This window comes from Puntigrus tetrazona, chromosome 16 (genome assembly GCF_018831695.1).
Source record: "Puntigrus tetrazona isolate hp1 chromosome 16, ASM1883169v1, whole genome shotgun sequence".
NCBI classification, from domain to species: domain Eukaryota; kingdom Metazoa; phylum Chordata; class Actinopteri; order Cypriniformes; family Cyprinidae; genus Puntigrus; species Puntigrus tetrazona.
Genome location: NC_056714.1, coordinates 14,907,922 through 14,978,364, shown reverse-complemented (window position 1 = coordinate 14,978,364; position 70,443 = coordinate 14,907,922). Strand labels below are relative to the sequence as shown.

The 70,443-nt window shown below is 37.6% G+C and overlaps 6 protein-coding genes across 19 annotated transcripts in view; 5 read left to right on the top strand and 1 right to left on the bottom strand.

The window, feature by feature from the left end:
* The window catches only part of si:dkey-246i14.3 (ephrin A4), a 44,922-nt gene extending 37,098 nt beyond the window's left edge, over positions 1-7,824 (top strand). Inside the window, exons 4-5 of the mRNA XM_043261164.1 lie at positions 5,451-5,477; positions 6,071-7,824. Coding sequence (XP_043117099.1) covers positions 5,451-5,477; positions 6,071-6,168 — 125 coding nt within the window. The 3' untranslated portion in view covers positions 6,169-7,824. The remainder of the gene's footprint in view (positions 1-5,450; positions 5,478-6,070) is intronic.
* A 4,882-nt stretch (positions 7,825-12,706) lies between these two features.
* flad1 (flavin adenine dinucleotide synthetase 1) lies at positions 12,707-19,553 on the bottom strand. Of its 6 annotated transcripts, none has more exons than XM_043261567.1 (8): positions 18,853-19,552; positions 17,337-17,489; positions 16,366-17,125; positions 16,103-16,250; positions 15,574-15,672; positions 14,854-15,043; positions 13,154-13,227; positions 12,707-13,064 (listed from the first exon to the last, which is right to left on the bottom strand). In XM_043261567.1, the coding sequence occupies exons 1-8, from the start codon at positions 19,153-19,155 to the stop codon at positions 12,929-12,931; spliced, it is 1,863 nt and encodes a 620-aa protein (XP_043117502.1). In that variant the 5' UTR covers positions 19,156-19,552; the 3' UTR covers positions 12,707-12,928. The 6 variants fall into 6 exon arrangements, with proteins under 6 accessions (XP_043117502.1, XP_043117503.1, XP_043117506.1 ...); XM_043261568.1 differs by having other exon boundaries at positions 17,337-17,486; XM_043261571.1 differs by having other exon boundaries at positions 17,337-17,561; positions 18,853-18,989.
* Positions 19,554-21,129: 1,576 nt separating this feature from the next.
* On the top strand, positions 21,130-51,328 carry shc1 (SHC (Src homology 2 domain containing) transforming protein 1). 4 transcript variants are annotated; one of them, XM_043262067.1, is made up of 14 exons: positions 21,130-21,356; positions 28,763-28,804; positions 37,183-37,347; positions 38,316-38,386; positions 40,700-40,763; positions 41,998-42,117; positions 43,418-43,471; positions 44,683-44,734; positions 44,968-45,094; positions 45,831-45,990; positions 46,881-46,938; positions 47,271-47,384; positions 48,305-48,540; positions 48,627-51,328. In XM_043262067.1, exons 2-14 carry the CDS (start codon positions 28,793-28,795, stop codon positions 48,753-48,755), a joined length of 1,362 nt encoding a protein of 453 aa, XP_043118002.1. In that variant the 5' UTR covers positions 21,130-21,356; positions 28,763-28,792; the 3' UTR covers positions 48,756-51,328. The 4 variants fall into 4 exon arrangements, with proteins under 4 accessions (XP_043118002.1, XP_043118003.1, XP_043118001.1 ...); XM_043262068.1 differs by lacking the exon at positions 28,763-28,804; XM_043262065.1 differs by lacking the exons at positions 21,130-21,356; positions 28,763-28,804 and having other exon boundaries at positions 31,936-37,347.
* Positions 51,329-51,468: 140 nt separating this feature from the next.
* LOC122361105 (lens epithelial protein) lies at positions 51,469-52,073 on the top strand. The gene has a single exon (XM_043262069.1). The coding sequence runs from the start codon at positions 51,875-51,877 to the stop codon at positions 52,064-52,066; it is 192 nt and encodes a 63-aa protein (XP_043118004.1). The 5' UTR covers positions 51,469-51,874; the 3' UTR covers positions 52,067-52,073.
* Positions 52,074-53,847: 1,774 nt separating this feature from the next.
* On the top strand, positions 53,848-64,417 carry pbxip1b (pre-B-cell leukemia homeobox interacting protein 1b). Of its 5 annotated transcripts, none has more exons than XM_043261039.1 (10): positions 53,848-53,992; positions 55,641-55,714; positions 56,374-56,565; positions 56,694-56,988; positions 58,304-58,528; positions 58,944-58,967; positions 59,958-60,001; positions 60,119-60,235; positions 60,557-60,824; positions 61,090-64,417. In XM_043261039.1, the coding sequence occupies exons 2-10, from the start codon at positions 55,667-55,669 to the stop codon at positions 62,409-62,411; spliced, it is 2,535 nt and encodes an 844-aa protein (XP_043116974.1). In that variant the 5' UTR covers positions 53,848-53,992; positions 55,641-55,666; the 3' UTR covers positions 62,412-64,417. The 5 variants fall into 5 exon arrangements, with proteins under 5 accessions (XP_043116974.1, XP_043116975.1, XP_043116973.1 ...); XM_043261040.1 differs by having other exon boundaries at positions 56,691-56,988; positions 59,961-60,001; XM_043261038.1 differs by having other exon boundaries at positions 56,691-56,988.
* A 301-nt stretch (positions 64,418-64,718) lies between these two features.
* LOC122359907 (toll-like receptor 12) lies at positions 64,719-69,745 on the top strand. Of its 2 annotated transcripts, XM_043260128.1 has the most exons (4): positions 64,719-67,287; positions 67,923-68,131; positions 69,027-69,135; positions 69,298-69,745. In XM_043260128.1, the coding sequence occupies exons 1-4, from the start codon at positions 64,744-64,746 to the stop codon at positions 69,307-69,309; spliced, it is 2,874 nt and encodes a 957-aa protein (XP_043116063.1). In that variant the 5' UTR covers positions 64,719-64,743; the 3' UTR covers positions 69,310-69,745. The 2 variants fall into 2 exon arrangements, 1 of the variants encoding a protein (XP_043116063.1); XR_006252733.1 differs by lacking the exon at positions 69,298-69,745 and having other exon boundaries at positions 68,012-68,131; positions 69,027-69,040.
* The last annotated feature ends 698 nt before the right edge of the window (positions 69,746-70,443 follow it).

Genomic DNA, 70,443 nt, shown 5'->3' with positions numbered 1-70,443 from the left:
CGTGGAATGACAACTTTCGTCCTCGTCTTTGCACATTTTCCTCTTCTCATGCTCTCACTTCAGATGGTCTATCTCTTTTATCCCTCTCTTTCCCTTTCTCTCTATCTTTTCCCCTCTTTTTCTGTTCTCTGACCGAAACTAATCCAGACTAAACTGTAGCATCCCTGCTTCTCCCTCCCTCTTTTTCTTCTTTCTCCTCCTAGTGTTTAGTTGTTCCTGGAGTGGCACTAATCTCCTCCACTCTGTTTCTTTCAGTCTTTTCCTCCCCTCCCTCATTTTTATGATCTGTCGTTACCAGAGCACAACTAATCAGAGTCTTATCCACTTCACTTTCTCTCAGTTTCCACTTTCTTCAAACTCTGTCCATTTCTGGATTTCTTCTCATATTCCATTCCATCTGTCCATTGCATCATGTTCCTGAATAGTTATAGAAATGTCAATTTATATTCATACTTATACTGGATATTTGATTTTTTTTTTCAGCATATTAGTTGACCGCTGTGCTTGGTTGACAAGTTAAAATAAGTATTCATTAATTCTTGTCAGCTTTATGAAGGAAAAACGCACACTTTTTTGTGCAGTAAAAATAATACAGGAAAAGTAATTGAATCTAATATTATATAATACCATAAAATAAAAAATACAATTGAATTTTTTGTTTTGGTGAGGTTTTGTGTCTGCATGTGTGTGTGTGTGTGTGTGTGTGTGTATATATATATGTGTGTGTGTGTGTGTGTGTGTGTGTAATTTTTTTTATTAATTTAATAAATTTTTAACAGTAATTTAGCAGTGTTCTAGCAGTACTTCTTATTCAAGGTAAAAAAACATTTTTGCATTTTCTTGTGTATTATTATATAATACATTGTTTGTTTATATATATATATATATATATATATATATATATATATATATATATATATATATATATATATATATATATGTGTCTGTTTCACCATTTATTTTTGTGCAGTAAGAATGTATTATATAATACAATAAAATAAAGTATAATTTAATCCAATATAATAACAATACCAATTGCAATTAAATGGTTTTTATTTATATATTTTCCATTTATATATTTTATATATTCTTAATCTTTTAGAGAGGTTTTGTATCTCTCTTATTATTTATTTATATTTTTAACAGTATGTCTTTTTCTTGGCAAACTTCATACGGTTTCCATGCTCTTATTTTTTGATTTGTTCACAATATTTTATTCTTTTTCTTTTTTTTTTATTAGTCCAATTAACATTTCATCATGCACGACAGGCTAATTATTTCACCACTGTACCTCTATTGTGTAAAATCAGTGATCATTTAATTTCAGAAATATTGTGTGCGTTTTATTTGCCAAACTAAACATCGTTTATTCAGGCTTTCTTTACTGCAAGCCTAAAAGCGACATTCGAAACGAATACCTGCTCCCATCGTCCTCATTTGCATTCATACACCTCCGCATCTTCCGCCGCCCTCCATCTTTTCTGTGTACCTTCTTGCACACCTCTACAGCATTTTTCACTTTTCCTCTCATCATGTGTACGAGTAGACGAATGAAAGGAGAGGTGTGTGATAGGACTTTGCGCCGGGGCATGTTTTGCACAGCTGGTGTTTGTCCCTCCTGGTAGTGCCGCAAACCCATTTGGGTTCCTTCCTGTGGCAGGTCTTTTATCTGACAGTCCTTGTCGGACTCGGGCTCCTGTCAGCGTTCGCCTCAGAACCAGAGCCGCGGAAACAACGTTACAGCCGGAGCTAAATCAGTCACTCGGCACCAGCAGCGAGCCGTATTTAAAGTTTAATTAAGTCGAGCTCATTTCGCTAGGTCATTTGAGCCTTAATGACCAGGCTCGTGGGAAACAGAACAAGCTGAGGACTGCAAATAGATCAGTAATACCCGAGGGAACCCAGTCACGAGTTGCTTGCAAGGTCGGTTAACGCTGTGAAATAAGCTTTTCTATTCATTTGCGATGTACCGAGCTGTATGCGAATTATCAGAAGTCTGATATATAGGAAATAACATTGTAGAGCGCGACGGATTCGTGGAGTGTAACAGTCAAATGGTTCCCCCTGAACAGCAGCGGTCTCGTGCTCGAAGGATCCCCAAAAGCTGTGTCGCAGTCAAACCCATCCCCTCTATCGCAGGAACGAGAAGAAAGACATTGAAAGCTTCGTGGTGTTTACACCTGGAGTTCGGTAGCAAGACTTCTCGCTCAAACTATAAAAGCGCGACCAAAACAAAAAGTCGTCAATATTCGGTCTTGATTGAGCGGCGTCTCGTTGAAAAACAGCTCCCGGGTGCCCTCGTCTTTCATCCTATTCACTTTGCTCCGCTCCCTGCACTTTACTCGGGGCAACTTGTCAAAACATTAATTCTGCTGTTGTTTTTTTCCCTCCTCTGCCTCATTCAGCGTCTTACCCGGTCCTTCTCTCCCCCGCTGTGAAAAACCATTTCAGTCAGTTCTACTTTCTCTCTAATTGATCCCTGTCTTTTTCTACTCTTTTTAACTCGCTCGGTCCTGCTGTGAGCGCACCATTTCCTTTTCCAGTTTCTGTCCGTTTCCCAATCTTTTTAATTGTTTTAAAAACCCCGAACTCTGTCCGTTTTGCGCTGCCCACCTCGGTGGATACCTCGTCCTCCCCCTTTTATTCACCTCTCTTGCCTTGTTAGTTTTGTCATTCACCAGAGCGTTTTTTTCCGAAGCGAGAAGAAAAAAAAACACTAATTCGGTGCTTTAACACAAGTGTAGTTTTTCCTCGAAGCGAGTGATTTTTCGGGAAAATATCAACTGGAAAAATACAGTTGCGTTTTTTGGCAGGTCAGTCGAACGTTTTCGTTTTGCAATAATAAGTAAAGGGTAAAATTACAGGGATGAATGAAGCAGGGAAGCCCGCTTTTTTTCTTCTTCGTTTCCTGCCTCTCGTCTGCTCTCCATTTCTCGCATCCACTACTTAGACGTTCTCTGCATCACACCGTGGCAGCCATGTTTTATGCAAGGAAAGCGCAATTGCAGCCATTTTGTACTTGAAAACAAAAAACTGCCATTTTGTTGAAGCAAACACTTCATTTCGTTTTAGTGAGAGAGCAAAATAGGTTTAAACTTTTGTCTAAATAATATATTTTTCTTCAAGACTGTAATTCTCTTCTCTCTTTTTTCCCTTTTTTCAATTAAGGGATGACGTTTCTATTTAGAAAATCATGCAAAAATATTCCCTTTTAATGGGAATTATAGACGATAAGATATCTGTAATAATCCTATAAAATTTCATCATATTTTTTTAAATGCATGATTTAAGGTTTTGTCATTAATGCCTAAATTTATCATTTACTTTGTAAATTAATACAGATTTTGTATTTGAATGTATATTTTATTATATAAGTTTTTCACATTTTTTTCAGTATGTTGATGTAAACAACTGCAATCAAATAAGACTCCTCTCATCATTTCAAACATTGCATGCACTTTTTGCATATCATATTTTTTTTTTGTTTCAATTAATCGTATTAAAAATAATGTTAATAATTGTATTATTTCTTAATATCTCAACTTTCTTTGTTGAAAACCATTATAGATCAATATTGTATTATAGATTAATCAACAATCTATAACAAGTACGGATGAATCATTTAATGTCCTTGACGTTTTAACTAATTTAGTATTCAAATTATTGTAAATCTTTTAAATCCTTGTTCATAATTTCCTGTTTTCCAAGATTTGATTTATGGAAAGATAAATGGAAAAGAAAATGTAGAGGAATTGTACATCTCTTCCATGTTTATCTGACCCTCTAACTCTAGCACTCTTTATTTAAATGTAAAAGCATTTTATGTATATATTATTATTATTATTATTATTATTTAAAAAACTTTACCATTTAAGACTGGTGAAGTATTTGTTTTCTAACTGCTCGTTTTCATTAAAAAAAGAAAAAGCCTATAACCCCTTTCTATTCTGTCTGTTTGATTTCTTTTTATTATAATTTTTTAAAAATCCCTGCTGCGTGTACTGAGCGAAGCTGAGACTCGTCATAGCAGCTCTTTTGTTGATTTTGATTTAATTCTATTCCTATTGTCCTCATTTGTCACTTTGAATGAAAGCATCTGCTAAACGGATTCATGTAAAAGTACATGACCTGCGTATGCTGAAGTCGAACAATATTTGATGTTAGATTTTTGATTACTCATCAGTCATTCGATGCTCATTTGTAGTTATTGAATTATCCGCACACATTTTCTCTATTCCTTTTTGACGGTAAATATTACCAGAAGTCGGTGTCCTCATCGAAAGAAGGTATACCTGAATGAAGGATCTGATCCCCCCCCGTTCGGTCGAGTGTTAATAATGGGTTAAACTAACTTGAACTAATATGTGTTCACTTCGTTTTGTTTAACGAGCGGCCAATTAGTTGCTTTCGGCAAACAGACACGTCCTGCGGTGTGAGATGCTATAGTCTAAAATGAGGTAAAAACTAATATTTTGTAATTATTACGCATGCAGTTTGTATTTAGCGGATTATTTGAGAACTACATGAAATGAATCGTTTCGGTATTGTTTTCCACTTTAAGCAAACCGAGAAACACAAGAAGCTGATTTAACAACCTTTAAAATCTAAAAGTGCACAGTTATAGAATACCACTAAAATGAATTTTTTCTTTTCTTAAAGTTTAAGTGTGAACTAGCTATTTGTTTGTACACTGTCTCTCTCTCTAGTATTAGGCAACTGCTCTTGTTTAGTCTACTCGCTCTACTTCTACCATATCTCTGTCTCTCTCTCTCTCACTCTTTCTCTCTTTCCATTCATCTTTTCTCCATTATGTTTTTCAGTCTGACCCCCTGTTGAGAGAGTGACACTCAGACACAAACTCCCTCCCTCCTTCCCACTTTTCGTCTCTTTCCTTTTGCCGTCTGACCTTCTTTCAGGTTCTCGGCTTCCCTGTTCGTTCTCCCTCTGCTTTTCTCACACTTCCTCCTCTCGTCTTTTCTTTTCTCTGTCTTCTCCAGTGTTTCGCTCCATCACTCTATCTTTGTTGCTTTTGTGGCCCTTCTCTGTTCAGTCTTGTATCTTTTGCTCCTTTTTCCCCTCTAAATCTTTCCTTTTCCACGCTCCTTTTTCTCGTTCATTCTCCCAGTCCACTTTTTTGTTTCTTGCAGAATCTTTCATCTCCTTCCACCGTCATTTTTTTTTCTATCTCTCTGTGCTCGCGACCTTTAAGAGAATTTGCATTGAGGATGTATTTTGGGGTTGCGCAGCCGTTAGTAATTTTTCAGTATGTTTCTGCCTGAGTAATGGTAAATGTGTCTCTATGTGCGTTTTTTCCCTCATTTGTTCTCAAGAATGATGTTCCAAGTTTGTAGTTCTTCAAAAAAAAAAAAAAAAAAAAAAAAAAAAAAAAAAAAAGTTCTTACACCTCACATGTCTGTCTTTCTCTCTCTCCCTCTTTTAATATCCTCTAGCAACAGCTGAATCATCAAGACAAGAAGGTTAGTGTTTATTGCCATGCAGTTTATAATATGACGTACAATTACAAACTTCCTATTGTTATTTACTGTAACTAATTATTAATGGTTAAAAAAGTGTGTGTGTGTGTCAGTATAAATAGTTAAATACTAATTTGTATGTGTGTGTTTATTTATTGTTTTACACACACACACACGCATACATAATTATACATGACTTTTTTGACATTTCTATATATTTTTTTAAATAGCAAATCGTAAGTTAATTACAAATAGTTAAATAAGTGTGTGTGTGTGTTATTATTAGAAAAATATATATATTTATTTGTATCATGGTTTATTTATTTATTTTGTTCACCAGTAAGTTTTTATTGAAATGATGTGTGTACTGTGTATATTTATTGTGTGTGAATTTTGTTCAAGAATTTTGTTCTATATATATATATATGTGTGTGTGTGTGTGTGTGTGTGTGTGTGTGTGTGTAGTTTTGTGGAGACATAAAAGATGCTAAATGACTATTTGAATGTTAAAATGGGCAAAAACATAAAAAAAAAATTCTTTGCACATGTTTTTACATTATACTTAATGTCTTTTTTCTTTTTAATGATTATTATAGCCACAGAGAGACCGTCACACAGCAGCAGTGTCCACCAGAAGACAGTCGGACGTCTTTCTCTCCTCCTCATCTTCCTCTTATTGCTTTATTTTCTCTAATATGTCGTCTTAAAAATTCAAGTGCTCTGTTGTGGCAGATATTCCTCCATAACCAGTAGCGTTACAGTAAATGCTTGTTCTACTTCTGTGGATTACACACACACACACTCTCTCTCTCTCTCTCTCTCTCTCTCTCTCTCTCTCTTTCTCGTACTCCTTTGCTCTGTCATTTTTGTCACGCTAGTAATCTCCATCCCTTCACTTTCTTCCTGGCAGTCTCTCTCTCTCTCTCTCCGTCCACTCTCAGTGGCTTCTTACTCCTGTCTGCTCTGATAAAAGTTCACTCTGTAACAGAGCGACACTAATCTACCTTCAAAGAGCTTATCTTACTGTTCATTTTCTTTTAATCCATCTGTCCTTAAGAGTCAGACATTCCTTTACAAGCCCCCGCTCCCCTCTGTCCTACTGTACAACAAACTGAGCCAAAGACGAGGAGGATGAAGCTCCTGCTGTTTGTACTACTGACTGGAAGATCATTCACTAACATATCCAATGATCAACAACTTTTTGTCTTTTTTTTTTTTTGTCATCGAAAAAAGGAATACATTGAAACCAAAGCCAGACCGCAGCATTTAAAGCATCTTTTTTATTTTTATTTTTTTGCTGTATTGACCTAAGTATCCTGGCAGAACTCTGCAATTATCTGGAAGATCCTGGAATTTTTTATCTTGAATTTCTTTCAAATTTATGTGGAAAGTGTGTGACTGAGTGCCGCCTGCCTGGAGCACACAGGAAGAGGAAGAACTACTTCCTGTTCATCACTTGTGGGGCATGATTGCTCATATCCCGGTATATTGCGTTTGTGTTTAATAAGGCACTTAATCAGGTTCATACAATATCATCAGTTGTTTGTTTTTTAACATTATTTGGGTATGTGAATTATATGTAACGAAAGTGTTCGTTTTGTTTAACTTGATGAGGGAATATGCAAAATATTTTTGATAAACATAAGCAATTTTTGTTTCATTTTGTTTTACAGTGTATTTTTTAGATATAATAATGCATTGATTAAGGAGAAAACAACATCCTTAGTGTTGTTTAATACCTTTAACCATTTGTTTAATTTTTAAATGAGGATTTATTTGAGATATTTTATTTACTGTAAATTCGAACATGGAAAATTCATATTTTCAGGAAAAGGAAAAAAGAAAATATTTGACGCTTATATCTAATATAGACATAAGCATAATTTGTTTGTTTTCTCACATAATTATTAATACCCTTATTGGTATGCAAGGGAATCAAACTAGCACAAAATAATAGAAGCTGAAAATATTTCTATTTAATTTTTGTTGTATTGTTTTTGTTTTTTTATTTGTTTGTTTTTTTATCAGTTCTAATAATGGTGAAGTCATTTTGTCCCCTTCGTACGTTTTAGAATGTTAATACATATTCTGTGGTAAAGATAAATGTTTCGTTTCTCTAGTTTCTGGATAATTTCATATTTTCAGATGCAAATCATGTCTGCCAAAACAGAACAATCAGTTTACAGACTTGTTAAATCTAGTTTTTAGCATGTAGGAATGTCATTTTCTTTGTCATTCGAGTCTTTCACATTTTTGTGAAGTGATCAGGATCTTCTGTGAAGAACGTTCATCTTAGCCATTTTTCCACGGCAAAATGAGCTACAAAAATAAAAGATAATGCTTTTCAGTCTGTTGTCTTTACAGTGTAAATTATTCTTATTTGAAGGTGAACATCAGCTCCTTTTTTATTGTTGCTTAGTTTTTTTGTTGCTGTTTCGTTCTGTTCTATATTTAAGCAGTTTTTATCTAATAATTTGAATTTGAAGTGATTTAGCAGATTAACTGGAGATGATATTAACTAATGAATTCTAATTCAGTTCGGTGTATATCAGGAGGTCTGTTGGTCTCCTCTAGATGGCAGCTGTTTCACGCAGAGCCGCAGAAATGCCATTTAAGAAACTCACCCAAAAGAGCAGGCGTGCAGTGTTTTTATGAGTCACAAACAAAAACTGAAACAAACTGAAACAAAAAGCACTGCCAACTGAACCAAGACATTATGTAAAGTCTGTGTAATTATATGGCTCTGCAGCTACACAAATAACAAACAAAAATGTTTTGAATGTCACGTACTATACACCCTGTGTTTCTCAGACTGACACGATTGACGAATATAGAACGGGATTTGAAATGTTTTCAAAGGTTTCGTTTTTACTTATTATTGCTATGAAAGTGTTTTTCTCATTTTTATTTTGCATGTTTTTACGCTGAATGTCATCAGATGATTTTATTCATAATCCACTTGGAGCCAATAACTGTTAGGGCAATGAACACGACCAAACCGCTTGTTTGCAATAACTTCTGAGTGAAATCTGGTGCTGTGGAAATGTGAAGGACTGCATTATTTACATTAGATGTATGCGACTTTATTCATGAATGTTACAATGCATTTCCAAAAAGAGACATCGCACTGAATGAAATGCAATGGATAATTATTTACAACATCAAAGACCTTTATAGACACATTTTTCAGATATCTAGAGACACATGCTCACTAAATGTCTTAATGAGTTCCTGAAGAAAGACGGGGTCAGTCTAGAAAGTGGCAGAGTGTTGTTCGCTATCTGCTTAAATACTACAAACTGCATCTCGTCTTTGTGAACAGGACCGGTTGAGATGTTTCCCCACTCTTCCACCGATGATCTTGCAAGTTTTAAAACGTGTCTAGGAGACAAGTACATCAGCTAAGCTCAGTCTTAAGCCTGGTATACGCCGCACGATTTCTGCTCCAATTTTACACTGATTTACATTTTCTGGAGAAGTTGACGCTTAGTCGCTTAAAGTCAGAGACAGCAGACGACAGATTCCATTGAAAATCACGTAGTGTATGAATATGTTTGATATTTTCAGATGATTTAGGTAGCGCTGATTTTCCATACTAACCATCCATCCCATGTGTCACGTCTAGGCCTACTTCATTTTCTCCAAACCCGGCCTACTTTAGGTGAAAGAGCAATTCCTGATTTTAATTGAAAATGATTTATTTTTTTCTTTAGAATGAGGTATTTGTCAGCGTTCGTGTAGATTGTAATGCATTTTCTATGATGGCATGCATCAACCCTAGATTCTGCCAAATCTTTCTTTAGGTCACAGGCAAGGTGCTTCAGAGTCATTGTCAAAAGAGTCGGTGTGAGTGGGCAGCCTTTTCTAAGCTCTTTATATTGGCCAATGTTTGGAAGCAGGTTTTTCAAGATCCTGAAGTCCCGTGGAGGTGATGGATGGATGTGCTTCAGTGATCGCAAAACTTGTTTTAAAAAATCCTTTTTGATTTTTCCGGGCGTACCGCAAAGGCTAACAACAGTGAAGAGCTTGTAACTCCTCTCCATCGGTTTAGTTTTAAATGATGGCTGAAGAAATTTTTCCAATCGCCTGACAAGTACAGTAGCAAATATCACGTAATCCGCTCTAAAGTGGTGCCTCCCGTTTTCAAGCACACTGTCAGTAAAGCCCTTTGGAATTCCTTCTTTAACCATTTGGTTAAAAAGCTCTTTAAGTTCCTGCGATGTTTGCTCTTTGTTAATCTTAAAGGTTTCCATATTGTCCCCAAGTAGGGTTTCATATTCTACAAGGGACATTAAAGCTTTCAAAACTTCAGCTTCACTGATTTCACCTGCTCTCCTCTCATAAAGCCTCTTTCGGAAGACCGTATCTTTGAGGCTAGAACAAGCTACCTGGTCTTTTGAGAGAACTGTATGATACTCCGACAAACACAGACTCAGAACTACAGGGAGGTGATCGGAAATATCCCTTTGAACTTGGCCGATTTCACATCTCTCAGCAAGCCACACGTTATATCGTTGCATGAAAACCATGTCTAGTCTTGATGCACCCATCTTCTTTTTTCGCTTTCTTTGTTTGGAAGGTTTCCACGGAAGACGAGTAAATGAATCTCTCTTACAACAATTCTTAAGTCCCCAGACGTCTACGAGCATTAAAGACGAGATGAATTCCTCCAGATATGGTCTGAGGGGCTCTGCATGTCCAGTTGGATATTCCCGGTCAAGATCTGTGTTTAGAACCGTATTGAAATCCCCTGCAACTATCAGGACACCTCTGGCGGTCTGATACAGATACTCAGAAAGACAGTGCAAAACTTTGTGATCTTTTGCATGGTTATATACATTCACTAGAGTGAAGCATTTACCGTACAATCTGCAGATGAGTACAATGTAGCTGCCCGTGGGATCCATATCATGTTTTATATGCTCAAAAGGCAATTTATTTTTTATCAGTATTGCAACACCTTTACTGCGTGGATGATGAACACTAAAAAATGATTTCCAACCACCGAAGTCTTTAACGTGGCTAACATCATTGACACCTATATGTGTCTCTTGAAGAAATGCAACAGATGCTTGTAGTTCATTCAATCTTTGGCCAATCTTGTTTTTTTTCTGTTCTACATCAGCGGTGTCTCTGATTCCACAAGTGTTCCATGTGATGAGTTTTAAAATTCCAGCCATAGTCTCTAAAAAAAAAGATTACAGTTAGAATAAATTGTATCAATAAATCATATATAATAAATCATAAGTACATACATAATCATGTTACCTAGGTATTGTCTAATACATGTATTTGCCAAATTGTGTGAAAAATATGATTTATATATATATATATATATATATATATATATATATATATATATATATATATATACTCTTAGACTATTTATTACAACAATAACTATTATAACATTCCTATTATAACAAACAATTAAAAACTGCAAGTATCATTGAATCAAACGACATTTTACTTGTAAAACATGCTCCGATGACATTCCTTTTATTTCCTTCATATAGAGTAATAAGTCTATTACAGATTCAGTAGGCTGTTAAAATTACCCACAAAGTTTTACTGAACAGTCAAATACTGCTCTTATTTAAACTGAGTATGATATCTCTTTCTACAGCCTATGTACACGATACACACAATATAAAGCAAAACATATCAAACTCACCTTTCTGATGTTAAGTGGTTGTGAGAAACCCAATTTATTTTGAAGTATATTTCTATGATGCTGTACTGTCAATTGATGACAAGAGCGAGTGACGATTCAGCCTTTCATATGATATGAGTATCGTAGAAAATAAGTTGCCACTCCTTAATAAGTTACATGAGTCATGCTGAATGGGTGAAGCATGACTGAAATATTTAACAGTTCGAAAATATGACCTCAATAAAGTGAAAAGATGTACTTTTTCATCATTTTTTATGGACACCCACTCCTAAGAGATGTAGCTATTCCTGTAATACAATAATAAAAACAAACAGATAGAGAGAATATCATTTTGATTCAGAATAAGAACAAAGTATAACATTAACATTGATTACTTCACTTTGACTTGCCTGTTTATAAGATCTGAAGAATGTTATCATTATAGATATATGACAGTTGTAACTGAGCAATTGTTTGAGCAGACATTTGACATATATTTTAAATTATATTAATTCAATATAATATCTGCTAAATAGTATTTTTTACAAATATATATATATATATATATATATATATATATATATATATATATATATATATATATATATATATATATATATATATATATATAAACTTTTTCCCCCAATGATATCTTATATGTAAACTATAGATTTTTTTTTTTCTTCCTCCATCTAATTTCTCTGATATTAAAAGTTAATTTATCTATTTCATGTCTTTAGTCTTTAACAGCCCATCATAACCTCTAAACCTACTACTTTCTACTCAAAACTACATCCTGAACTTAAGGTAACCCAATTTATTATCTTTAACACTTTCACGCGACCTAATATTTGGGGGCAAGATGTCCCTGGGGGTCTTCGCCTCTCTTACCCCAGGCCAGGGGTACACTTCACCTTCACCCATCTTGTGCGGGCTTTGGTGCAGATCGTTCTTTTCATTTCCAGTGATTACACATTGGCCGATGCTATGTCTAACCATTATCGTATAACTATTCTTATCAATAAAAGCTAAGAATAACATACATTACAAAAGGGTAATTGTCTGAATAATAAAGATGATGTTGCTGCGGGTAATCGGTGTTAGTAACCGGCCGCGCGCCCGTAAGCGAGTCGCTTTATTAGAATAGCTACACCGCATCGATTCGCGTCGACAGACCGCTGACTGATTTCCAGAGGAGGGAGATCGATAGCGTTGGATTAAATCTAGCTTGGATGTGGAGTCATTTATTGTAATGTAAATGTACGACGTGACTACATCGCACCCGTGAGGCCGGAAACCGCCATTGCGTTTTTCTTTAACCGGGGCGCTGGGTGTCAGTGAACGAAGATAACGTGAAGATAATGTGGTCTCACGTTATATTATATTATATTATATTATACACTGCTCCCCAGACATCAACACAAGTACAGTTCTTGAGATTCTCATGCTTGTTTGCATGAACTGAAGCAATACGTAAATTACAAGTCACTTAAAACTAGCTTAAAAACTTGGAAGTTGCCGCCGAGTCGCGATGGTTTACATCAATATGTCCAAAACTGATATGGAAAATGACAAGAGCCTCTGATACCGTTTTATTATAAATCCTAAAAACAGCATACAGTGACATTTCTCACTTTTCAGCACCCACGTTTAGTCAGACACTCCAGTAGTACAGATTTTATTCAACATGTTTCTGATGTTTCAGATTCAGTTCCTTCTTCAAAATGTCCTCAGCTGCAGGTTTTATCACTTGCTACTTCTTCATAAAAAAAAAAGAAGATTAAGATGTCTGAGAAGTCAGTCATGCCCTTGAGTTGCGTTCCTCCTCCTCATTTTCCAGCATGTAGGCAGCTTTGTATCGAGTCACACCTCTCTCGTCCACCACTTTAAGAGATGGATTCCTGCATGTGTTATCCATACTGCCTAAAGAAGTGTATCTATGAGGAAGAAAGTTAAAAGCGTAAGCAAATCATGACGAATAGTCTAATTTAACAAGTGAGAATGGTTGCGAAGAGTAGCACCTCACCCTTTGTCATACAGAATGCAGTAGGGCACGTATAAAGTCCTGAGGAAAGACCAGATGTCATGATATGTCCATTCCTACAGAAAGGGAAAGAGATGGTGAATATGAAACAAACATTCAGAAGTAACATAGATCCGGGGTCATTTGTAATTCTGAGAACATGCTGTACTGCCGTGTCTTTTACATAAGCGCCGCTGATTGGGATGATGGAGTTGCTGTGTAATGATCTTGGAGAGCCTCATTCATCATCATTCACCATCTCTTGGCTGTTTCTGCTGCCAGCTTACATGAGAGTGAGTGGGAGACGTGACAGTGATTTACTGACTGTGGAGTCAGTTTAGACACTACAGGAAAGGTGGGAAGATGGGTGAAAACCTTTACGTTTTTTGTTTTTTTGTCTGTCTCTGTGCTTATATAGGCTGTGTGCACACACATATATGCATATGTATGTATATGTAACAATTATAGTATTAAATCTTCAATAAAATTTAGAACGAAGTTAATAAAAATAATATTAGGGCTGGATACTGACAGATTTCACAATTTGCTGTCAACTGTACAGGGATCCCTTTAAAAAAATGTGTTTTGGCACTTCAGATGTTATGAACTGTCGCATACTATAATACGGCTGAACGCCCAATAAAGCGTGTTCACATTATTATTTTTGTCTATTGTCATACATAAAACAAATATAAATAGTAAATAGGACCCATTAATACTAGATGGGAATCACTGTCACTGTACTCCTTAAATCCTGATTTATAGTCGTGACATCGTCTGATGAAATTAATACACAATAAGCAACTGTATGTTGAGTTTTTGTCTCATAACAAACTATAATCATATTAACAGACGAATTATGTTCATATTTAAAAATCCAAACAGTCAAACTCGTTTCTGAACTTTTTTTTTTTTTTTTTTTTTTTATTCTGAGTGATATTGAAAATTATGCATTTTTTTTCCGAAGGTATTGTTTGCCGTTCTGCCAGCGTCTGCCAGCTTGCATTTTAAATCTCTTTAATGTATTTTCCCCTCATGTGATATGGGAAATGTATCTACAATTATTTTGTCATCACTATTTTGTTTTAAGGAGATCAAAATAGAACGTAATAAAGCTTGAATTGCATTCTATAATATTATTTAGACAGGTAAAAGTTTTGGGGCGGGTTTGCGCAAACTTTCGGGCTGAAATCATGCATCCTTTCTGACAGCACTGGGAACGTCAGATGTCGCGCTCGCAGGGCAGAACTGGCTGTGGAGACACCTTTTTTAAAAAAAAAAAACGCGCTAGTTTTTGTCAGTATATACCCGTTACATTGTGCTAATGTTTGTGTAAGACATGAGAGCTGATGGCAGCAGGCGGTGGTTATTAAATATTAAGTTTGCAGTTAGTGTGCGCATGTAAGAAAACCAAAACACACATAAACAGAAACCCAATCACTCAATATATCACTCAAGCAAACACTATGGTCAGATTCATCAATTTGAACACTTTCAATCTGAATGAAACTTATAACTAGTGATTGAGCAACGTGATACATTCCAGTAACTTGTATCTATTTCTTTCAGCATACCATCTGATGTTCATTCATGTTTATTTTGTGCCTTAACTTGCAAAGTGGAAAAGATTATATATATATCGTTCAGACTCAATAAAGTAAATGTAACAAAATATAAAGCAGCACATATTCTTTCCCCCTCACCAGCAGTGGGTTGACCCTCATGTATTCAGGCCAGCCGGGGTCTGTGGGACAGAGGGGTGTCAGTGTGTGTGAGTAAGGGTCTGTCCGTCTCGTTCCCATCAGAACCGCATGTAAATCTGGCCTCCGTTCCCGGACCTCATGCAGAGCCTGCCGAATACTGCCTTCCACTGAGAACAGCTCCAGGTCATATCTATAGAAGAGAGAGGAAGAAATGCCAAATAATTAGACCTATGGAGCTTTGATGGTCACTGGTGAATTAATGAAGCCTGGATCCATGTTCAGCTAATCACGGTTGAGGAACAGGCTGCAGCTGGTTTGTCAGAGGCTGTTACGGCTTACAGATGGCACATCTCCCTTGAAAGTCTCACTCAAGTAATTTGGTTAAGACGTTTCACTTAGTAACTGGTGCCAGATCCCATATTGCATGCGGGTAAACAAGCAGGGCCGCTGATTCTAACATTAGTGTAACAGTTGTAAAAGTGCTCAAAGCCTGCCTGGAAAACTTCACAATTCAGCAATGCTGTCAAAATAATTGTCTTAATAAGACATGACTAAATAGCATGTTTACATATGCCGGTTTCTGATGCAAGTAAGTTCTGGGCAAAATGCCAGAGGATCCAGTCTGTGATTTACCTACTCAGGAGGAAAAGAAACCATTCCAGATTTTTGTTATCTCCTGCTTTAAATCATTGCTGTACCTACTTTTATGGTACGTCTTACCTTTTGATTGTATCCTGCAAAAACCTCTCCATTTCTGGAAAAGGAGAGATAACTCGAATGTAAAGAGCTTTCAATCTGTCTCTACTATCTGGATATCGCCTGAGAGAGAGAGAGACAGAGACAGAGAGACAGAGAGATTTAGATACATCAAATCAATCAAATTAAACAGCATTTCTAAATAATGTCCCAAAAAATGGCACAAATTTTTATATCTTAAAAACATTAAACGTGTTAATGTTTATTAATAACACTGTTATGTTGACAGTAGCTGATTGTTCCATTATTTTACTTCACACTATAAAAGTCAATGGAACTGTTTACCAACTTTCTGTAGTCTTCAAGAGAAAAAAGAAATTGCAATAACTAGAGGGTACAGAATTTTCATTTTTAGGGTGAACTACACCTTTAAGTGGGGGTGGGGGGTGGGGGCATCTAATGATTAAAAATAAAAATAGTGGACACTATGAAAAATCTGGCCATCTATAATTCAATTTTGTCAAGACCTCGTCTTTACTTTAGTCTTTCTTACCGTTTCAGAGCAGCATAATATAAATGCAGCAGAGCAGTGCAGTCTTTGCCACCATTAAAGCCGACACAGATTTCATTAGTCGAGTATTTATCCAGCGCCATCTCAATGGTCCCCAATGCTGCAGCTACTTTCTTCCCCAGCACTGTCTCTGTGAGATATTTGGTATACATGTTTAACAAGGTACTCTTAACTGATTTAAACTGATCAAGAACATGTAGTTGACACCTACAACAGCGTTAATGTGTGTTAAAAAAGAAGCTCACCGCTTTTCGAGAGCATGTAGACCTCTTCAGCTGCGACTGACACCGGGTCCGTGACAAGGGGAACCACAGATCCTTCAGGCAGCTCTTTTATCAGTTGGGTTCTTGCTCTTTCCACCTCTTCCGCACTGTCAGAGTCCAAAACCAATCGGACACGATGATAATTACTAAGCCAGTCTGGGTAAGAGCCCAGAGAGACACGCTTGCCCCAACCTGCCTGCAGTTTTGTTAGACACAGGGCGATATCGGTCTCGTCCGCATTCACAAACACCTCATGGGTGTGAAAGGTGGTACCAGAACCTGAAAACAGATGGGTAAGGCCATTGAAAGTCTTTTCCAGCAGAGAGGGGATGCCGGGAAATATGTACACATTGTGGACACTGACTAGCGGGAATCGATTTTGCTGGCCTGTCTGAGGGTCTATGCCAAAATTGAGTTTGGCAGAAGCGGGAACCATGGCGAGCTTCATTTGGGCACTGTTTGTAGTGACCGGGCCGAAGAAACCCTCTACTAGCTTTGACAGTTCGGGGTGAGCATGCAGACCTTCGCCAAATGCCATAGCCACACTCTCGAAAGTGACATCGTCGTGGGTGGGACCGATGCCACCGGATGTGATGAGGTGAGTAACGGAGGAGGAAAGCTGTGCCACTTCTTTAGCAATGACTTCCTGGACGTCGGGCACTACGGTGATCCGCTCAACGGTGATGCCAAGCTTTCGAAGTCTGCGACACAAGAAGGCACTGTTGGTGTCAACGGTGTGACCCTGCAACACAAACCAAAAGTTCTTAAAATATTGCTTTCTAAATGAAGACATCATTAACTGCGTCAAAAGTGGAAATCTCCCTGCATGTGTAAAGGACTGGAAAACAGGTGTACGAATAATCCTTGTTGAGGCCTCAAAGATCAATAAAATAACAACATATACAAGATAAATTGTTAACTGTGACTACAAATCAACAGTTACTGCATATTACCTTCAGGATCTCGTCTCCTATGATGAGAATAGCTGCCGTGACAGCACTGTCTTTCTGCGTGGAGGACGCATTGCAGTTCTGAGCCATTGGGATGATTTGGGCTCCAATTCGCTGAACCCTCTTAGCTACTCTGCTAATCCGAGGCAAAGCCTGCTGCATTCAGCCGAAAATGATGACACAGGAGAAAGGCAAAGAAAGAAAAAGGAAGAGAAAGATGGAGAGGGTCTGTTGGGAACAAGCACAAAAATCTGAGCAACAAAACTAGTCTCTATTTGGCTTTTAAATCTATCAATTAAATGAGAAGTGAATATACGCAGGCAGTTTCAAAACACTGAGATTGTATTAGCATTGTTATATTCTATAGACATCACAAAAAATTAACAAATTGTGCATCACTACAAGCAAGCAAGATCATATATTAATTATTAAAAGTCAACATTATTATTATTACCAAGTTATAAGTCTTGAAAACAGCTCTTCTAAAATAGCTTACTAAGATGGTTTAAAAATAAACTAAAGTACACCCAGTACACGATTTAATAACATTCTTATAGCTGCATAATTATCCATCTTTAATGATCTGATCTGTTCTAACAAATAAGCTGGATACTTGTCTAGTTTATCCTAAGTAGAAACACACGTTGTTTAAGTTGTTGACAAAATAGTTTGTTTCCCTTACCTTGAAGGCACGAAACTGATTCCTGGGTTTAGTCTGGGTTTCTTGGCAAACTAAATGTTCTTCAATGAATCACTAATCTCATTCAAGAACGAGTCAGGCAAATGACTACATTAACTTACATCTGGTCAAACTGTACATTCACCTCATCTCAAGGTACCGTCACGGTCACACGAACAAAGTCCCAAATGCTCCGTATGCTTGTGCCGTGGAAGCCAACGTTATATAAGCAGTGATACCAGCTTACGCAAACGCATATATAATACAGAATATGTATGCTACTTTTTAAAAGCCCTGTTGGACTTGTAATTATTTACTACAGGACAAAAACTAACTACACCAGTAACACATCAGTATGAATACTTGGTTGCGCTCCTCCTGTCAGGTGACTTCTCTTTGACCAATCGATGCGAGACGTTCCATTACTTCCTTGATAAACTAACCAATCAGAGCAAAGGGGGCGGGAACTTCCCCGGGAAGTAAAAGCAGATTTTTTTGTAGACATCCTTTACAAAATGTATAGGTTGATTCTATGTAAATGATCTCTTTATACAATTGCTAAACGATTTGTATGTAAAATCTTTTTTTTTCTTTTACACTTTGCAGCTTTGACACACAAATATTAGATATTTAAATGTGCTTTTTAAAGTGTAATTTTAATAGTACGCTATGTGTAATATGTTTACTATGAAGTCTATGTGCACCAAATACACAGCAGTGCTGCTAGAAATCCGTGATAGTTACATCTCTGTAACTTTTTTTACCTTTAACGCCTCCTGAGATCCTTATCACCTCCATATGAAATCATGTGACTAATGTAAATTTGTATTCCACACCTACCTCGGTTATTTGCTGCACAAACAGTTTAGGTACAGCTTTCGCATTCAAGCGTCTTTTATTTCCTTTGACTACACTGAAATCGGATGGTGAAAAATGTTCGCTGCACACCCTCAATCCACGGATAGACTGGATTGGTGATCCGGTTTCTCGACGAAGGGCGACCAGCCACACTTTCAATCTTTCTGGATCGTGCAGGGGCAACGTGTGAAAAGTCAAACTTTGCACTTGCATTGATGCCCACTGACGGAGTCGCACGGATTTCTCTTGGTTGAAGCATCCAGGATAAGCACACACGCGCACCATTTTGAAAAATCCACCGCCACGAGAGGCTAGTAAAGTTTGCGTGCACTTTCTTCTGTTTTGTGAATACAGCCGTTCAGTTCGTAGCCCTCAACTCAATCCCGGAAGAGAACCTGGCCGATTCGAACCGCGGTTTCCCTGGTGATGGGCGCATTCGAAACGCCGTTTCTCGAACCTTTAGAACCAGCGATCTGGAACGTGTATCAAACTCACGTGGTGTCAATAAACGAGTCTTCCTTGATAAACGTTTCGGAACTTCATTGTTTCGCCGTGATGCATGCAGTCTTCAGTGTCACGTCTGTATAATAAAAAGGAAGAGTTTTGCTTAATAGACTTTTATTGACCAAGCTCGCCATAAAACAAACAGAACAAGCCAATTTAATAAATGCGCATATATCATAAGCACTTCATATGTAACGCTATCGTGTGATTTGTTAAGTGCATCAATAAAGCTATTAAACTAAAACATTTGCATTTGGCATGTAAAATTGTTTTAATGCATGTTTGGGTCGAGTTTTCTTTGCATTTGCTCAGTTTTGACCAGCAGGCGTCACCAGCGCGTGGTGTTTCGAACGCTTCGAGTTATGATGATTCATCTTAGTGATTCAAATCTTTTGAAATGGTTGAACACATTCAATCATTGATTTCTTTAGTGGCCCTTTCTACAGGTTATATCGCTAGATGGTGACTCGAGGGCGACTTTTTTCACGCTATGACTCTTTGAATGATTCATATCAACTATTTCTTAACACACAGAAACGATGCTTAATATAATTTGTTAAATCGAGTTGATTCCAAAATTAGCATTTGAGCGTTATATGCATTTCCTAGTAACTAACACACCCTAGTTTCCTAGTTCTAAGTAAGGCTAAATTAACAGATTTACAATTTTAATCTACATTTGCTAAACTTTATCAGTGTTTAAATAGCCTACTGTATTTTTGTATTTAGCGCATATTGAATTTATTTATTGCGCAACACAGGGCAGACACCTTCAGTAGTGCTGCACATGCACATCCCTGAAGACCACTGACCTAGTTAATTCAGTTTCAGTTCTTGGAAGTAAAAAAAAGTGCTGCTGAGAATATTTCTCAGATTGAAAACCCAAAATATGCTTATATATTCCATATATTCAATAGTTTTAACCAATGAAATGGGTTAAATGTGAGTGAAATGCCTCATTCAAATTCAATCAGGCCTATGGACCAATAATACGACACATTATTTATAACTATTTTGAGGTTTGTCATATTATACATCTGAAAGCTGAATAAATACGTTTTCCATTGATGTATTTGTGGCGAGATACAACTACAATTATGCAGCTACATGTAACATGAGCTTTACTTAATACGCTTTTTGGCATAAAAAATCTATAATTTTAACCCATGCAGTCTATTGTTGGCTATTGCTACAAATATACCCATGCTACTTATGTTTACATATTTAGGGAAACATATTTTGTCACAATTTCTTGTCATAACATGCAAAACAAACAAAATGGACATTCCTTAAAATGTTTCTTTTTGTTCCTCACAATAAATCTCAAGAAGTCATGAGGCCAATTTTTTAATTCTGAACAAATTATCTGGGGTTTGCACGTCGGCATGAAATATAAAACTATTTAATTTTAAATACAAAAGAAAACAGTTTTAAAGTTGCTTCACGCTATTGTAAACCGCGATTAAAACGGCCTGTTATTGGCTACATGTATTTGTTTTAGGAAAGTAATCGTTTCGAATAGTTTCCTTGTCAATAAAGGCCACAAACGCCCGGGAAAGTCCATGAATGAGTTCATAATTCCTGTTTAAGGAAAACGCGTCTCTTGTTCGACTGTGAATCGCATAAAAAAAAGAAAAGAAAAGCGGGTCAAGGGCGCGCGCTGAGAGAACCAGGTGCGGGCGCTCTCGTGGACGCCAAACCACATGATACAAGCAGCCATCCGATCGCGGAAGTGCGACTTTTTTTTTGGCCCGTGGAAGAGGGGGGGTAGACTGGGGGAGGAAAGGAAGGCAGAGCCGAAAAGAAAAGTTTCATGACAGTACTCGTACTCGACGTGTAAACGAGCCTGGCGAGACCAGTGCTTTATTTGGTGTCTGGACCGTCTTTTGTTACTCAAATGTGATATTTTCAGCAGCCGACTTGAACAGCGTTGAGGAGAGCAGGACCGGAATCGAGGGGCCGAGAGGAGAGGAAGCGAGCGGGTAAGTTCAGGCAGAAGTTGACCACAGTCGTGACTGAACGCTCCGGGACGGGAATCCATGCTGCTCCGTGCTGGAACGTGCTCGGATGCGTGTGTCTGGGGAAATCGAGCATTTTCAACTTGTTACGTACTTTCTGGTTTTGAGTTAGACTTGACTGTTTACTTTTGTTTAAACGTCGTCCGATCTATGGCCTGTGCTGACATTTTTTTTTTTTTGGTGTAGAGCAACATTTTGTCTCATTATTACCCAGCGTGCGTACTGTAAAGACCACGAGAGTTCTCCAGGAATCGAGATTCATTGTCATTTTTCAAGGCGGTGTAAGTCTTATCTTTCCATGAAACAAAGTGTGAGCAAGTACTTATCATTCGCCTTTACGCGTCTTATGGTATAGAAAGCGACCGATATTATGCTTTTTGATGACTTAAACGTGTAAAATAACTCGCATTTAGGAACAAATTATATCGTCAATACTGCTTTTCGACACAGTATTAATAATAAGTTGACTGCAACAGCTAAAAAACATAAAACAGATCATAAATATTTCATTAATAATAGTGATAAAATAATAACAATTGATAATAGTAATTATAACAACTAATTTCTAAATGTACTATTTATATTAAATAATTATAAGTAATAATAAAACCTTACATTTTTGTGTAGTCTTGTTATTTTAAAATCTTTCACTTGGATGTTTTTTTTTTTTTGTTTTTTTTTTGTCTAGTAGATTTGAAAAGTCTTTTATAACTTTTTGTTAATTGTATACCTGTGTAATGTATTCTGAGATTGCCATGAAAATATCCTTGATGCTGGCATGGCATTAAAAAGGGAATTATTAATAATAATAATAATATTATATGAAGTGTTGCTGACTTTTAGATTGTCAAATTCGTATAGTGACTCAGCAGATCGTTTCATTATTGTTAGATCTGATATTAATCTTAAAAACGTATTGTTTATTGTTATGCAAAATTAAGCTGATTCCAAATGTTAAAGAACCAATTAACAATTTAAGTGTGATTTATTTATAGAAACGTTTATCAAGCCGATTATCAGTCTGTCTCTATTATGTTATATTGTTACAGCAGTGCAGATGTAAATAATCTCTTCTTGTTGTGAAAAGCAGTTGTCCTCAACATTAGGGCCATTTATCACGGACTGATCTCGCCAGCTGCGAATCCTACACCAGCGTGAGCTCTTATCTGCTGCCTGAGCAGCTGTCACAGACATTTGGAGCAACTCGGTCCAACACGAGGGACGAGGCTATGTGTTCCTATCAGATTCAGACGTCTGGCAGTGACATTAAACCCCAGAACTGTACACAATCTCTAGATTGTACAGTCATTTATGAAACAATGCCTGTGATGTCTGTCTCAGGAAACTGAGTCAGTAGTTTTGCTGCTGATGGAATTGTTTAAGAGGAGCCATTCTTGATGGACTCTCTTTCATATTACATGAGTAAATCCGAGCCAACTGGTCTCTTTCCATCATATTTTGTGTCGTGTCCAAGAGCTCTTTGCGTCTTGATTTGGCTTTATAGGGTCTAATCGATAGAAGCCGTGGGAGAGTTGAGATTTAACTTGTAATTCACGAACGAGAAGGTCAATTACTTCAAAATCCGAACTAGTTGATTGTGTTTTCTTCCTTCTTTGATCGTTATCTTAGTAGAAAAATGATTGATTGTAGCACCATGACAAAGCCAAACAGGATTTATGACGAGCTGACGGGCTTGCTTTATTGTAACTCTCTCTTTTTCTCTTTTCTTCTAAGTAGATATGTTATCAGGTTCCCTGCAGATGACACTAGCCGGAGAAGGAAGCTCTAGATAGCTCACAGTTTCACCCGATTAGAAGTAAGGCGAACAGACCGACAGTGGAAAATATTACAGCTAAATCGACTCTTTGAGACAGCCTGATATCACCGTGACGCACACCTGCTCAATCTCGGATGAAAAATCGAGCGCTCAGAACAGACATTTTTGTTTCTGAGGTGTATCGATCTGTCTGAGGCGTCAGACAGGCTTCTGAACCTGTCAAAACAGAGTAGACTCTTATGTTGTCCCATTTGAGGCATCTTCCAGACTTCTTCCATTTTAAAAACGTCAGTCGGAAGAAGTATTTCAAACGATTTTGCTTTTGTGATAATAATTGCATATCGAATGATGTTCGTCCAGTGAATTGCAATCATGGCTGATTTATGTCAGAATGGATTAATGAGCAGTTCCTTCCGCGTGTATTTCATAATTAACACCAGATACGTGTTTGGTTTTTGGTGACGTTAGCGATGTTTTCCGCTCTCTGGCTTCCTCTCATTTATATCAAGTTTAGAAACACGCCACTTTAAGCTGCTGTCCCAAACTTCCCATCTAGTCTCCGAGGAGCGCTGGACAGGATATCGTGTTTCTGCGCTATCAGAACGTCCCACTGAGTAGTTTGTATTTTTTGACAGCCCAGATGGCGCATAAGTTTGCTAGGCAACAGAGAAATATAGTTTGTCTGGTCAGTTTCCACATCTAGTCCTTTACCCCGGCAGAACGTCAGATGGGTTTTTCCATGGGTTTCAGATTCAGCTGTGGCATATCTGAAGCGCTCCTCACCACTGAAGGCGGCAGCTTCGTCCCCAGCCTGAATGTTGTCATCCTTAAAGATTCTTTGTGCAGACTTTGGGTGAGATCTTTGGCCGGTGCTAGAACAACTAGAAGCAAGTTACATATAGATGGTTAACTCTTGAGTCAACAGGATGTTGGTTAGGTTTGCAACAAACGAGTAGTTCAGCTGCACGTAGAAAAGCGTGGTCAGATAGTGAAGCCACATGGACGTTGCAGAGCTATAGTCAAAAAATATTGTGCTCTACATATGGCGTGGAGTTAAAATGTCATGCCTTTATTACACACAGACCGCATGCATCATGCATTGTCTTTTGTTTTACTCTCTTCCTCTCTTTCTAACCACTTGATTGGTTGTCTTGTACCCATAAAATAGGGAGGGGGCATTTCCTGTTCAATTCTGACCATGTTAAATCAAACACAAGCATATACACAAAGAGTAGCTTAAAAGTGGTCATTAAATAATAGAATACTGATATGTTGTGTATTCCTATTCTTTTTTTATGCACATCTTGTATTATATATATGCACATCTATTTGGTAAATTATTATCATCAAAGTTTATGGACAGAATTCATCCACTTCAAATATGTGTGTTTATATACGCGATTTTTTTTTTTTTTTTTTTTTTTTTACATTTTGGAAATTTAATTTGCACCTTGTTCTTTTCATCCAGAACTTTTGATTCCATGATTTTTAGTTTATGCAAAATCCCCTATCCCCATTTGCATAAAAATGTCACCAGAAATGTTGCTTTAGAAAGTGAAAATCATCTGTGCAGGCCTCTAAATCCCTTACTTTAAGAGTATTTCACTCAGAAATTACGAGTTTGTCATCATTTACACACTCATATAATTCCAGCCTGGTGATTTATACAACTTCTAAAAAGAAACAAAAATGCTTTATTAATACATTTTCTAAAGCCCTACAATTGCTTTATGGGATGAACAGGCTCACTGATAATCTTCCCCTCTGACACAGGTGTCAAATATTTTATGAAAACAATGGCGCCTCAAAATAACGTGAGGATGAGTAAATGATGACGCTGTTCATTTTTATGTGAACTGTCACTTTAAAAGTCAGTCATTTAGTTTTAGGAGTGTTGCTTGACCTCTGACCTCTTCCAGCGGTGGAATCTTCTCTAAGACACTTCCTGTTTGCTGTTCCTGTGAACTTTTTTTACCTCCTAGGATGCTATGGCCTTTTGTCCAAATGGTCTCGCTCTGAGTAAACCCACACATGGCATACCCACTGCGAGAGACACGCAAGCTGTTTCTCAAATCCTGCACTTGTGTCCCTGACGCCTAGGCATTTGGAAATGCAAGCTCGCAAATGTTTTCCCTAGTTGAGATTTTGACAAGGATCCAGGGATGGTTATGAGTTAAAATGCTGGAGACTTTGACCTACTTTGTGAAATCAGTCTGTGTTTTGTTGCCTCGTTTTAGCATGTGGTTGGTCTAAGGTCAATCCCACATTAGTTTTATTGTAGTGACACATTACTTCTGCTTGTAGTTATAAGTAAAATATAATTTGGCACTTTTAAGTTTTTATTAACCGTAAACACATTGGTCGCTCAGAATTTACATATTTTTAATGAAAGGTAAAGAGTTTTGGGAAAAACTTTTGTACGGACGGAGATAAAAGGTCTAGAAATGAACAGATTTGTTTAGCAAACACGCTTCAAACTGACCAGAATGTGCCATTTATAAAGTGAAAAAGGTTTATATATCAACTAAATGCTATTTGTCAAAGAATCCTGAAAGAAAAGTGCTTTACAGTGTTAGTCAAAATATTAAGCAGCACAGTTGTTTTGGATATTAATATAAGAAATGTTTTTTTTAAAGTGCTGAATCATTTAAGTGATTTTTAAAGGTTCGTGAGACTGCAGTAATGGCTGCTGAAGGAAGTAGTTATTTTAAATTGTAATAGTAATTTAAAATACGATCTTTTTACAGTAGTTTTGATCGAGTTGTAGTCACTCCAAGTGCATGACTAGTGTATAGAAGATGGCAGGTAATAGATTTAGTGAATTAAATCCCAAAAAGTAAGTTGTTTTTTATTTTGAGATGTATTTTTTGCTGGCGAGACAGGAAGAGAAAGTGGAAATTGCTGTTGGAGGATGCGGGCACTGTGTATTTTAGCTGGATGGACTGCGGTAGAAGTTTGAAAACCGAGAAGGAGGGAGAAACCTAAAATAGAAAGCTAACACTTTTGAGTGAATGCTAAGCTAATGTCCACTCAGGAAAGCCAGCGACAGATTAGCACCGTTCATGCTATCGAATCTTGATGTCGGGTATTTGATTTGTTAAAGGCGCAGTACTAATCTTGGCGATCGCGTTGGTGACAATCGGGGGACTATTGCGTGTTTTTTCTGGTTTCGCTAATAGTTGTGATATGTTGCTAAAGCAGTTGCTGTTGCAGTGCATAGTAGAGTTTTTAAGGTAGAGTTTTTTTTATACAGTGTGCATGCCTGAGAGAATCAAAGATATTGAAAGACCAATATGAAACCACATGTAAACGTTTCTCAGTGCCTTTTATGTTGTTTTCCTTCCTCACTTAAAAGCTTGCTGGTTTTTAGTTATATTTCTATCGTGATTCGTACTAGCTTCCCAAGAAGACTCCTCATTCTCCTGCAGAGGTCACACCTGGGTGAAAGGACAGGTCCTGTCTGTATGTAAACGGCTGCGTGTCAGATTGACATAGAGATGTTACTTGCGTCTTCAGGCCTTGACTTAATCATTTCTGGCTAAGATTTGTGGTTTCAGGAGCATGTATGGGCCGTGTGTCTGAAACATTGCACTGCACTGCAGCGCAGTTCAGTTCGGCTCAGCTCAGCTCAGTCTTGTGGGCAACCCTGTTATTATGGGACGTGCAGAAAAAAAAAAGGCAGGCTATGTTGGGCCTCTGTCTGCTCCCATAAAGAGAAGTGCAAACACGCACACCTTCCACTAATGTCAACAGTCCACCTCGGGCTGATACAGAGCTGTGTACCTGTGGGACGGCCAGGACACGTTGCTTGTTACTGCAAGGTTGTTATAGAGTTTAGAATTGGTTTTATTAATAGCTTGTCCTTTCAAAACATTTTGTTTCGTTTTGTTTTTCACTCTAAGACGGGTTTGATTTTTCAGTTGATTAGCTGATGTAATTCTTCAAGGTTGTCTGTCATTATCACACAAGTTATCTAGTGTCTTTTTTTTATGTTTAAAGCGGCAGTACAATATATTTTGCTCTTTGGCAGTTTAGGCGTACGACTGCAAGTTATTCATTGTTTTAATGACTGAAACTTTGTCATTGTTTGCATTGCATTACAATAAAGATTCTGGGGATGTAAAGATTACCAGATAATTCCATACGGTTAGTGTTATCATTTCATGTTTTAAGTATCATTAAAACCATATTCGATTCCAGCGGTTTTGAACAATTCGGTGGCGTGGTTGTCATGGCGACGAGTTTTTAACATTTCAAGCACCTTTTAATAATACCCGTGATAATTTTGGTCACTATATTTGTGATGATACATTTTCATATTGTTACATTTCTAGTATGCACACAGTGGTACAAGTAACACAATTTTTAATTGAGAAAAAAAAAAATGATGGAACCTTTTGCTTACATATTCATGAAATTAAAATGAATTTATAGCCATTTTTTATTTAGTTTTAAAATAAGGAAAATATATTTTAGTTTACTTTCAGATTTTCAAATTAGGCTATATATTTAGCTAACAGTGCTTTCCCTCAGTTTGCTCATTTACTGGAATTTTCTCATGTCGCACCTGGTTAGGTATATAAATAAATAAAAAAAGCAAACTGTGATCAGCCGATGTATTTTTTTTTTTTTGTTATTATGAGTGGGTAGTTCTTTTCTAAAAATAAGATGCTAATTGTGACCAGAAGCCTCTATGCTACTAATCCTGTACTAATTACAGAATATGCAGATATAATACAGTGTAATAACTTAAGCATTTTAATTAGCGTACAAAACGTGTATTAGACGGGCATTTTAATTTCAGTTAGACGAGTCCGTGTACCTTTCATCCTCTGCCCACATCTTCACATCTGCTAAAGTGTGAATGTGGGTTCGAAGTGCACCCACAACGCTTTTTGAGATCAGCGCACACTGCAGAGTAGCATCAGCGATAAGAAAAGAACACATTGTTACCAAAGTAATACAAAATGTTCCAGAGGAGTTGCTATTGGTTACTGACCACAGGAACAATTCTATTCTGGGTGGCTGTTCCAAGAATGTTACCTGCTCTGATCAACTCCCAGCAGGCTGGAACACGCGCGCGCTCTGTCACCGCTCCGGCGAGCTCCGGCATACATACCCATTACCCGTCCTGACTGGTCATTCCTTTCATTCCACGGTTTGTCTGAGCACGACCACAGACACAGACACAGACATTCTTTAATGTGCCTTTCTCTTTTTCGGGGTGTATTTTAAATCTTGAACGCACATGCATGCACACGCAATCAAACTATCAGCTGGAGCCAGATGGAGTTGTGATGTGTTTTTTTTTTCCCAGGTGCTATGAGGAAAGCTCACTAATTTAGAAAGTCTTTTGTCATAATCCTCTGAATCATACGTGAATAAATGCGTACCTAAGCCAAAAATGTTTTTGTGCCAAAAAAATTATAATTTTTTTTCTTTTGGATGATTTTGGACCTCATGCTAATCAAAGGCTTGCTGTAATTGGTGGCTTTGCTGATGTCATGTTTTTTTTTTCCTTTGTGTGTGTGTGTGTGTGTGTGTGTGTGTGTGTGCGTGCGTGCGCTAATATACGTTTACATGCACTTTTAAGGAAAACTGACACACAAAAGAGCGTTTTCCAATGGAGTATGTGGTAAGCGTTTCTCTAAACACACCTGCACGTACTTATCCCGAGGCATGGAGGCTGGTCATACATTACCTAAAAACCTGACCTGACACATTTTGTCTAGTTAGTGTGGAATCCAGTAGGCTAACTTATAAAGGCTTTATGCTATTACTCAGACAAAAACCCAACCGACAGGAATTACACTCTTTATAATTGGTATGAATTCCTTGTCATGAAGATTTAGGTTAACTTGCATTAATTTGTTGTGTGTGCGCCTCGATTAGCTAGTTGTATAATATGCTGCTCTTTCGCTGCGCGTTATGTAGTTTATTATTAAAACCGGCTTTGATTTTTGTCCTCCGTGCTTATTTTTAATTGACGGGAGTCTGGTCCTCGCAGTTACATGGCAACAAAAGTTTTAGTACAGTGAGCCGGGTAAGAAGAGAACATCTAGTGCCGTCTATGAATATCTTTTACTGCATTCCGCACATGCACGCGCACTGTGCTTTATACACAACGTTACGTTTCTTCAGGGAGTTAAAATGTAGGTCATTAGATTTACCATAATGCTCTGTATCTCTCTGCGTTAGCTCACTTCCTGTCCTTCCGTTCTGAGACGCTCAAGAGTGTGTGGGTCTGTAGGTGAAATGTCTTCATGTTGTCATTGATGAGAGCCGTCAGCCTCTATGCCTAGGGTTACACTTCCAACATGCACCAGGTGATGGGATGGGTGTCTGGATCTTCACTTTGCCACATGTTTATTCCCCTATTCTTTTCTCACTACTTTTTTCTGAGGTGTGGATTTACTTTTTCATTTCATCTCAATGTGTTGGAGATCTTGGGTCACGGCATCTGAATTGTAAATTAAAGTGGGGAGTCTGGGATTTGCTGACTTTTCTTACCTGCTGCGGGTTCCTCTGGGTTCATCTTGGCATACTTCTTTTCATTTTTGTTCGTACTTATTCTTGGAAGCTTGTGTTATGAATTCAAAACCTTGACATTGCATATTGTTTATTGTGGTTCTTGTTTTGCTCTTTAATTTAAAATTTTCTGCTCCCACAGGGCTCAACAATAAGATTCATTTTATGAGCCCATCATAAAAAATAGATTTTTAAGATAACTATAATAACCGAAAATAGTGGCATATAGACACTTTTTTTTTTTTTTTTTGTGTGTGTGAATAGTTGTATGTGTGTGTATTGCTGGATAATAATGGCATATATACATTATTTGGTAATAATTTTTAAGCCATTTGTCTCATGTTATCACACTTTTGTCAGGGATGCACAGATTCTGGACAGTACTGATAAATCATATTTTTATGTTATGACTGATATACACTATATTCTGTAGTATGTTTGTAGAAAACTGAAAATAGAACACTAAAACCAGTGGATTTAGTCATCGCAACTTAATCACTTACAGTTTGAAAAATGGAAATTTGCTTTGAAATCTGTTAACGATTACTTTGCTTTTATTAAATTACATTAATAGTAAAGAAACTTATTTGATGTGAGCAAATGTAATCTAAATTGTCTTTTCATTTTTCCAGTATTGGCTGATAACTGATGTACTGCTGATTTATTGGCCACTCATAACTCATAACAATTTGTGCATCTCATCTATTTCAGAGATATAAATAACATTATCGTGGTGACATTATACCAATTTGCAAGAACAATTTTTAATGCTACAATTCTGAACATCACCAATAAATGTAAGATGTATTTAAGAAAGCAAGTGACGGTTCTCTCAAGTGGCCCAAAATACTTTGACCATCTTTATTATTGAGCCCTGCTGTGTTTTTGTCTGATTTCTTCAAATTTAAAAGTGTGTAATTGAGTCGGTTGTCTTTTTGTATTGATCATGTGTTTGTTTACCCTGTTGTAAATGTTTGTCTGCATTAATTCATTTCTTGTGATTGTCGAGCTGTATTTCTTTCCTATATGTGTTTTGCATATTCTCTCTCTCTCTCTCCCTCTCTCTCTCTCCCTCTCTCTCTCTCCCTCTCTCCCTCCCTCCCCCTCCGCCTGTCTGCTCTGAGTGTGTGCGCTCGCCAGACATGCCCATGCCCTGGAGCCAAGGACCATGATGCAACCCTGTTTAAGCTTGAATATTCCCTCCCTCCAGACGTTTTTGATGGACATTTCAGCACAGAGAAGTGACAGGGAAGAAGCAGCGCCAAAAAAAAAGAATCGATGTACCTTTGCAGCATTCAGTCCCCCGTGTCCTTAGAAAGCAAGAGCACAGACGGGGTGCACTCTGGGATTTGTAGTTCAGCTAACTCTTCCTCGTAACCCTGAATTCAGGTCACTCGACTGAATGACTCACAAATCAACCCTGTAGTTATTCCGACACATCGATTAGACGCTTATTGCATGGTCGGTTTGGATTTGTAAGCGCATATACCAAGATAACCTTGAGGTTGCGTCAAATGACCTGCATTTTGTTTTTGCTCTGCATTGGCTCATTGATATGGTTGAAGATGGTTCAGACAGAAATTAAATTTCTGTCATTGCCCTCATGTCATTCCAACTGAATGAGATTTTATATATATATATATATATATATATATATATATATATATATATATATATATATATATATATATATATATATATATATATATATATATATATATATATATATATTAGTCAGTGCAGTGGGGTTTAATTTAGTGTTATTTTGAACCTCATTGTCTTTCATTATATGGACAAAATGCTAAGTCATGTTTAAAAGGACACAAGTGGAGTAAATTAATGACCAAATTTTCATTTCAAGGTGATATGTATCTAGTGTCGGAAATATGGACAAAAAGTGGGAATTATGTGGAAGATTATAGAATATCAAGAGGAAGTAGAGAGAAATGACTAGCCGCCAACTTGCTTGCTCTTAAGTTACCATGGGAGGAGCGTTGAGGACAGACCTCATGCTCCTTATCCGCTTTTTCCCTCCATCCATTGATGCGCTTACTCTCTCTCTCTCATCCCCCATCATAATTGTGTGCATTAGAGTGAGAGGTGCTCGGCTGCTTGTGCATGCATGCACACTCTCATAAATGCATAAATGACTGAAGCTGCAAGGAGAGAGAGAGAGAGAGAGAGAGAGAGAGAGAGGAAGGAGGGGGCAGGAGTGCAGGGGGAATCAGCGCTAGCATCAGCGAGAGAGAGAGAGAGCATGATAGACCAGACAGGGAGGAGAGGAGAATAGAGGACAGTCGGCTACATCGCTCCTCACACACAGACGGAGGTGGAGAGAGGAGAGGATGAGAGACTGTGGGGGAAGGAGAGGACAAAAGAAGACCGCTGTGCTCTTCATCACGCCGTTCCAAAGAAGTGAGGCTGGACAAGACTGATGCTGAACGAGGGAGCCGGCGTGACTTTGTGATTTTGAAGAGAACAGAAGAAAAGGATAAAAGAAAAGAGCACGATTTTGTCTTTCAGGGAGGGGACTGAGCCAGAAAGCAAGTGAGAGAGAAAGAGGAGAAGGAGGAGGATTGTCTGGCACTGTTTAAATATTAACGTGATTATGATTTGAACATGGAGGTCGTTCGTTTTTACCTAAAATGAGTCTCTCTCGTTCTCTTTTTAATCCAAGGACTTAGTGGATGAAATATCGCTCTTACTTTCTGCAGAAACTACACCGTGAGGACAAAAAAAGCTCTTTAAAACTCTTTCAATTCTTTTACTTTGACTTTTTTGGATAACTTACGAACTCTTGTATTTTTAATGTACATAGTGATGTCTGTTAATGAAACCTTGTTTCTGGTGTTACTTAAAAGTTATGCAGACAGAAATCAGGTTTTTTATGCAAAACTTTTAGATGTCTTTCTTTGTAGTGTATAAACCGGTGCTTTCATAGTGATCTGTAGATATTTCATAGATATCAGGACTACTTTTTAGCTTTTGCTAGTTCTGCTGTGTTTAGGCGGAAGTGTGTATGGGTCTGTCTTAAGTGTGTGTGTGTGTGTGTGTGTGTGTACTCGAGCAATATTTGATTTTCTCATTTGGACCGGTGCCACGACTGCGCTCTGTGCATGTGTTCCGATATGCGTCTGGTTCTTTTTGAGTTTGGATGTCATCCCTGATCACCGCTGTGGTGTTTGTGACTGCAGCGGTTGAACTTTCCCGTCGTGTGCCAGCGCTTGCTGCAGAACGTTGATTCACGCTGGCTCCGAGCTCTCGTGATTGGACGGGGAGCGAGCCGACAGGTTTTGTGTTGGCGAAACTTGTCTGCTTTTGTTTGGGTTCTGTCATGACTCTGTCTCGCACGTTTTTTCCTCAGTCTGTTACCATGGCAATCGTTTCATTGGCATGTTAAGTTCTCACGCTTTGTCTTTCGCAGCTTGCAGCGTCCCAAGCTTTAAACCGGACTCTACGTTCGCCAGTATTAAGAATGGGTCGTGCCTTCAAACCTTACAAGGGTTCAAGGTGCTCGCTCTAAATCTTTAGTTCATTCGGTCAGTCTCTAAATCAGAGTTGCCAACGTTGGACTTTTTTCCACTGACCATCAAAATTATTGATTCATGATGTTTTGTATTGAAGTGGTGTAGTTAAACTCAGGTTTTTCCATCTGTGCTGGAGCTCAACTGCACTAATTCAACATCCAATTTACCTTTAGGACAATGAGATTAGACGTTTCGGCTCACTTTAATCACAAAGACAAGGAGTCTTGCTGTTGTGCTTAAAAACAGTCTCTCTATATGGTTGGTTTACTTGCCTTTGGTTTCATTTCAGACAAAAAGGAACCTCTCAACCTTTAGATACAGTGCAGTCACTGTTGGGTTAGCAACTCATTCACACATGTTTACTGGTTTCTAGAAAAAAAAAAAAAAACATTATATCAAAACAGGGATTTTGCCATATTTCTAACCGACAGGTGCTACACCCAAGCTAGGTTACCATAGTGTGAAAAACTCGTTATTATTTAAATGTTTTTTTTTATAGCCGGATTTCTACTTCTCTGTACAAGTTCTCTTAAACACTGTGCTATTTCTGTGCCATGTTGTGTTGACGTCAATAAAGTCCATGACAGCGATTTGGTAATACAGCCAAGTCTGGAACACTTCTGTCTAACTGCACTGTAAAAAAAATATATATATGTATGAGCAAAGCTGTTCAGACTATATTGAATACAGTGAGCTCTGCAGCACTAAACTGTGCCATGTTGTTATGATACGGTTTACGAACTTTGTCTCGTAACTTACTGGGCTTTGTCAACCAGGTCTGTGAGGAATCTCTTCATGAGAATGGCCCAATGGCACCGTTAACGTGGCGCTTTGTAGGTGCAGTGGAGTGCACGTAAATCCCTCGGGTCTCTCGGGTCTTGTCGCACTCCAGCCGAGATAATAGGGCCTCCTCGTTGACTGCTCACATCTGTTGGAACAACTTGGGATGTCTCGCATTTGTTCATGCACATCTGAGGCAAGACACCCTGTCTTTTTTGCGGCCCTGAGGCTTTTCTGCGGTGCTAAAGAGTTTAAAAATAATCAGAAACACCTGAAAAGACAAGTAAGCCACAACAATAGAATCTCAAGGTGTTTTTGTGGTTGCTAATGTAAAATATATGCAGTGAAAACCATTGTACATAGAACAAGACTGGATTTGGTTCAGGCCGGCTGGACTTGGCTATAAACTGGCGTTCACAACACCAGTAGAAACTGTTAATGGTCTATAAATGCTAATCATTTGTGAGGTTTAGAGTTACCCTGGTCTGTTAGTTCAGAACTGTTAGAGGTTACAAGACTGTTGCCTCTCTATCAGAGGTTTTAAAGTGCTTTACACCAGGGATGAGCAATGGTGCGGTTAAATTCAGTGTTTGACTTTGCTAAGTGACGTTCAGCGGGTAGGTTTTCACTCAGGAAACAGATCTATAAAGAACTGCTCAATCCAAGACTGTTTGCCTGATTTTAAGGTGTCATTTAGGCTAATGAGCAACTGATTGATTTTCCAGTTAGCATCTAACGAGCAGATCTCTGGAGGCGGTACTTCAGATTTGGCCAATCGGGTCTCATTACCGTCACCCTGACAGTGCTGGAACGTGCTTGTTTTAGGAACATCATAGTTCCCTTGCGGCTGGATTGTAACACTTTAACTTCACAGATCACACCAAACAATCAGTGGTTCTCTAAATGGTGCTCGAACCCATGTTATCTTCTATACAGCCATATTTATCTTCGACTTAACTGTTTCAGGGCTTTCTGAGTCTAGTTTGTCCTTTTCTAAATCATATTTCTACAAACTGTTATTTATCAGGGTTATTTCTGTCTGTATAATTGAAGGTGAGCTCTTTTTTTTCTGAGTTTGTTGATTCAGTAAATCAGTGCGCTAATTTGAGGATAGCAAAGAGGCTCAGGTGTTTTGTTTTAGTTTTTTTTTTTTTTTTTTTAAGGATAATAGGAGTAGCAGGACAGCCTGGAGAACGGGAAAGAAGACGTGGGAGGGGGTGCGGGGGAGCGAGAGATTATCTGGAAGAAGAGAGCGAGTGTGTTGGAGAGGGAGAGAGAGCTGGAGAGGCAGAAGCTAGAGGAGGAGAGGAGGAACGCTGTGGGATACACGGTGTGGAGGCTGAGGGAGGGATTCCAGGAGAGGAAGGATAGAGAGGAGGATAGACTCAAAGGGACTAGCGCTGAGGGTGCGAAAGCAGCGCAGCCGGAGGTGATCTGGAAAAGACGAGAGGAAGAGGAGGAGAAAGATAGGGATAGAGCTCGGCTTGGAGACAGAGGTCCCAAAATCATCTGGAGGAGGAGGGAAAGGGAGTGACAGGAAAAGATGAGGATGTGTCAGCGCTTAGCTCTTTCAGATGTGTGACAGAACGTGAGGTGGCAGATTTAGTTTTACGGTACAAATAAACCTGCATGTACTCCGACTTCATGTAATCTAGGTGCTAGATAGTGTACATCAGGTTCCCTTTTTATAAATTGTATGAAACTAAGTGTTGAATTTAAGTCTGGCTTATTAAATCTGTATAGTATCACATTTATACATGCATGATGCTTAAAACCTGTAAAAATAATCATTATTTTACATAATGTGTTTTATTGTTGACGGAAAAATTAAATGTTTAGCTGCACTTTAACTTCAGATTTAGCTTAATATTGTATGCATAATTACATTTTTACCACAAAAATAGGATATATTTGAATAAAGTGATGATTAACAGACCTCCTAGAGGTCAACATACCCCTTGTAGATCCCTGGTGTATTTTTTATTTTTTTTTTAAACACCTGGACTAAATTAAGTCTTTAAACCAAACGTTAAGGATTATGTTGATCGGCGCCAGTCTAATCATCACTGAGCGCAGCAGTTTGAATCATCATTAAATGATCCACATTCACTGGATCGGTACTTTTAGCATTTTCCATCCATCTCTTCCCGCTCTCTTCCTCTTTTGCTCTATCGATCCGTCTGTCTGACGGAAGCCTCCTTTCTCAAAGTCTCAGCTGCAGCTAATAGGCTTTTTATGGGAGTCTGTCAGACAAGAGCTAGTAGAGTGGAGCCCAGCACATGCATAGAGAAATGAACACGCACGTAAACACACTCGCATGCATATAAAACACTATAGTACTCTCACACATCTACTGAGACAGATTGTGTCTGGAGCACTTATATACTATACCAATAACTTCATGACAATCATACTATATTTAGTAATTCGTAGTGTCCTGAGAAGGTCTATGCAGACTTAAGATCTGATGCAAAACCTACGCGCTGTTTATGACAACAGCAGAAATCTTTAGTACTTATTTGCATCTGTCTTTTCGTCTCTTTTCACTTCCTGTTTTTGATACTCTCCCGGACTTGAACGGTCAGCACACTGTCATCTCTCTGGTGCGATGATGAAGGAATCAGTAGATGCGGAGAAAAATAGAACTGTAAAAGACAAGGGAAGACAAGTTATCGATTGTGATAGAGCGACGTGGAGAGACAATTAGAGACGTTTAGTGGACACTGAGACGGCTGAGACACCAATGGAGCTCGTCCCCAAAACCAAATACACGCCCTTCAGGAGCGACTCCTTCAGCTCAACAGACGAGACGGCGTCCAATCCCTCTCTCCCTTCTTCTGCTCCTCTCACCCCACTCACCCCTCCCGGTATCCCTCCTTCTCTCTCCTCCTCCTCCCTCACTCCCATCCTCCCCCCTTCGTCTCCACGGCAGGCTGAAAACAGCCCAACCACCCTCTGCTCCTTCTTCCCCAGGATGGGAGCCCTGCGGTTGGGTGTGTCTTCCAATCTGCTCCCAGGCCTGAAGGCCTCCAGCAGGCCGGCTAATGTGCCAGGTGGTCACAGAGGTTTAGGAGAGTCTCCAGAAGACACCGGGACCTCCTCCGCCGACTCTCCTCCTCTTCCTCCTCTTCCTCTCCTTTCTCTAACAGCCCCATCTCCTCCTCCTCGTCCTCCACAGGATATGAACCGGCTGGGCGGGGCCTCGAGGAGGGCCCGTGTGGAAGGGGGCCAGCTCGGCGGAGATGAGTGGACACGGCACGGCTCCTTCGTCAACAAGCCAACCCGAGGCTGGCTGCACTCTGACAATGTGGTCAGCTCCACTGGGGTCTCCTACAATGTCAGGGTAAGATGCATTTGTCTGCCTGTCCAGGGCTACATTTCCCAAAAGCATTGTAAGTTAATGTACACCGCAGACCCAATAAAACCAATGGAGCTACGATCTTGGGCTTACAATGATTTTGGGAAATGCAGCCCAGTTTTATGTCATTTTATGCAACCTCTGGACCCTTTTCTGGTTGTTTGGGTTTTTTTAAGCGTTATTTTGTCAAGATATGCATATAGAGACTAAATGGTGGGTATACATCACTTGTACACCATTGCATTGTGGGACTACATCAGTTCTCTTGATAATTTACACCATGGTTTCGGAAACCACTACAAATGACTGTAGTGCTCCATATAGATGATTTCAATTGCAACAACATGAATAAAAGTTACTGTGCATGTCCACTTTTGTGGCCCAAACTTAACTTCCGGTAGACTTTAAACTAGTAAGACCAATAAATTTTTTTTTGGTCAATGAAAGAAGCTTAAGTTGATTCTTGATTACACAGAAGTGTGAACACCGACATACTATTTCTGTTGGGAGCAGAGTTTGGGTGAAACATTAATTTGAAAATGACAAGCATTGCTCATTAGTTTCTGCACATTATTGCATCCCTAATGTTGATATAAATGTTGGTTAACGGCTTGGACTTCTGTTGCTTTTCAGTTCTCTCAGTGAGTCCATTTTAGTCCATTTTATCTACTTAATGGATTGTTTTCTTTAATGTGTGCCGTTTTCTATGGACAGGAACTACATTTGAGAACTGCTTTATTTGATTAGCGCTTCGTAATTAGAGCATCATTTCTCATAAAACACTTACACACACACACACTTAACCACATGCACAACAGCTGCCTGGCCATCTTAATAATCTTGACACATAGCAACTGTACAACACGGCCATGTTCTGTGTTCTCAGTTGTGGTTGGAGGGCTGGAACAGGAAGTACTGTGACTGAAGGCTTGTCTTCTTTGTCTTTGCTGCAGTATATGGGGTGCGTGGAGGTGCTGCAGTCAATGAGAGCGCTGGACTTCAACACCAGAACTCAGGTTACCAGGTACACACGCGCACATTCACTTTTGCTTGCGCTTCCTCTCATATTCACTCAAATATCCAGTGCATGTATATCCGCAGCGTCCCACAGGAGCAATTTAATCGTACATTCTCTCCACATCCTAATGCACATGTGCACGAACATACACTCTCTCACACGGGTCCGGTTAAAAGCTCCTCCTCTGATGAAAAATTCATGTTGCTCTCTCATAGAGTGTGACAGAAGGAGAATGCAAGAGAGAACTACTAAAATAATGAACGTACACAACAGTCTTCTCATTCGTTTTTTCCTTTTTCACACTTTTTTGAATAACATGCATGTAGATGTGCGCACGTATAAAGTGTTATAAAAGTGTGGTTACAGAACTGCAGAATACTTTCCGTATTAAATCACATTCTTCGCAAAATGCAACACATTCTACACTGAAATGCTGTGCTTTTGTGTGTAGGAAAGAGAACAGGGAAGAAGGGAGGCGTTATAATGGCATCAGCCCTGCTGTGTAACCATAAAGTCTTATAATAGAATCCTCTGGAACCCTCGCGGTTTCCTCCCTTTTATTCCCTGTTTGTGTGTGTGTTTGTTAATGGATGCTACACACACATTTGCTTCTCAATATTGACAGTAGCAGCTGCTCGATAAACTGTCTTCATGCATAATCCTTAATTTCGCTGGAGGGTGAGATGCATTCAAGTAAAAATATGAGTGAGTGAGTGAGTAATGAGTTATTATGGTTTGGAAAACGACTGGTTTTTAGTATTTTATTTTATTTTTTTCTATATTTGAAATGTACACACAAAAAATACACATAAAAAAATAAACATTTGGTAACTATAAAGTAAATTTTTATATATATATATATATATATATATATATATATATATATATATATATATATACATTAATTATAATACAAAAGTTATAGTACATTATGAGGGCATACTTAAGACATAATGAATGCATGATGCATTATAAAAAACCTTTTATAACTGTTTTTATGATTACTCATGAGATGTTATTTTATTTAAATATTTGCGATTATAGCTTTTAAGAGTATGCTTATTTCTAACACACAATGAACACTGCATTAAATCTACTTCATTTATAATGGACTATATCACATATTGACTGAACGGTACCTTACAACATCTTGTGAGTGGTTAGGTGCTAAGTGTTATTTGAGTGTTTCCTGTGAGGCTAATATTGAGGCTTATGTGAGCTAGCTAATACCTTCAACTGAAAAAAAATATAATGTTTATTTTAAAAACTTATTATTAGTAGACCTAGGTAGGGTAGGTAGCATGTTTATCCCATACATAATATGTTGGTTAAGGAACCATCAAAATAAAGTGTTAGCATATATTTAACAGACACACTGCTAATACTCTAATGAAAGACAGTTGCAAAGATACTAATCAACAGCTGTCAAAATCAAATTGATATTCTAAAAAAAAAAAAAGTTAAAATCAAATGTCATTTTTACACATTCATCTGATCTGATATCTGATTGCATGACTGTTGGAGAGAAAAAAAAAAAGTATTTTTGTTATTATTATATTGTTAAGTGGTATTTGTCCGCTTTGCCAGTAAAATGGCAAGATATGAAACTTATAATGCATTATAACTATTAGAAATGTAATCCATTGTAACTTGAATTATGAATCATGTTCATTGTGTGTTATAAATTATCATACACTTAAAAGCTATAACCACAAATAAATTAATATTATAACGCATTAAAACCATTCTTATGAATATTCATGAGATAATACAACATATTTTAAAGTAATTTATAATGCATTGTCTATTCATTATAATGCTTTAAGACTTACAATGTATTATAAATATGGGCTTCATAGAAAGTGTTACCATTTTCTTATGTATTTATTTAAGGGATGCTCTAACTGTTGTGTTGCGGTCAATAATTTAAACAGATTTTTTTTTTTTTATTCACCTATATAATAGTTTTCTGTAATTTTGTAGCAGTTTTGTTAATGTGAATATGTAAAATTGCATTCTATTTTTAACTATTGTAATTTTTCGTATAGTTTTTATCATTCTACCCCGTCTTTGTTAACAGCAGTAGTCCTGGTGTTTTTGTTTGCGTGTCCACTTGCATGCGTGAGATGGCAGGAAGCGTAATGACTGGAGCATGTGTCTAATGTAATAGTCCCTCAGCCAATATGAAATTTGCCAACGCGTAAAAAAAAAAAAAAAAAAAAAAATGATGGAAACTCTCATCTAACAATCTGATTATGTTCTCACAATCTCCACCCAGCGTATGCGTGCACGTTTATAACAGTTAGTTTTGTATTTCAGGGAGGCGATATCTGTGGTGTGTGAGGCAGTACCAGGTGCCAAAGGAGCTCAGCGAAGGAGAAAGGTATTCAACACTTTATCTTATCTTACTTTCTCAGACGCAGACTTTCAGCCCTGCAATACATTTGCACTTTTGTCAGTTACGGGAACAGCTAACAAACCTCACAGTGTTCTAGTAAGGCCTGACCAGTTTCCAGTAAAATAGCGCTGTCTTATGTTTAACACGCTTTCACACTCGTTTGCTCAGAGTGTTGCGTCTCTGCTGGTCAGACTGTGGTATTTGGTTTATGGCTGGTTTCAGAGGTTGTGGAGTGCAATACCTCTTTCGATTTGCTTATAGGGTTTTTGTGTGAGTGAGGAGCCAAAATCTGTCCTGGTTGTGATCAACACAGGCCTGTTTCATAAAGCACGCATGAACAGTGTGTTAAGCGGAGCATCAACGGAACCGCAGCTGCTGGCTGACAGCGGCTCAACACAGAAAATAAAACGATGATGAGTTTTTTCTTTAAAAATACATTTCTCTCAGAATTATTATCGGTAGACGTATGCCACTTTAAAGGTATTCTATTTAGTTTTATTACACAAAAGTGAAACCAAACCACAAATTGTGGATTCAGCCAGATTTCCCGAGTAGTAAGTGTTTGTGTTACTGTTATTTCATGTGACGTGAAACTGGTTTGTTCTTGCATTTCATGTTGCTTCATAAAAGTGAATATTTTATAAAATGGTATTTTTAATCCGTTTTATTTGAGTTCGTTGTTAACTGCAAAAATGGGCTCCGCACAAGATAGCTCATTTACACAAAAGTTTTGAGCAATTCGGGAGGCTTTTTTTTGTTTGTTTTTTCTCCGAAAGTAGTCTTATGCTCACCAAAGCAGCATTTATGTGATCAGTAATACAGTAAAATTCCTGATATATATATATATATATATATATATATATATATATAAAAATATATATTTAAACTACTTATTTTTGTGGAAACCTGTCGATATTATTAATATGTTTTATTTACAGTTTTGATTAATTTAATAAACTTTTGCTAAATAAAAATGAATAAAAAAAATCATACCCTAAACTTTTATGTTAGTGTAAAATTCTGATCGACTAAACCTGTGTTGATATAGGCACTGAATGTGAGGTAAAACAAGCCTCAGACAGACGAGACTTTAAAATGTTCTCTATTTCCCATTTTTATCAAATATTTAGTTTCAACTTTTTATCATCAAATATTTAGTTTTTTCCTTTTTTTTTTCTGTTGTAATTAATGGTGTCTCTCTGTTTCTGTCTCTTTGCAGCCCTCCTCTCGTTGTCTCTCCTCTATTTTAGGGAAGAGTAATCTCCAGTTTGCTGGAATGACAATCAGCCTCACCGTGTCGACCAGCAGCCTGAACCTACTGGCTGTCGACTGCAAACAGGTGCGCACAAGCATGAATACAGTGCTTTCTTTGCTCTGTGAAATTCGCTGTTACCTGCAGCTAATGATGAAAGCGGCCTGCGTTATGCAGACGCTCTTCACAGCAGGATCTCTTCGTCTGAATAAAACCTTTCTCAGTATGTCTTAAAGGAACACTCCCCTTTTTTTGAAAATAGGCTCACTCTCCAACTCCCCCAGAGTTTTGCCGTTTTTGAATCCATTCAGCGGATCTCCGGGTCTGGCGACAGAGCTTTTAGCATAGCTTAGCATAGATCGTTGATCGTTTTCCAATTTAAAACTTGACTCTTCTGTAGTTACATTGTGTGCTAACCCCAATGGAAAATTAAAAGTTGTGATTTTTCTAGGCCAATATGATTAGGAACTATACTTCCATTCCGGCGTAATAATCAAAGTAGTTTACAGCCGTACCATGGCTGCAGCAGGCTCAATGAATGAATTAAAGAATTATTTATATATATATATATATATATAATTAATTAAAATAAAATGTAACTATTAGATGGTTAAAACAATTCTAATTCTTCTTGAAAGTAAAACAAAAATAAGAATAAATTAAATATAAATAATATTATCTTAAAATAAACAAATTACTAAAAAATTAAATGAAATCAAATATTTTTATCAAAATAAAAGATAATGCATAATATAATTATATAAATAAAATAATACTAACACTTCTGACTTTTTTTTCTTTTTCTTTTTTTCTTTTTATAGATTTTGTTTTTATTATTTATTTATTATTTTTTATAATTTTATTTTGTGTATTTAAAATTGGAAGTATATTAAAGTAGCCTGCATTGTTTCTTTCAAGAGGCTTTAATCGGAAATTTATCGTCACTTAACTAAATAAGTTAATATATTATCCAGCGGTTAGTAAAGTTGGCGTAGTCGGCAGGAGCAGATATCCTCTGGCTTGTTTACAGCTGCACCACAGGATGTTTTTCCTCACTAATAATTCTTCAGTTGTGTGCCAGTGTGTTTGGCATTAGCGCAGTGAGGTTTATCAGCAGGCAGCTGACTGAAGCCTAGAATAGGGCCCGGAGTAATTGCCCTGCTGATATGTGTTTATCTTAATGAATCTAAACCATGCAGAATTACTGCACACAACTGCTCTGTTCCTCTGTTAGACCACAGACTCACCGCATCATTTCTCCCCTTGTCTCCCTCCCCGTCCATCCTTGGCTTTCACTCACTTCCATGTTTGTTCATTCTTCATCTCATGCCCACTGCACCTTTGTCTTTGTCACATTGTCCTCTTCTCCATCCCTCTCTCCCTACAGATTATCGCCAACCATCACATGCAGTCCATCTCTTTTGCATCAGGAGGAGATCCAGTGAGTCGCGTCATGTCTCTCAATATCTCTTTCTGCTACTTTTTCTTCCGGGGATGTTGATCATTGTTGTTAATTAAGCTTATCGGTTGTTAATTTAATCAGCTGCAGTACAAATTTGTTTAGATATTAGCCAGGTTGATGGCCACAACTCGGATCACCTTTACAAATGAAATGGCTGAATGTAGTCATTGTCAGAGCATCTCTCTTCAAATAATGATTGCGTTCGCTGCGAGAACCTTAAAAGTATACTGAAGTGCAAAGTGACAGAGTAGGGGTGTGCAAAACTACATATTTTCAAAATCAATGACTTGGTGGGTTGCCTGAAAAAATAGTTAAACGTGATTATTAAAACAATTCATTTAAATATCGATTAATAAATATAATAGTATAATAGATAAATGTTGGAGTGTGTAAGTATATAATAACAATAATATTAAAAATAATGCGCTTTACTAAAACCCAAAGTGCTGAATATAGCGAAAGCACTTTGATTTTCTTCAAATTAACATATTTATTTAATGAATAATTTAACAAATAAAAAATTATTTGATTAGGAAATAATAATTTAAATATATGCTAATTATTAAATAAATGATTACAACTAAATAATACAGTTAAATATGAATAAAGAACGTTTTTTAAAATAATTCAGAAGTGTATATTTATTAAATAAATAATAGTAAATAATACTTATATACACACACATATAAATATTACACACACATATGTGAAGTACTAATTTTAATTTATATACTTATTTTCTATCAGATTATTAATACATAAAATAATAAATAATTAATAAAATATAATATATAAAAAAATTGCTATTATTATTATTATTGTTTTTGTTAGATTGGTAATTTATATTAAATATGTACATGTTGTTAATCAGTTAGTAGGTTATTGGATACATCTCTACATATCATTTCCTCGTTTTCCATCTTGCTCTTGGTTCTATCAGCTTTACTCTCATTCTGTCATTCCTTGCTCGTTTGTCTTCTTCATCTGTCCTGCTGTCTGTAGTCATTTGTTCTCCCCCCTGTTTCCTCTTCTGTTTCCTGCCCTTTAGTGAATAGACTGCCTCAACTAAAAGACTTACTATCTTCTGCTTGTCCCTCTGTTCTTTGTGTTTTCTCTCTAATTTCTCTTAATGTCCTCCTGTTCATTCTTCCTTTCTTCTTCTCCATCCCTTTCTTTCTGTCTCTCCCCAGGACACAGCAGAGTACGTTGCCTACGTCGCCAAAGACCCTGTCAATCAGAGAGGTAAATATCTGTTATATTTATATATAAATTACTGCTTTACATGCCCAATTTATTTAAACGGATGTTAAATACCAATTTACTCAATTATACGCAGCATCATTTATTTTGAAAGAGTCCCAAAAGATTTGATATGACATAAGTTTTGTTTTTGCGTGAACTGTCCCTTTAAGAAATGTCTTGTTAATGCCTTCTATACAATATCTGATATTTGATGATCACGTCCTGCGTTCTAGCGTGTCATATCCTGGAATGCTCAGAGGGCTTGGCTCAGGAGGTCATCAGCACCATCGGCCAGGCGTTTGAACTTCGCTTTAAACAGTACCTGAAGAACCCCCCCAAACTGGTTACCCCTCATGATCGGTGAGAGTGTTAATGTGCCTGTTCAACCACTTACTGCAAACATTTACATTTATATCAGTATGTTTACACCAGTGTGTGTGTGTGTGTGTGTGTGTGTGTGTGTGTGCGCGTGTTGTTTAATGATGGTTCCTCCCCAGGGTCTTTGAAAACCCCCTTAATATCCTGTATGTCTGTTTACAGCATGTGTTGACATTGTGTTTGTTTTCACTGTGTACTCGCATTGTACATTGAGTGCTTTTTGCCTTATTTCCAATTAAAATATCTTAAAGTCTGACAAAAATACTTTCATATGCAGCACACAATCTATGAAAACAAGTATTAATGCAACAGTGTTATTATTCATAACTAAAGCTAAAATGATTAAAACTGCATTTTTTTTATCCATCAGAGATGACTACAACTGAAGATAATACAAAGATGCTTAACAGAAATATACACTTACAAAATTGACAAAAGCTCGTAAGAAAAAGATTAAAATTTTAATAAAAAATGTAAAATATATAAATAAACGGTATTCACTTTTTTTCAGCATTTGATAAAATATAACTACAGAGTCAGAAAAGCGTATTTAATTTGTTTACTGTTCCAACTTCCTTTTCATTGATCCTCTGTCTGTTTCTGCTGCTTGTTCTCTTTGGTTTCAAAACGGAACATTACATCATTTGCTATCACTCAAATAGCATTTCCATGTAAATAGAGTCATGTAATACTTTTTATTTCTCTCTTTCTCTCTTAGGATGGCTCCTTTCGATGGGTCAGCCTGGGAGGAAGAGGAAGAGGACCAGCCTCCACCCCCAGAGGTTCCGTATTACAATAACTTCCCCGGTAAACAGCCTCCCCCTGGAGGCTTGGTTGACATGAGGACCCGTCCTGGACACAGTCCAGGAGCCACGCTGGTGAGACACACATTTGTCTAAAACTTATGAATTTGTTCATAACCACAGAGTTTTGTTAAGTGACTGCTTTATGTGTTATAAGTGAATCAGGAAGTCACTTTGATTTGTTAAAAATGAACAGATTATTGTTTTATTTATTTAAGCAGTCGAAATAAGCCTTATACTTGATTTTAAAGTTTGTATAGCTAAAAATCTGCAAAGAAAATTGAGTATAGTGTTTAATCATCATAAGCATTTTCCTTCCGAATGCTAACAAAGCAAATCCTTTATTTCTCCCACTGTTGTGAGAACTGCTAAGCATGAGCAAGCATTTGTCAAGCTATACAATAAAGACACTTATGTACATATTGCCGGCCAGAAGTTTGCGATCATTGCAACTTTTTAAAAAAATGTCTCTTATATATACACCAAGATTGACTTAAATAAGAATAACCAAAAATAACCTTCTTTTTAATATAATTTATGCCTAAACTGTACAGAAAATTCTAAAATATTTTTAGTGTTACGTGGCCCTTCAGAAACTATTCTAATATGCTGATTTAGTTCTCACAATTTTTTTTTATTATCAATGATAGAACATTTTTGCTGTTTAATATGGAAACCGTGATACACTACCGTTCAAAGGTTTCTAGTGGGTATGCTTAAAAAAATTTCTTCAAATCAGTGATGGTAATTTTATGGGGGAAAAAAATCCACAGAAATATATAAAAATGGTATACTTTGTCTTCACAGGCTAGAAAAATCACCAAAGCAGTCACTCAGTTCAAAAAAGGCTCACCGTCTTCCAAAAAACGTTTTAGTGTATAGAAGTAAATTAGAATGATTAGTTTCCAAACACTGATTCGTAAATGATCAGAAGTCCACTAGTTAATTTGTGTGTGTCTCCGCAGCCGTACGGACAGCCCAGCCAGAACGACATTCACAAGCAGCCTCTGCCTCCTCTACCAGGTCAGGTTTGCTCAAACACTAATAACCCCTGCCCTGTTCCTTTCATAGTGCCACATAGTATTTTGTCAGTCTTATATTGTCGCACTTCCGTTCATTTGATTTTCCTCTCAGCTGAGACTGTCATTCTGCAGAGTGAGTCAGCGGTTTTTCTGTCACTGTTCATTGCTCTCTGTTGGACGCTGCCCAAACCTATTACACAGCTCCTTTGAGAGGTGGCTTCTGGATCGCCGGCCTTGCTGACAATACGAGTCAGAATGGCAGCGCTTAAGCGCACTCACCTGAAGGTTAACTCACTTTAACCTCACAGTCCTCTGTTTGTCTCTCTCTTTCAGTGGGTGTTAAGGAGGGAGGCTTGTTCGACGACCCTTCGTACGTCAATGTGGACAAACCCCGTCTCCCAGCGGCAGCACCCAATGGAAACGCTCACAGAGATGCGTTTGACATGAGTGAGTAACTAATGCTAGGCAACTTGGTTGGAAAAATGTCTTTATTTATGATGTCTTGATATTAATGTATTTGCTCTACAATGGCAAAAATGTTGATTAAACTTTTTTTCTGTAATCTGTAAAAATACTGAATAATTATTAAAGCATGTACTCCACTTTATTTTTCACTAAATGAACACAAGGAAGGATTTTATGTGCATTATTATAACAATAGCATACTGTACAAAACCGGTAAAAGCATCAATTGCAGTTTTTGACTATTTTAAAAGTAGATTTTTAGTATTTTCATTTATATGCTACAGTGTAAATATAATAATATTAATATATTTAACATTAATATTTTTAAATGCTTTTAAAAGAGGTCTTTAGTGCTCATAAAGGTTGCATTTATTTGATAAAAATACAATTAGAAACAGTGATATTGTGGAATATTGTGTTACAATTTAAAATAACGTATTTCAATTTTAATATATATTTTAAGATCATTTAAGATCATTCCTTTGTTTATTTGTCCCTGTTTATTTGTCCCAGAATTTTTCTTTGCAATAATTCAAAGTCTTAACTTTCACTTGGAGCAATTTAATGCATCCTTGGTCAATTAAAGTGTTAATTTCTTTCAAAAAATAAATCTTACTATTTTAAACAATAATGTACTATTTTTACTAAAATATTTTAATACAATTTACACACATGCCATATGTGTGATGTTCAAAAACTTCTTGACAATTAATACATATTGCCTAGAATTTCACATTTTTTTTATGTATGTCTCTTATATGTTTTGTATGAATAGTTTTTGCTCTATTTTAAAGAAAGATTTTGTGTTTGTTGTACTTATTTCTTGTTCAGTTATAAGTACAGTTATAAGATGGCAGGAAACTCTTCAAAAATACACCAGTATTGTGCTCTCTCTCCTTTAGAGCCATTTGATGCAGCTTTAGGTGTTTCGGGCGCAGTGGCGCCTCCTCTGGCAGAGCTGCTGCAGAACGAGCCCTGGTTCCACGGACCTCTAAGCCGTAGGCAAGCCGAAAGACTCCTGACCAAGGATGGAGACTTCCTGGTGCGGGAGTCAGGCACCACACCAGGCCAGTACGTCCTCACTGGACAGCAAGGCGGCCAACCTAAACACCTGCTTCTGGTGGACCCAGAGGGAGTGGTGAGTAAAGCCATAAAATACACCGCAGTCTGAATATTTTCTCCTTATCAATGCATAATTGACATAACGTTTTGTTGTTGTCGTAGGTGCGCACCAAAGACCACCGCTTCGAGAGCGTCAGTCACTTGATTAGTTATCACATGGACAACCGGCTGCCAATCATCTCGGCAGGAAGTGAGGTGTGTCTGCAGCAGCCAGTTGATCGCCGTGCTTAAAAAAAAAAAAAAAAAAAAAAAAAAAGAAAAATATTTTTCTCCACTGCACATTTAAGAGAAAAAAAAATCCTCCCTTTCTTACTTTTTTGCCAGACTCTATTAGAGAAAAAAAAACCCTGTTTTTCCAACCGGGAGTGTAAGCTAATCATATCTTCACAGAAACACAAAATTTTGTACCGCGTCAACCGCCGGCCGTGAAATTACAAAGCGATGCAATCTTTCTACTCAAGGACTAAAGGACGCGTCGCTTCAAATAAGCGATTACAAAAAGCCGAACGATGAGGCATCTGAAAGAGAAGCATGTGACATCACTTCCCAAACGCGACATCACGTCTTGAATTAAGACTGGGGTGCACCTGTAACCATGGCAACAGGCCCGGGCATTCTTTGAGGCGAGGGTTGACGTGAATGTACTAAAATTGCAGAACCTTTGTAGCACTCTAAAGATTCGCATCTGGTGCAATGGGCGAAATCCAAAGACTCCAGCTTCATGCTGATCGTAGAGCCTTTTGCGGCGGTCGTTTGGAAATCTCGAAAGACTTTGATGAATATGCAAAACTTTTAAGAGAATCCAGAGCTCATTCGGAATATCACCGTCACGTTTTTCCCGCTAATAGAAATCACACAAAATGCCTAATATTCTCAACCTCACAAAAAACCCTTTACAGAATTCCGAGCGTGATCCCCAAGAATAATTGGGAATTTTGGTAATTTGCGAAGACCCCTGAACATATGTGAAAGCTTTAGCAGCACGGGTGCTGTGCGGATTTTTACTTATGCAAATGAGCAGGTGATGTGAGGGACTTACGCTGCCCCGTAATGAGAGACAAAAAAAACTAGTAGTCTGTGGGAAAAGGGAACGTTCCCTTTCCACATAACGTCATGTATATCAGCCTGGGATAAAAGGGACGAGAAGAAAAAATAAAGTGCAATCAGTGGACATGAGAATAGGACTGAAGGTCTACGGTTTGAGATCTGGTTGAAGCCTTCTTATGATGTCAATTTAACTACGGATTTCTGTATTCGTTGCAATGATGTCATCTCGATCGGCTGGTTTTATTCTGGGAAACGGAGGCTCTATTTTTCTTTATCTTTTTCTCGTGGACATTACTTCTGTTCGCATTGACAATCGATCTTTGTGTGTATCGAGGTGTCAGCTGCTTCTGGAGGATACGATGTGTATTATAAAACATGCGTCCTTTTCAAAGATTCACTATAACCGCTTTGCATTTGAATGACATCGATTGCGAGGGGACACATCCGAGAAGACGGAAAGCACTCCAAATGAATTCTGAACGTGTCTTTGCAGCCACAAGTGCAGTTTCTGTTCAAGCCACAAGCAGGAAACCACTTTCTTCATCTTTGTTTGATCTGATATTGATTGTGCCTTTTTTTTTTACCAAACACACACACACACGATAAAACACAGTCGCCTTTTGGGATTCTGAAGGTAATCGTGACACTTTCTGTTCTGGAAAAAACACAACTGAAAAAGATAATCAACTGCAAAAACGACACGCGTTTGGTGAGGCTCGGTGCAGGTTTTGGGAAAGCAGTCTTCGTTTTCTTCGGCGCGTTAATTCTGCTGTGCTGTTCTTACTGTGCTTAGTTTAGTGCTGGTCTGTGGGTATCGCATTATGTTGCTTAAACGCCTTCCTCTATCTCTCGTTTAGAAATCGACCCTGTAAAAAAACATGTAAATAAGCTTTGCCTATGCTAGTAGCTGTCTAAAAGCAGTCATTCACTGTGTGGATCTGTGTCAAATAGGAATTGTACTGGGTGAAAAAAAACAAAAAAAACATAAAGGTGTAAGATTTGACATGCTCCTCTGAAAACAATGCAATCGCAAATCTATTTAAACAATGATGAGGATTTGCTCAGATGTACAAAGCCCCTTATCTTGACGCATTATGAATCTGAAACGGGCAACGCTTTTATTTTTGGTCTTTTTAATGGATGTAACTTGTGAATTTTGAGTCAACGGTCAACATTCATTCCACATCATCAGTCCAGATGGATTTCAGCCATAGCTGTATGCGACTAGCCTTCACGCTAATGTGAATTGAAGCCTGTTGTAATTCAAATGAATGCATTTTTTTTTTTTTTTTTTTTTAATAATTTGTCGTCAGACTTTTTATGTGCTGATAGCACCATGGATCTGGTCACTAACTGCTAATGGAGTGTTTATGAGTCTGTGTGTGTGTGTGTGTGGATGCATACACACGCAGGGCTGGAATGGTCTGGAATAATCTGGCTTTTACAACTCTGACTCGCCACTCAACTGTTTGCTCATTTTCATATTTCAGAGCGGCCTTTTGTTGCATGGAAACACTTCCTGTTATTGTGGTAATGGTGACTTTTGTGTTGTGGTTGGTTGGTTTGCTACTTTCTAAGCCAAAGGCCTTTTTTGCTCGTTTGCTTATATAAATGATGCTTCTTTTATAAAATACATGTTTCAGATTATTTTAAATATTCTTTTTATGTTGTTGTTGTTGTTCTTTGGGGAAAACGTAATGTTTACACCTGTATCAAATGATAGATTGCATATATAAATACATATATCATTCACCTTTCTTGGAGCGTTTCATTTCACTTATCCCTTCTTTTTTTTTTTCTAGATCAGTTTTAAGTTGATTAATAGGCATATATCTATTTCTCAAGGGCCCCTAATCTCAAAATCTTAATACCATGATTTGAAAAAAATCATTTTTACGCTGTATTATATCAATACAGAAGAAATGACAAAGAGTATATTTGTTTGTGCACTGAATATTTTGACAGTCATTCAGGTCCTTTCACTGCACAGTAGAGGAATTAGAGATGAACAATAGGTAGATGAGAGATGTTGTGAGGCCATTGTGCAATAGGAGGTGAACAGTTAGCTGGCATTTTCCAGAGCTGAATAAAACCCGTTTCACAGAGGGCACTGGGTCCGTGTATCCCACAACACACAGGAGTCAGTTCGCTCCAGGGTTTCATCTGAAGAGGCGTTACGGTCGAAGGAAAAAGTGGAGACCCACAACTCGCAGCGGCAAACAAGGACCTGGCCTGCTCTTCTCCAGTTCCTCCCTTCGAGTATTGCTCGCGCTCTCCAGTCGACCGTGGAGCGGTGGCGAGAGATGCACCCACAGCGTCCGCTGCCCCAGGCCATGCCCTCCTCGCTGGGCCAGAACCTGAGGGATGCAGCTCTGAGGATGGGACATGGCAAGAACCTGCTGGGAGGGAATGTGGCTTATGGAGTCATCCAGTCTCTTAAAGAGTGCCTCTACTTTCTACTCTGCTGCTGGTGCATCAAAGAGATCCTGGACTAAAAAAAAAAAAAAAAAAAAAAACAAACCAAAACTATATATATATATATATTTTTTTTTTTTAATATTGGCAAGCAACTGTTTTGTTACCAACATTTTTTTTAACATTTTTTTATAATATTTAATATTACATTAAATTATGTATTAATATTAAATTTTTCATGTAATATTTTATTACATTTCAGTTTTATTTCAGTTACTAAAAACTTTTTATCCATTTTGATTTAAGCTAATAACTAATATTATTTTTCAAGCTGTATGAGGTTAATGTTGAAGAATGGTTACATTTTAATTTATATCGATCATTTCGAGATTTACAGAAACAAAACAAGGGCTCAAAACATGACCTTGTATAAATGTGTGCAATCTAGTGTTGTTACCATTAGAGGGCGCCCTGTTCAACCGGAAGGAGAAAAAAAGATATCATTTTGAAGTCTGAATAAATTTCATATTACTTAATTAGTGAGTTAATTGTCAGATGATATTTAAAACAGCTGTACAGCAGTATTTATGATGTTTCTTTTTTCAGAGCCTTTGAGCCGGTGATGTGCTGATGCTGTGGCCTGAATCCGGATCTCTTCACACATGCCTCATAAACTATTAGAGGTTGCTGTAGCAATGCACTGTACAGCGGAGCATCACATAGGCTTCATATAAGGAATATAGACCACGTCCCTATGAACATGCTGGTGGTATTCAAACATGTTTTAAATGACGCTGTTTGAGAAAATTGCACAATACAATAAAAAACACACACACACATTGTGTGATTTATTTGTAAAACACAAAAACGGTCCAAAGGCTTTTTAACTGGTTTACAACTTTATACAGTCACATTTTGTACCCTTTCAGTTTCTGAGAATACACTGTTACACTACCAATAAGTACATTAGTCAATGCAACAAATATCATAAATATGCTTTTTAGAATACATATTAAGCACTTTACACAAATATGCTATATATATATATATGCGCTTAGGGAAAAAAAAACAGCAAAAAGCTAGCATATCAGATGCTCTATGCAAATAAATAGGCTATTGTAAACCGAGGCATTACACTAAATGCCTTGTCTATGGAGTTTCTGAAAATAAATGTGGGTTATGCTTGCTCATGCAAAAGTGTGTTTTTGATGGTTGATAATGCATTTTATTACAGCTGCTAATTTGTGGTTTTATGTTATCCAAATTAAGTTAGCAAAGTGTTTGCATACTGAGCCATCTCACAAAAAGAAGGTTATAAGCATAGAACTAGGGTCTTCAGCTCAGGTCACACTTTCAAAACTCTCATTCTATATGTAGCTATATATATCTATATCAACTGAAATATATTATACACACATTATAGACTAGTGACTAGGCTATATGCAAATGAAGAGAATCACAACCATTATATCCTGTTATTTTAGGAAAACATTATCAGAGCAACTGTGGAGACTCCAAAAACCTATTTGGTATTAAACATCTCTTGAAATTGATTTTGAATTTACGAAAGTTAAAATAAAAAAGCACACAAATGGTAGGCTATAACTTTATATATAAATCTTGCATAAGAAACACCCTTTTCATCTTTCATCATAAGTTACCAGATTTATACACTAATACATATGGATGGAGGTTTGTTGGGATCATTATCCCATTTGTTTGAGCACATGCGCCTCATTTTCATGTCACCTGCGTTTGTCAGTCACAAAAGAAAAAGAAAAAAAGTGTGCTTTGAAGGACGGAAGATAAAGTATGCTGTCATTGGTGGAGACGGTAGTATGTGGGCGGGACGTAGCTCAACTTCGAGCGCTGATTGGTGGAAAACTTTGGCGACCGAAGGCCTGTCAACAAAACTGCACGCTTGAGATTGCAACTTTGCACAAGACACGAGAGAGTGGTGGAAATTAAAGCGGTTTTAAAGCCGGAAGGTACTTCAGAGTTACCAGGTACGCTCCTCTCTTAATACATTTACACATTTTTCGTATTGAATCAAACTCACATCGCACACATGAAGCTTGTGGGCTTGTTTTTTCTATATTTCCGGCATGTGCATGTGTTTATGTAAAGTGCAACTTCGACATTTGCCTGCGGGTTTTATTGAACACTCCCCTTTTGACAACTGTGTCTGCTTAAAATGTACAAAGACGTCCAACATCCGTGAAACATACACTGAGACACATACACAGAGAACATGCTATGTGTGACGCATGGAAATGATAATAATTCTGATGATATTCGCATGACGTGAATATGTGTCCTTGTATGGACATTTTTATGTCGGAGGAGATGATGGGAGAGATAAGAGAGATACAGGGCACCTAATGAAGCTTCTGTAAAATACGCAAAAAAAAATTCTATTATCTTGTAATATAATAAAATAATAATACAATTATTATTCCTAAAAAAGTACTTGTCAGTATTTCAGGAGCTTAATACAGCTACACTCTTCTCTGTGTTAACTTTGTGCGATGGCGTTAAATAAAATAACTTCTAATATAAATCACTTATTCATAATACATTTTATAACTATTTTTGAATTTAAGACATTTCCTCAGTATTTTGTTTAGTCTTCGTAATAGGATTGTCTCAGAAATTCTCACTTTGTGCCTCTTTCTGTGTTATTTATAGCTGTTATCTATTTCAGACGTTCTTCTATATCCTCAACTCTCATGGCTCATGGCTACATTGAAAAAAAACTCTCACGGGAGCCACATTATTAGCAGACCCAAATTACTGCGAAAGGAAAAAAGATCCTTATTAAAGAGTGAAGTGTGTCACGAAGTGGTGATTAGGCCTCTTTCGTTTTTCAAATTTGCGTGGAAGATTCACCATTTCGGCTTAACAGGATCCCATTCTTGCTCCGTTCATACCAGATCTGTTTAATATTCAGATCTATTTAATATTCGAAAGATTTAGCACAAATGGAAGAATGTTTGAATACGGTGCTGTAATTCATTGAAATGGCTGTTAGTCTTTGACCCACTTGGAAAAGTAGCTCACGTCTTTCTGGGTTTTGTGGTAGTGAGCAGTAGGTCCATTGCTTTGTTTTTTCAGTGCTGTCAGTGTGCGTATAACTCCACCATTCTCCCTTGCATTAATGCCTTCGGGCCTGTTTCACTTAGCATCCTTAGTTACACAGTTCTTTGCCAAAAAATTTGCCAGCCAGGGAGCTGTTGGTGTAACCGATGGGACAGCACAAGGATAATACTAATGAAGTGAAAACTCTTTCATTGCAGTTCCAGCTTTTCACTCTCTCCTTTACTCCTGTGTGTGTGTGTGTGTGGGGGGGGTTCACTAGTAGAGGACTGTAGTGGAGATCCCGTCCTCACTGAACTCACTCACCGCCTTCTCTATTACATCAATGTTGTTCTTTTTCGATTATGATATGTCTCATGTGTACAGCATATGTGAAGTGCGCCAATACTTCTGTACGGTAAAGGTCCTTTACATATCCTTTCTGCATTTTAACATTTAGGACTCATGCAGTGAAGCCCGACCAACAATCGAGAAGGCTTTTAAATGTAGTTGTATTTGTCTATTACTTTATCACTGAAATTGACCTGATCATTTTCTAATGTGCCCATGTTTTTTCAGTGGCTGGACGGAGCCACTAGGGGGCAATGTCTGAAAACAGCAACAGCTGGACTCTTCTTGCCCCGGAGGTGAAGGTGTGTTTCAGTGTGGGGCCTGGTGTTCGTGTCATACGTGTCTTGAAGTTTAATGACATTACGTTCAAGCTGTCAATTTATTTAAACCTAATATGCAAATTCATACATGCAGTGGCTTGAAAACGCCTCTTCTGTTTATTCATCACATCATCACATTTTTCTGAAATATATACATGCATATGTGTGCATTTATTTATATATATATATATAAATACATATACACAGTACACACACATTATGACAGCTATAGTACTATTTATGAATCTAATTATTAATGATATTAGTAGTAGTTGTAGTGGTATAATAATAAAAATAAAAAGAACATTATTATTATTATTATTATTATTATTATAATAATAATAATAATAATAATAATAATAATGTTACATTTATCTTAGCATACGCTCACATATGGAAAATTACTTGATGGTGACATTTTTATTAAATGTAATCTTTTCTTATAAAGTTAAAGTTTTGAAAATCCATCAAAAAAATAAAATAAAATAAACACCCCCCCAAAAAAACAAACAAAAAAGCCACTTTTTTTAAAGCAGATTTTAAACTAGATTAATACTCACTTTGTTGGATATTGTGTCAAAACAGAGCTCAAATTATGTATGAGATTAGGTTTGTTTGACAGAGGCACTTTTTATGTGCAGGAGTCTGGAGCTGAGAATGAGGGTCCTGTAGCTGAAGGTCTTAAGATCGAGGGGCAGATCTCAAAAGCACCTGAGCCCTCCCCGGAGGCCCACAGCGACCTGGAGAAGCACTCATCTGCTCACCAGCCGGACACAGACACAGACACTGACTCAGCTCTCACCCAAGGGTCAGAGCCTCTAGAGCCATCTCAGGTGTCCTTCTTCAAAGAAACCTTTTTAGATGATCTAAAACTATAACCTCACACAAAAAAATAAAATTGTCATTTAGACTTTTTTTTTAACTGTGAAATAACCACTAAATCTTTCAAAATGTTAAGCAGGTAACGTCTCCAGAGACGAGTGAGGGTCGGGCCCAGCTGAATGCAGCACATGTGAGTGAAGAGCCCAGCTCGATCAGTGGCACCGTTGAGGACATCAGCTCCTGGACAGCTGACCATGAGAAACAAGGTCACTCGGAGAACCCAGTTATTCCCAGCCCTGATGTCGATTCTTTCTCTGACACTTACACTCACATAAGTTCTACCTCTGGATCAAGTCCACTTCCTGCTTCAGTTTGTCAGGAAAGAGACTTGTTTAAATCGGATGAGGATTCAATGAGAAAAACCACCAATGAAGGTGAGAGACAAAAGTGATACCTTTTATCTCTTTTTAGTTTGTTTTTAATATTTGTTGTCTTTAAGTGCTGTATATATCTTTAAAGTGTTGCTGGTGGTCAAAATGGATCTTAACTGCAGTTGGCAGGTCTGTTACGGAATAATGATGGGCTTGCATGATGACTGGTGGCAGCCTGACAGCTTGATTTCTGTTTGTTTATACATGAATACAGCGTGCCCGCTCTGATTACATTTCTGATGCATCATTCTCTCTGTTTTTCCGCTCTCTTCCTTAAGATGAAAATTAGCTTGTACCTGCATCCTGAAAACACTACAGATTTTATTGTGCTTTTTTTCCCAATCTTTTTAAATGTAAAATTGTGTCAGCATTTGTCTTTAAGAAAAGTATGCTCTTTCATGTATTTTGAAGAAAGGCATGAGGCTACAGCAAAAAAAAAAAACTTTGGCACTGGTTCTTTCAGTATCTGGTGTAACAAAGCTTACACTACAATTCAAACGTTTAGGCTTGAAGGTTTTTAGCATATTTTTCCAAATCTCTCGTGCTCACCAATGCTTAATTTAGTAAAAAAGTCATATTGTTATTTATTTATTTATTTATTTATTTATTTTTTATGTACTAGAATCTATTCTATTTTAATATAATTTAAAGTTTAAGAAAAGAATTTAATATAATTATTTGAATAGAAAGTTCAAAAGAACAGATTTATTTGAAATGGAAATCGCATTTGATCAATTTAATGCATTCTTGAGGAATAAGTACATTAATATCCTTAAAAGAATCTTTCTGACCCCAAACTTTTGAATGGTTTTGCACGTATGATAATTTAGCTTGGAAATGCTTCAGTATGGCTAGTTTTGTCAGCTTGCTAATGTGTCTTGAGAGGAGTTGAATGCTAGATCACTGAAGCTGGAGACCAGACTGATGACGTGACCGTGGGGAGCTCCAGAAATAGAGCCTCAGTCTCAGTACACGAGCATAGCCTTGATTCGCCAGACAGCCCTAACCCTACAATCAGAGAACAGCGAATGCTTAATAATATGTTCCAGGGCCAAAAAAGGATGTTCGTGTCCTACTCTTGCAAATAATGGTAGCTATTATATGAAGCACCCATAAAAGCCACTTTAAACTATGTAAAAAAACAGCTATTTGTCTCCTGTACTAACCAGCTGGAAAAAGACTGCTTGTTGGGTTTTTTTTGTTGTTGTTGTTGTTGTTGTTGTTTGTTCTTTTATGCAACTGTGCATTTGTTTATAAATTCTTTCTTTTTAATACCTACTGAAAATCCCCAATAATCACGTGCACTCATTCTGCGTAGATTCTAAAGAAGCACTGGAAACAAACGGGAAGGAGGGGGATGGTTTACGAAAGAGAAAAATCTCCCACCTGGGCTCTTTGGACAAGACTGAGGCAGAAGATGATGAAGAGGGGGAGGAGGAAGATTTTCAACCACCTCAAAGAGAAGAGGAAACAGTCTTTTCTTTAAACAAGTGCATCCTTGCAGCTGTCATTCTTTTAGGACTAGGGACCATTTTCTTCTCTGGTGAGAATGAGACCCTTTGTTTGAATTAAATCAAATGAAATACAGATCACAGTATAACAGGATAACAGCTTGAATTAATAATTTTTTTTTATTTTTTTATTTAATTGTGAATCTTTTTTTCAGTTTTGATGATTTTATAAATTGGTTTAATAGAATGCTCTTAGGCCATTGCTAATAGGTTCAGTCGCTAGAGACGTCTACGTGAACTACATCCTTAGAAATAATAAGAGATTACCACACATTTATGGCGATGGTTATAATCAACTTTTTCTAATACTCCTTGACAAACTGGTTTTGAATATGGTTTGTCATAAAATGGGGCATGTGACCAAAAGTACCTATATGCAGTGGCCCATATCACAGAGTGAATTTGAATATGTTCCTGTGTCTGAGACTGAGGTGTATTGTTCCACAGGTATGCTCATGGACCTGGATGGTGGTAGGAAGAGAGAGTGTTTGTGTGTCTGTGTGAGTTTGAATGGCACAACGAGATGCTTTAGCTCGATGTAATTTGCTGGTGAATGAATGCTGCTGTTGTAAATATGCATGTGCTTTTGCATATGTGCTGGATATGATCCACTGGTGTTCAGCCTTTGGACTCTGATGCCCCTCATTGTCCACAACAACATTCAAATGATCCGTGACCTTTCCAATTGTTCATAATTTGGATAAGGATAAGGCGAATCTGGAAAAATGCATATTCATAAAATGTATTAAAATACCCATTATGTAATTAAAGGGATTTTTAAAATACTGTTATCATTTGCTCAAGTTGATCCAAACCTGTATGAGTTTTCTTCTTTTGTTGAACATTAAAAAGATATTTTGATGAATGCTGAATGTAACCGAACAGTTGTTGGTCCTCACTGACTTTCATAGCATGGAAGAAAGAGGACCCAGACACTGTTTGTTTACTAACATTTATCAAAATATCTTATTTTGTGATCAACATGAGAAAGCCAGTCATACAGGAATGGATCCACTTGAGGGTGAGTAAATGATGACAGTATGATCTATTTTTATTTTTGGGTGAGAGTTGCAGTTTTTAGGCCACCGGCTAAATTATGTTTTCAACTAAGCCTCATGATGCTTAATAACTCATGAAAGTTGCATTTTAAAATACTGTCCCATGGATGTTTAAGAATTCTGAACAACTGTGAAAGATCATATCAGATATGGTGACATGAAAGTGACATGAATAGTGCATGCATTTATAAAATGGTTTCTGAACATTGTATGTTATATTTAAGTCACTGCTAGAACTTCATGCTTTCTGTGTGATATCTGTGTGAATCTCATTCAGTCCCTAATTACTGAGTGTTATGGCTACATGTTAGCTTTCTCATCTTTATCACATTAACCACTGCTTTTTGTTGATTCATATGGAATTGTGATTGTTGTCATGTTATTCTTCTGTGTTTTCCCTCAGAAGCAGACATGGATGTTAGAGAGCTGAAGGACCCAACAAATCAGGTGAGTTCATCTGCTCTTTTTTTATATGTGATTTTACAGACCTAAAATATATATTTTGGCTAATATATCATCTGTTGTTTTTCTGTCTGTGTGTGTGTGTGTGTGTGTGTTTAATAGGAGTGGCTGAATCCCGAGATCTCCAAAGACACGCCTGTTGGTCTTCAGCCTCCAGATATTTTAAGCAAACAAGTGAAGGAAGATCAGCAAATACTGGTACTACAGGAACAGCTTCAGGTACAGACATGTGCAGATCTGAATCAAATGAAGTCCAAATCAAGCCAAGTGTTTAATTGTCACAGAGAGAGTGTGAAACAAAATTATGAGGAAATAGGCTGGTGCTGCAAGCAAATCTTTAACAGTGTATATGTAAATGACCTTTTATACTGTTCAAGGTGTCTGTGACCAAACACGGTTGTGATTTACGTTACTATATTCAATAAGGGTAGATCTGATATTACATCATACTCTTTTATGTCAGAAATAGGCAGGAAAAGATTCAGTTTATGGGGTTTCTGTTGATCAGTGTTCATTGTATTTCCTGTTTTGCGAACTCAGCAACATCAAGGTGAACTAAAAGCAGCGCAACTTCGGGCAGAGGAAGGAGAGAAAGAGCGTGTGAGGAGAGAAGAGCTGGAGAAAGAGTATGAGAGGATAAAAGGAGAACTAGACAGAGTACCTACTCTTCAGAAGGAGCTGGCGCAAGAGAACGAGAGAATGAAAGAAGAAAGTGTGAGAGCAAAGAAAGAGCTGGAGGCCCTGCCGTCCCTACAGAGGGAACTGGAGCATCTGAGAGCTAAAGTTTCACAGCTCACACGGAGCACAGGTGCAGCCAACAGCTGTCATCCATCAATGAAACACGTGTTCTGTGTATTTTCTTCTTTTAAAAAATCTGAATAACATTGAGTAAAATGCAATTTAAATTAAATTATAAATCATATAGTAATTTCTTGGTTTATGTTATTTTTATTTTATTTATTTATTTGAGGATTTATTTATTTTTTGGTGGGCAATGCATGGGGGGAAAAAAAAGAAAAAAAGAAATGCATTTTTTAATTAAATAAAACTTTTCAATCTTAACTCTCTTCCAGGAAGAGCAGAATCTGTTGGAGCTTCTCGGATGCCCTCTACTGGAGACAAAAGTGATGATATGAAGCCCAGAAAGACTTGGGACAAAAAGAGTGAGGAGAAGGAACAAAGCAAGGGAGATAAAGAATGGAAAAGGAAGAAAAGTGGAAAAAAGGAAGACGACAAGGAAAGTAGGGAGAGAGTGACTGAGGGAAAACATACAAAGGAACAGAAGGACTGGAAAAAAGATAAAAGCCACCAGGAGGCAGGAAAAGGGAAGCAAAAAGAGGAGAGAAAAGAGTGGAAAAAGGACAAAAAACAAGATTATGATAAAATGGGCAAAGCAAGTGAAGAAAAGAAAGATTTTAAGTGGGAGGAGAAAAAAGAGTGGAAGGAAGATAAAAAGCCGAAGAAAGACAAAAATGTAGGACAGGATGAAAAGAGGGGAGACAAGAAGGATGCTGGGAACAAGAAAGTGAGAGAGGAAAAAGAATGGAAACAGAGAGGGGAGCGGAAAGAGGACAAAGACTGGAAAAGCGACAAACGGAATAGTGGGAATGATCATAAAGAAGGGAAAGAGAAAAGGAAAGGTGAAAAAGAATGGAGAAAGGAAAAGAGTGAGGGAAAACACAACGATAAAACGGACAAGAAATGGAAAGGAGACAAAGAATTTCCAAAAGAGTATGATGAAAAAGAGGAGAAGCAGTGGAGAGAGAAACAAAGAGAATCGAAAGATAAAGAATGGTCAAGAGATGGAGGACAGGAGGAGAAAAAAAAGAAGGCGCCTTACCATAAAAATCACAGTCCCAATGAAAAGGAGAAACAACACAAGAAGAAACATGGGCATGAAGAAGCAGCCGAGACCTCCTCCCATCACCATTACGACCATGAGAACTACTGGAGTAAACAGAGACAGCGCATTCAGCACTATGACGGGCCGCGGGACACCTGCAGCGGTGTGGCAGACTGCGCTCGAGTCGAGGGACTCTCTCCCGTCAGCCTGCAGGACTTCCAGAGCCTTCTCCAGTCCTACCTGAAGAAGCTCCAGGATCAGGACCAGACCTCCAGGAAAGAGGAGCTCAGTAAGCTGGTGAAGGAGTTCTTCACGGATGGAGTGTTCGCTCACGATCAGATGCCCTTCAGGGAATTCGTGGAAGACGTGGGGGACATTTTGGAGGACATGGCTGAAGGAGAAGAGAGCGACAGCGAGGGAGAGGAGAGCGAGGAAGACGATGACGACGATGAGATGGAAGAATTTGAAAGGGAGGCAATGGAGAAATTTGCACTTCCAGAGGAAGTGAGGAAGGTTGAGCAGAAGAAAGAGAGCAGAAGAGTAAAAGGTTAAGGTTTCTCGTGGTCATTCAGAGAGGTTTAAAAAAAAAAAAAGTACATCCAGAAACAGCTTGATTTTCCTACTAATGCGGTGTGTCATTTTAAACGGCTTATTCAGTATGGCTTTGCTTTTTCTTTTCATAGATAAAGCATTACTGTAAAACCTCACTTCTTTCTCATAATAGCTGTTTTTGGTCATTTTTCATTACTTTTACCTTTTATTTCAAAATGTTATACATCAAATAAAGCGTTGCCTGTTCAGACATTTCAAGTCATTTATCTGGGGCTGGATTCATGAAATGTTTTTTCTTATTTTTTATTTTAGGAAATGAGATGGTTTTTAAAATAAGCTGTAAGAGAACATTTTTGAAAAATGTTTAAAATATTTCTAAATTATATCTTAGACTACACAGATAATTAACAAATTAATTGGACTGTTGTGATATTAAAATATAAGCAGTACAACATATTAATACTAGCCAAATATGCATATATTACTGCATTTTACTTATTAATGTAGCATACTTGTAGGTTTGTCAGATGTGTTTTCAAGATTAGAAATAAGTTATTAAACAGGTTGCTATTAGACAAAACAAGTTTATTGTTAAGATTTACCAACTATTAAGTGAACCGTTGCAATATAAAAACTAATTTAACCTTAGTAGGTTGCTATACAAGTCATTTTATCATTCTATTCCAAAAAACCTCTGAAAAAGAAAATAATTGTGTTCTTAAGACAATATTTGAGATTTTTTTTATCATTTAATTTTTTTAAATTTTGTTTTGCTAAGAACATATTCATGAGTCTAGCTCCAAAAAAGAAGGGAACAATGTCAAAAACTGTGGGAGTTTTCTTAAAGCTGATCTACTGTTACGGCACATCAGGTTTATATTTACGACCTGGCACATAAATATAATATTTGTGTGGGAATATTTATCAGAAGAATGTAGTTAACTGTTGAGCATGAGCGTTACAGATTAGTAAAGTCGTTCGTAATCTTTTAAATGAGTCACATAACGATCTCCACACATTTTAGGATCAGATTTAGCTCATACACAGTGTACAAATATAAAATAGACTGATGGAGGGTTTTTTATGCCTATAATTTTGGCTTTACTTATTTTAATTCTTTAAATTATTTTGTTTGTCCTTAGGGTCTCCTGACCCAATGTTTATTGGTTTGTTTGAGAGTTTCACTAGTATTTATAACATTTAATGGAGGATATTGTTAGAAAGTAAAGTGCTTGTATTGTCTGGAACTTTGTAGTCATTAAAAAAGTGACAAATAAATACAAGAAAAGCGCAGGTCATCCTAGTTGTATGTAATGCAGTAAGGTTTGCAAATTTAAGGTGTGCAATTTAGGTTTTTTGCTCTGAATCCGTTTTTGGTTTTTTCCACTTTTGTCAAATTATACGCTGTCAAGCAAAACTGCTAGCACTTTTAAAGTCTGGCTTTCACAGAATTTTTGCTGGGTTGAACAGTCGAATGCAAAAACTGTATTTTATAAGCTTAGCTACTGAAACGCAACGTGCATGCGTTTTTCACAGACCACTAGATTGTAACAAAAAGTGCAACGTTGATGAGTATAATTTGTTTTTTAATTGTTAATCGCTGAAGTTCAGATGGTTGTGGTTATTGTAGTGGGAAATGTATTTGCTGTGGAACATTTCACAGAATAAACAGATACATACAGTAATGTATGTTGTTTTATTTGTTTGCGGTAAGATTTGTGCATTTTTTAAAACTTAAAGAAGGCCTGCACCGGTCAAACATTGTTTGTAGTTCCTGAATAGAAATGATGGAATAGAAAAAACGCTTTTCTCAGTTCCTCTTCTGCTGCAATGTTTTTGAATTTATTTGAACTGAATGTCTGCATGCATGGTTAAAATGAGCTGTGAAGTGTGCTATTTTTGCTTGTTTTGTGCACATGCAGCAATTTACAATGCCAGAACTTTAGTAAACTGTCCAGGTCATTTAATGAAATAAAGCGAATCATAAATAGCAAGCTCAAAAGAAACTGTATCCTGTGTTGACATTTTTTATTTATAGTTATTCTGACGAAAATTGCATATCCTCATTGAATATATGGAGTGAGATTTTAACATCTGTATTTTTACCTTTCCTTCAGTTATAAAAATGAAGTTAAAAATGTTGCATTTCAGAAACATTCAAACTGGTGGTTTGAAAACAATTGTACAGCAAAAAGGCAAGACCTAAGATTACTAAAAAGAAAACCTGTTCTTTCTCATAGTAAAAGAGGAAGTGAGTCTTGTGCCGTGTGAGGTTAAACGCAAATAACAATCTTCTACAGCGTGAAGGCAGGGGAGTAGATTCGTCTCAACAATGGGTGTGCATGTCTCCAGTTTCTCTTGCTTCTGGTGGAAATTTATACTGGTTTTATGTGTCTGCAATGTCGTTTTTACTATTATACATAACCGCTGCTTAACCATTGAGGAGCATCTCATCCGAGACATGCCCAAGACTCCAAAGTGCAACCATTATCCAGGAATGGGTCTATATGCCGACTGCAATATTATAGACCTGCGCACTGACCTGTCGGAGGTAGGCCTTCAAGTTAGATCCCTTTGTATCGTTGGTGATATTTCAAGCATTCCTGCTGATGCCTTTTCACGCTTACCTTCTTTGGAGGTCCTTCAAATAGACGGCATGAGATTGGAGAGGGTTCAATCTGGTGCCTTTTCAGGACTCCCCAATCTGAAGCATTTGTCGGTGCTTTTCAGTGATGAAATATGTAGGTCCGTCACCATAGAATCTCTCGCATTTGCTGGTTTGTCCAGTTTAGAGGATTTGACACTGATAGGTCTTAAGTTAGTCAATGTATCAAGCGATATGTTTGATCCGTTGATTAGCGTAACCAGACTAGAGATAAGAAGAACTTGTGCACAGGACCTTGGTGATATTTTCTGTTATCTTCCACATGGAATGTCCCATCTGAAGAACCTGAGTGTGATAGACAGTGGGATTTCAACAATTGAGACCGAAGGATGTCCAGTGGGATCAAAGACATGGCCCGTGACTGTCCTCTCTGGTATTCAAAACCTTTATATAACAGGGAACAGTATCAAAGTCATTAAAGCAAACTCCCTAGTTGCATTTCAGAATCTCTCCAGCCTTTTTTTGGAGTACAAAGGTGAGTCGCTAGATAGTATTTGGCAGTCTGGGATTGGAAAAGTCAACGAGTTCAGTTTGACAGGAACTGTATTAAAAAAATATTCAACAAACTTCAAAGATTTGTGTCATCTGGTCACCAACCTTCATATTCAGTCCCTCAGCTTGATTTTTACTTCAATTGACAGATTGGCTGCAGAGGAATTAAAAGAGTGTGGGACAACTCTGACAAAGTTACTCATCAGCAAGTCAAAAATAGACCAACTGGACTTCAGTTTCTGGACAGGTAACACAGGTTTTCAAGCACTGCAAATGTCCTATATGAATCTGAAAGATGTTCCCTTCTGTGCTGCTGTGAATGGAACTGTCTGGTCCTTAACCTTGCTGGACCTCACCAGAAACTCAATTTCAGAAGTTGGCGGAGACCAGTTTGTTTGCATGCCTTTTCTCGAGCAGCTCTTTCTCAGCAATAACATCATACAAAACCTACAGTTGCATGCATTTCGTGGTGTGAGTCGCCTCAAAATTCTCAAAATCGATGGGAATAAGATCTTACAGCTCTCTGCAAAGGATTTCAGATCTCTTAAGGCTTTGGAGGTCCTGCATATCAATAATAACATCATTAAAACTATTGAGGACGGAACATTTCAGGATCAACAGGAGCTTCGTGAGCTGACACTGGGTAAGCTGGAGTTCATTTATGAGTTGCATCTAAATAGGATTTTTAACGGATTTCCACTGAAAATACAGCGACTAAGTATTGATGCACATTATGGAACTACTTTTTTTCTGGGACGTACATCACAACCTGAGGGAACGTTTGTTTTGGAGCTAAATGGAGACAGACTGGATTTTGCAGACTGTAATACTACTGTTTTTACAGCAGTTCGAGAGCTGAGTGTGATTTGCACTTATTTCATATGCAAAAATTTCTTCATGGCACCTTATTTTCCAAACCTGGAATCTTTTGAGATCTCAGGAGGAGCTGAACGAGCGCCTCTCAGGGACACTAAAATCAGTACTTTGCACCATCTCAAGCGCCTCAAGCTCATCAACCTGAGCTTTTCTAACTATACAGATGCCGGAAGCATCTTCTGGAACCTAACAAGCCTCCAGACTCTTGTGCTGGTAAACTGCCATTTGAACTTCCTGACTCAGAGTATGTTTAAAGACCTGACGTCTCTGCAGCTGCTACGTCTGTACAGTGATAGTCCTCTGGTCTTGACTGATGGTGTGTTCGAAGTTCTTCCAGCTCTAAATGCATTTGTTCTCGATAAAGTGGATTTCCAGTGCAGTTGTGAAAATGGTTGGATCCTTGATTGGGCGGAAAGCACTGAGAAAGTGCAGGTGATCTACTTGAAGAAGCAGATGTGTGTCTGGCGCTATCAGAAGCTCAACTTCTTGGCGACCATGGAGAAGCTGTGTCAGACTGACCAACAGTACATTTGCTATGTAGCCACAGCCGCAAGTGCTTGTCTTCTGCTGTCGGCAGCCATTGGATATCGCTTTGCTCGCTGGCCTTCTGTAGTCCTCTTCTTCCGCCTGAGAGGATGGCTGGAGAGGAAGTTTGGTAGGCAGTGGCACAGGAGGAGGAGACGAGTCGAGGGTGCTGATGGGGAGATACAGGAGATGCGGTATGATGCCTTTGTGTCTTTCTGTAGCCTAGATGAGGCCTGGGTCCTGGGGGAGATGACTCCTCGGCTGGAGGAAGAAGGGAACCCGAGACTGAGGCTGTGTCTGCACAACAGAGACTTTGAGGTGAGCTTGAAATGAAGTTCTGTGTGATCTTCTGAATGTAAAGTAGTTGAGCTTGAGTTGTTGATGTAACTGTCTCATAAAGATATGTACCTCTGTGCACTTTTTGCACTACACCTTTTTTATGTACCTTACTGCACATTTTGCCGCAGTTTCAAAGAGAAATGTCCACTGAGTTTGTGCTAAAACACAGATTCTATATGTGAATATAATACTGAAAAACGCATTTGTTGTTTTATTGAATCGTAGTTACCTGTGATTCAAACCGGATCTCTTCGAATCTCAAGTATCTCCATATCCTGTGTGTACTGAATAAAGTGACCTATCTATGAAAACCCAAGCTGGATATGTGTGATGCTAACATTCAAAAGCATCGGTTTTCAAATATCCTAGCATTAATTGAATGAATTAATTGAAAATCTTTAAATTGGTGTGAAAAGGAAGATGTTATTGTTTTACTGCCTCTAGTGTTCATTTCTTTTAGAAACTGTAGTGATATTTACTTATTGGTACCTATTTCGTGTCTTGCTAAAAAGTGCACCAAGGTTCATGCCATTAGAGCAGGTAGGCTTTTTTTGGTTGTTATCCATCAAGATGTAGTCTCACTGTAAAATAATTTCTTGTGAAACATATTTTAGGTGGGTAAAGATATCATGGACAACATCACTGAGAGCATCTACAGCAGTGAGTGCACAGTTTGTTTGATCAGTCGGCGGTATCTGCGCAGTGACTGGTGCGGTCTGGAGATGCGTGTTGCCACACACCGGCAGCTGGAGGAGCAAAAACACCGTCTCATCCTCATCTTCCTCGAACACATCTCTCCTTTTGAGATTTCTGCTTTCCATCGGTAATTATGGCAAAATTAGAGAACATTCCACCCACTTAAGAACAATGTGCATTTACTGTGAAACTGAAACATATTCAGAAATGAGTTTATGAAGTACTGAATGACAATGTATCTAGTAATATTTGCTACTTTATAAAGGTTTTAAGGTTCCTTTGATTTTTTAAAAATAATTTCTAAAGGATCATGTGACACTGATAACTGGAATGCTGTAATTGCATCAAGGGAATACACTGGTTTTTAAAGGGGAAGTTCACCCCAAAATTAAAGCTCTGTCATTATTAATAACTCATCCTCATGTCATACCTTTGTTCATCTTTGGATCACAAATAAAAAATTTCTTTGATGAAATCGGAGCGACATCAGTAGCTCAACTACAGTTTTGCACGCTACAAGAACACTTTTTTTGTGCAATGAAAACAAAAATAACATAATCTACTTAACCATTCTTCTCCCCTTAGTTACATTTTCTAGCATTGCAAAACTGAAGTTGATCCACCGATGTCAAATGGACTGTTTTACTGATGTATGTATGTTTCTGGAGCTGGGAACATTTCAGTTGCGTTGCTTTCTGTGTCATATTGCTCTCTGATTTCATCATGAATATCTTCATTTGAAGGCTTACGTGTTTGGCACGACAATTAATAACAGCATTTTTATTTTGGGGTGAACTAAACTCGCCTTCAAACTACTAGAATTTAAAGTTTAGAGAATTTGAATTTAAGTAAAAAGCCTACTGTTAATTTTAAGTAAATGCAGCTTTAGTGAACTTTTCAACAATATCATTTTATTGATATGAATTTTAACATTTAAACGCTACACTATTAATTTACTAATCAATCAGATATTGTATTGATTTTCTAATTTTATAAAGCACTTTTACCATTCCTTTCCATAGTTTGGCCAGACTGGTGAGATCACGCACATATCTGGACTGGCCAGAGGATGAAGGTGACAGAGTACATTTCTGGGATCGTCTGAGGAGGAACATCGCAGAGGAACACAAGGTGAGCTCAAAGAAAGGAGGAAACTGGCAGAAGTTTGAATGAATCAATTTTGGAAAGATACAAAATGTCTTCAATATCTTAAACGTCTAAACTCTTGCTTCAAAAAAAGAATAATGTTACAGGTGTTAAACTATTTGAAATAATATCTGAATTGTTTTACAGCAAGCTTCTTGAATCCACACCTGGTGCGTTCCTGCTAAAACACAACGACAACTGTGATAAAACAAATGATACAATTTCATTTTTTAAAAAGACTTACATTAAGATATGTGATGCTTATCAGTGTTAATTCATTCGTGTTCATGCTTTTTTATGTTCATCTTTTTTAAAAATTGTCTTTGTGTAATTTCTTATTCCAAATTGTACTGTACTCATCACATGATTATAGTAATGTCTAGCAATGTCTGAACATATATTCCCATTATGCTACACAGAGTGCAAATTTATTTGAATATAAACACTCAAGTATAAAAGCACACATATATTTAGTTCCCTTTATAAATGTTATTTTTTCCGCTTTTTGCTGTACCTTTTGCGTTTTTAAATCATTATGTGGACAAACAGAACTATACAGTGCATCCGGAAAGTATTCATAGCGCTTCACTTTTTCCACATTTTTTTATGTTACAGCTTTATTCCAAAATGGATTAAATTCATTTATTTCCACAAGATTCTACACACAATACCCCATGATGACAAGGTGAAAAAAGATTTTTTGAAATTGTTGCAAATTTATTAAAATTAAAAAACCTGAAAAATCACATGTACATAAGTATTCACAGCCTTTGCCGTGAAGCTCTAAATTGAGCTCAGGCACATTCTGTTTCCACTGATCATTCTTGAGATGTTTCAGCAGCTTCATTGGAGTTCACCTGTGGTAAATTCAGTTGATTGGACATGATTTGTAAAGGCATACACCTGTCTATATAAGGTCCCAGGGTTGACAGTGCATGTCAAAGCACAAACCAAGCATGAAGACAAACGAATTGTCTGTAGACCTCCGAGACAGGATTGTCTCGAGGCACAAGGCTGGGGAAGGTTACAGAAAAATTTCTGCTGCTCTGGAAGTTCCAATGAGCACAGTGGCCTCCATCATCCGTAAGTGGAAGATATTTGGAACCACCAGGACTCTTCCTAGAGCTGGCCGGCCATCTAAGCTGAGTGATCGGGGGAGAAGGGCCTTAGTCAGGGAGGTGATCAATAACCCGATGGTCACTCTGTCTGAGCTCCAGTGTTCTTCTGTGGAGAGAGGAGAACCTTATAGAAGGACAACCATCTTTGCAGCAATCCACCAATCAGGCCTGTATG

Bases quoted from the DNA above. Each gene is read 5' to 3' on its own strand.
- shc1 (XM_043262065.1), top strand. From the start codon at position 36,748: ATGGAGCTCGTCCCCAAAACCAAATACACGCCCTTCAGGAGCGACTCC. The intron at 37,348-38,315 runs GTAAGATGCATT...TCTTTGCTGCAG, and splicing joins GGGTCTCCTACAATGTCAGG to TATATGGGGTGCGTGGAGGT. The intron at 47,385-48,304 runs GTGAGTAACTAA...TCTCTCCTTTAG, and splicing joins CAGAGATGCGTTTGACATGA to AGCCATTTGATGCAGCTTTA.
- LOC122359907 (XM_043260128.1), top strand. From the start codon at position 64,744: ATGGGTGTGCATGTCTCCAGTTTCTCTTGCTTCTGGTGGAAATTTATA. The intron at 67,288-67,922 runs GTGAGCTTGAAA...AACATATTTTAG, and splicing joins TGCACAACAGAGACTTTGAG to GTGGGTAAAGATATCATGGA. The intron at 68,132-69,026 runs GTAATTATGGCA...TCCTTTCCATAG, and splicing joins GAGATTTCTGCTTTCCATCG to TTTGGCCAGACTGGTGAGAT.
- flad1 (XM_043261567.1), bottom strand. From the start codon at position 19,155: ATGGTGCGCGTGTGTGCTTATCCTGGATGCTTCAACCAAGAGAAATCC. The intron at 17,490-18,852 runs GTAGGTGTGGAA...GGCTGAATGCAG, and splicing joins TTGTGCAGCAAATAACCGAG to CAGGCTTTGCCTCGGATTAG. The intron at 13,065-13,153 runs GTGAGGTGCTAC...TCTTCCTCATAG, and splicing joins TGCATTCTGTATGACAAAGG to ATACACTTCTTTAGGCAGTA.
- pbxip1b (XM_043261038.1), top strand. From the start codon at position 55,667: ATGTCTGAAAACAGCAACAGCTGGACTCTTCTTGCCCCGGAGGTGAAG. The intron at 55,715-56,373 runs GTGTGTTTCAGT...TTTTATGTGCAG, and splicing joins TTCTTGCCCCGGAGGTGAAG to GAGTCTGGAGCTGAGAATGA. The intron at 60,002-60,118 runs GTGAGTTCATCT...TGTGTTTAATAG, and splicing joins TGAAGGACCCAACAAATCAG to GAGTGGCTGAATCCCGAGAT.
- LOC122361105 (XM_043262069.1), top strand. From the start codon at position 51,875: ATGCACCCACAGCGTCCGCTGCCCCAGGCCATGCCCTCCTCGCTGGGC.